General features: G+C 39.6%; 4 protein-coding genes across 10 annotated transcripts in view; 1 reads left to right on the top strand and 3 right to left on the bottom strand.

Moving 5' to 3' along the window:
* The window catches only part of ptpn11b (protein tyrosine phosphatase non-receptor type 11b), a 35142-nt gene extending 22333 nt beyond the window's left edge, over positions 1 to 12809 (top strand). For 2 of the 3 annotated variants that reach the window (XM_084916690.1, XM_084916692.1), the window contains exons 4-16: positions 1109 to 1301; positions 1538 to 1657; positions 1834 to 1947; positions 3044 to 3140; positions 3358 to 3437; positions 3617 to 3772; positions 4812 to 4943; positions 5832 to 5986; positions 8075 to 8142; positions 8252 to 8403; positions 8606 to 8706; positions 8800 to 8927; positions 10136 to 12809. In XM_084916690.1, coding sequence (XP_084772816.1) covers positions 1109 to 1301; positions 1538 to 1657; positions 1834 to 1947; positions 3044 to 3140; positions 3358 to 3437; positions 3617 to 3772; positions 4812 to 4943; positions 5832 to 5986; positions 8075 to 8142; positions 8252 to 8403; positions 8606 to 8706; positions 8800 to 8887 — 1456 coding nt within the window. In that variant the 3' untranslated portion in view covers positions 8888 to 8927; positions 10136 to 12809. The remainder of the gene's footprint in view (positions 1 to 1108; positions 1302 to 1537; positions 1658 to 1833; positions 1948 to 3043; positions 3141 to 3357; positions 3438 to 3616; positions 3773 to 4811; positions 4944 to 5831; positions 5987 to 8074; positions 8143 to 8251; positions 8404 to 8605; positions 8707 to 8799; positions 8928 to 10135) is intronic. The other variant, XM_084916691.1, reaches the window with a different exon arrangement.
* Positions 12810 to 13779: 970 nt separating this feature from the next.
* On the bottom strand, positions 13780 to 20468 carry rnf223 (ring finger protein 223). Of its 2 annotated transcripts, none has more exons than XM_084916695.1 (2): positions 20190 to 20468; positions 13780 to 16752 (listed from the first exon to the last, which is right to left on the bottom strand). In XM_084916695.1, exon 2 carries the CDS (start codon positions 16673 to 16675, stop codon positions 15974 to 15976), a length of 702 nt encoding a protein of 233 aa, XP_084772821.1. In that variant the 5' UTR covers positions 16676 to 16752; positions 20190 to 20468; the 3' UTR covers positions 13780 to 15973. The 2 variants fall into 2 exon arrangements, with proteins under 2 accessions (XP_084772821.1, XP_084772820.1); XM_084916694.1 differs by having other exon boundaries at positions 13780 to 16755.
* A 10256-nt stretch (positions 20469 to 30724) lies between these two features.
* dennd2c (DENN/MADD domain containing 2C) lies at positions 30725 to 50785 on the bottom strand. 4 transcript variants are annotated; one of them, XM_084917048.1, is made up of 20 exons: positions 50706 to 50785; positions 48820 to 48942; positions 45834 to 46927; positions 43858 to 43970; positions 43241 to 43320; positions 41876 to 42028; positions 40895 to 40973; positions 40607 to 40654; positions 39867 to 40051; positions 39351 to 39460; positions 38645 to 38714; positions 37489 to 37566; positions 36947 to 37087; positions 35818 to 35966; positions 34146 to 34323; positions 33884 to 33925; positions 33113 to 33221; positions 32467 to 32709; positions 31553 to 31639; positions 30725 to 31477 (listed from the first exon to the last, which is right to left on the bottom strand). In XM_084917048.1, exons 3-20 carry the CDS (start codon positions 46721 to 46723, stop codon positions 31446 to 31448), a joined length of 2787 nt encoding a protein of 928 aa, XP_084773174.1. In that variant the 5' UTR covers positions 46724 to 46927; positions 48820 to 48942; positions 50706 to 50785; the 3' UTR covers positions 30725 to 31445. The 4 variants fall into 4 exon arrangements, with proteins under 4 accessions (XP_084773174.1, XP_084773173.1, XP_084773172.1 ...); XM_084917047.1 differs by lacking the exon at positions 50706 to 50785 and adding an exon at positions 49890 to 50218; XM_084917046.1 differs by lacking the exons at positions 48820 to 48942; positions 50706 to 50785 and adding an exon at positions 49890 to 50218.
* A 450-nt stretch (positions 50786 to 51235) lies between these two features.
* ampd1 (adenosine monophosphate deaminase 1 (isoform M)) lies at positions 51236 to 60711 on the bottom strand. The gene is made up of 15 exons (XM_084917050.1): positions 60456 to 60711; positions 57483 to 57648; positions 57150 to 57294; positions 56030 to 56195; positions 55720 to 55939; positions 55423 to 55552; positions 54920 to 55114; positions 54027 to 54158; positions 53718 to 53881; positions 53383 to 53509; positions 53071 to 53234; positions 52770 to 52890; positions 52178 to 52351; positions 51836 to 51946; positions 51236 to 51622 (listed from the first exon to the last, which is right to left on the bottom strand). The coding sequence occupies exons 1-15, from the start codon at positions 60475 to 60477 to the stop codon at positions 51467 to 51469; spliced, it is 2193 nt and encodes a 730-aa protein (XP_084773176.1). The 5' UTR covers positions 60478 to 60711; the 3' UTR covers positions 51236 to 51466.
* Positions 60712 to 60948: the final 237 nt, after the last annotated feature.

Consider the following 60948-nt stretch of genomic DNA (forward strand, 5'->3'; position numbering starts at 1 on the left):
ACCTCTGCATCTGGTATATTAATGCTAGGAATCCATGCATGCACTCACACACTTACGGGAAGCTTTTTAGAAAGCTAGGTGGTCATATTTCTGTAATAATTTGCACAAAAATGATAATCTAATACAGTTTTGTGCTGAGCGGGGCTATTTACTCTCCTTTTTCAGCACATCTGCACATTGCAATATGTATATCTAGTTTCTTTTTTAGGTTTTAGAACGACTTGTGATGTATGGTTTTGGTTTATGTGGTTTTTTTCCATTCTACATGCATCTCTTGTCAGAGCTTCCTGCATGTTCTCGCTCACCACACAGGAAAAAAAAATGCAGACATGCAAGTTTTTCATCTTAACATCAGTAAGTGAGTGAGGCGGCAGTCATATAAGAGACACTCTCACTCCTGAGTAGGAGTCTACGCTCACTATACATGTATAGACAGGCATTATGTTAAAGCCTCAAAGGTACAACATGGAACTTTTCCTTTGAAACAGGAAGCGTATTACTAGTCCTCCCACTCAGTTGGTCAAGTTTTTGGGTTTTTTTCTTTCTTTTTTTCTTTTTTTTTTTTTTCTTTCCTTGACTTGTTCTGCCTTACAACAACATTCATCCAAAGACTGCTTTTACCGTCTCTATACTAATTGGAGAAAATGATGGTAAAGAAAGCCTGACGAATGTTTCAAACCCCCCAAAACTCAAAAATATTAATATGCGTTGTGTTCTTGAAAAGGTCTTAACATCCTCAACTTTGTATTTATTGTGTGATGTCCACACAATTAATTTCAGATATTCACCCAAAATATCCAAAATGGGCAGAATTTAGGCACAGTAGTTTAAAATAAAGATAAATTAATAATAGTAATAGCAAATGGAGAGTAATTAGTTTTGTTTGAATTGAATGAAAACATGTGAATGGTAGTTATAAATGCAGTAATGATGGTCTAGTACCATGAAAACCTGGCAGTCAAACACATGGTCAGGATTTCTGGTTCTCGGGGTGTTTAGGGTTTACTTTTGAGAAAGCCTCATATTTCACATAACGCCATCTTTTACGTTTTCAGTCTGCCACTGATCATTGTTTCCAGACTCATCAAGTTCTCCCACTCTTCTCCAGGTGGTACCACGGGCACCTCTCAGGTCGAGACGCAGAAAAACTGCTCACGGAAAAAGGCAAAGCCGGCAGCTTTCTGGTACGGGAGAGCCAGAGTAAACCGGGAGACTTTGTCCTCTCTGTTCTCACTAATGAGGAGAAACATGACAATGTGGATCGCAAGACCAAGGTCACCCATGTGATGATACACTACCAGGTCAGATATTTAATTCCAGGCCCGCTAAGATGTACTGAATCTTGTAAGGAGGATGTTGCGTAATGTTTATGTGGCTTCAGATTGGTGGCTTACAATGCCTACTCATCCTAGTTTAACCTGGGCAATTTGTATTTTTAAGTAGGTCATGATTTATTTATTTATTTATTTATTTATTTATTTCAAAGAACTCCTCGGGCCAGCTGTGAAGTTGTTGAATTATCGACTTTTGTCTTCAGCAGGACGGCAAGTACGACGTGGGTGGTGGTGAGAGGTTTGACACCCTGGCTGACCTGGTGGAGCACTATAAAAAGAACCCCATGGTGGAAAAAAGTGGCATTGTAGTACACCTCAAACAGGTATGGGAGCATTTTAACAAATGAAAGCATCCAGGCTTTAAAGGCATCAGTTGGGTTCAAATTTTAAGGTTGATGTGAAAATGTTTGTCAAAATGGCTTTCTTTTTTTTTTTTTTTTTTCCTGGTCTGTTAACTGATCAAATCTTTAATCATCTTGTCCCAACCCGGCAATGACAGCCTTTTAATGCCACGAGGATAAATGCTGCCAACATTGAAAACCGGGTACGAGAGCTCAACAAAGTAGCAGACAATTCTGAGAAACCCAAACAAGGATTCTGGGAAGAATTCGAGGTCTGTACCATTTAAACTTTCACTACCAGAGTCACTCATTCAATTTATATCCTCTATCCTAGCCTTATTTAATAACCTGATGAGCTGAGTCATATGGGCTTGATGTAACTGGGGGAACTGATTCATGTTACCGTATTGAGTGCCATCTGTAGCCTGTGAGTCCAGCTTTTAACCACTGCAGTATGTTTTAAGAAAGAAGCCTCATTTTTTATTCATATTTCATATATGTGACATGTTACACATACTATATGAAATACATAAAAAATGGTACCCGTTTGGCTGCTTATTCCTGAGTATATGTTGATTTTCATCTGTCATTTATTTGTGCAGACTTACAGCTGTGGGTCTTATTTTTCCTTAGTTATTCATTTCTTTGTCTGTCATGGGAAGTCCAAATGTATTTCAGCTGTCTTAAACTTTGAGTAATGAAACTGGCTGAAGCTTAGCTTATCTTGAGGCATGCATTCATATTCTTGTTATGTCGTTTTCATGCAACTGACAATTCAATAATGTGAACCATTTCTATTACGTCGGGGTGCAGTAGCTAGTTATCTCATATTTATTAGCCCGGGTTTGTCTCATTGTTGGTCAACTGCTTGTGGTGAGACTTGGCTTCCCAGTGAATTAAATAGGTTTTTGGTGTGTAGGTTATTTGGATCAGGAAATTAGGAAAACAATGCAAGAATAATAACTAGTCTACCTGGATTTGTATTCATGGCACACCTGGTTTTAATTATCATTGCAAAGGAAATAAAGATTGATATAATTGCTTGACATATCTGCTCTTCAAAAGCAGAGCCGGCCTCTAAAATGAATTTTAATAGGAAGTATAAATAAAGAACTGTGCTGTTAATAATAACTCGTATGGTGAAATGCTTCCTCTTCATTGTGCAATGTGAATGCTGCCGTTTTCCTATTGTTCCACTCCAGAGTGACCCCTGCTGTAGTAAAAGCCCATTACACTGTTAACTTTAATCTAGAGTAGCTAATATATAATTGTCTTCCTTGTAAATTTCAGTTCCTTTATTGTGGATTTCCTTTTGTTCGAAACTTCCCCCAACTCTGTGTTTCTCTTTCTTTTGCTGTCAATCTTCAGGTACTTCAGCAGCAGGAGTGTAAACTGCTGTATCCCCGGAAAGAAGGCCAAAAGCCAGAAAACAAGAGTAAAAACAGATACAAGAATATCCTCCCCTGTGAGTCACACAGCAGCCTGCCATTTCCTGCCTCTCCAACTTCCTGTGGAAAGTGACACAAATAGACAACGTAGAGGCCTAAGCAGAGCATGCAGAGTTTTGCTTTGATGGCTCACAGCCTTTACATTATGTTTGGGGAGGGGACAAAATCTAGTGTGGTCTCACAAAGCTGTAGACTTTTTGTTGTGTACTAATAGTTTTTACTTTGTGTTTTCAGTCGACACGACACGTGTTGAAATCAGGGAAATGGATCCTGATGTTCCTGGTTCAGACTACATCAATGCCAACTATATCAGAGTGAGTGTGTTCAGCATTAGATAAGACGGTGTATCAACAAATGCATTATAAAAAAATATAGTAGTAGTAATAATAATGAGTATTCCTGGGTTTTTAAGAACATTTATCTGGTAGCATGCTAGGTTCTCGTCTTCATGTGATCATAGCTGCATAATTATCATTCATGCTCACACCCATAGAGTATGCATGAAGACGGACGTTTTGTGGAGGAGGGTAAAGTCTTCATTGCCACCCAAGGGTGTCTACAAAACACGGTCGTTGACTTCTGGAAGATGGTGTATCAGGAGAATTCACATGTAATTGTCATGACCACAAAGGAGATGGAACGAGGACGGGTGAGCAGTTTGCAGCAAGCGTCCCCCAAATATGCAGCTTTATATTTTAGCAGAGGGTCTGTGGGGCAGTGAAACTCTAGTTCCATGTACAAAATACCTAAAGGAAAGCTAATGGACATAATGGAAATGTCTTACTTTTCCTGATATAATTTGTCTTTTTCTGTTATCTTTTTCTTTATCCTGTTTCAGTGGATGGAAGAGAAAAACTATCAACATAAAAACATATTTCTGATTTAATTTAAAATGCTCACATTTTATGCATTGCCCTATATGAAATACTGGTGGTTTGCTCTCACTCATTTTTGTTCAGCTTTTTCAGATGTAAAGCATTATTAGATGGCTGTAGATTCTAAGATTGGTGTGCGGTCATGTAGTAGCAATGATGGCGTGTGTTAAGTTTAGGGGGGAGGGGAGAAAGATAGCTGATATGACATGTAAGCTGATTGAAAAGCTGCTCGAGATGAGCGGGTTCTTTCGATGGTCTAATACTCGTCAGTCAGAGCAGTATTTTTCATTAGAGAGGGCAAATCAAACAGTGTTGGAAGGTCATGCTTCAGGAATTTTTAGTATCAAAAGCTTCATTCCCAGCATTGTAGTGCATTTTTTATTTTATTATTATTATTATTTTTTTTTAATGCACACTTTGTGTCTTTTCATTATCAGTTTGACTGATAAAAGACGTTACTGCAGCAGGCACTTGGGTATTCTTTCATGCTTTAAAATATTCATAGATCTACACACACAGGCACGACTTGCTCTTCTATTTTTGTGTACTTTACACATCAAGTACATCATGTAAATAGATGCTACATGCACCATTATAAACCCTTTCATACGTCAGGTGTATTTAAAACCAAAAAAATTAAAAAAATTACAGCAAGATTTGTGCTTATGTTTAAAACTTTCTGCAGACTTAAAACCATAGATATCTAAGCTTTGAGTTGAATATTACGATCTACATCCATGTTACCCTTTGCTGCCAACCAGTCACCTTTTAGGCTGGATGGAAAACTAAATCCTACTTTTTGCTCTGATTTAGAACAAATGTTTCCGTTACTGGCCAGACCTTCATGCCACTAAGGAGTTTGGAAAAGTGCTGGTGAGGAATGTGGACGAGCGGCCAGCACAAGACCATATCCTGAGGAAGCTGGAGGTGACACGTCTGGACCGGGTAGGGAACGCTCTATTCCCAGTCTGAGCCGACCCACTGACCTGAGGACAAGTTATCTCACACCACACATGCACATGCTTGTGTTTGTACACTAGAAGCTTGCACTTGTGGATTCACAGATCCGCAATCCAGTGCTCAGTTTTCTTGTGCTAAATGCAGAAATAAAACATCTTTAATGTTGCGTTTGGCGCGTGTATACAATAATAAGCAAAAAGTTCAGAGTGCCTGCTTTTCTTTTTTCTGTGTTTATTAATGAAAGCTTAGAGGCTGGTGCTTTGATCAGTGAGGAACACTGAATATTTCAGGGGTGATATTTGGACACACACACAGTCTGGATGTTAGGTGGACTATAGCAACAGAGATAGAATATCCTCTGTGTTAACTTTTATTACAGCTCTTCTTTAAATGGGTTAAATTTTAATTTGAGTTTTTTTCTTTTCATTTCAGTCTAGTTCCAGTTAGTTTCCAGAATAGGTCTGTACACACACCAGTGTGTGAATGCGAGAGTGAATGAATAGTGGCATTGTAAAGCGCTTTGGGTGCCTTGAAAAGCGCTATATAAATCCAATCCATTATTATTATTATTATTATTATTATTGTATGTTTCAGTTCAGTTTTTATTCAGAAGAAACGTGATCAGAAGCAAGACGTAGGCTATTCAGATAAGGTGTGACAACACAAACAACACTTTGGTTTATTGAGAATTATGATGTTATTTGATTGTGAGTTTCCATTAACACAGTCTCATCAGGCTGATTTGGAGAGGAAATGTCGGAAAACTAGCTATTTTCCGATAGCTAGTTCTGTTTTTGTTTTTTTTTTTGTTTGCTTGTTTTTTTTTTTAATCGTTTTTTGGTAACTTCACCTCATAATATTTGTCACTTATAGAAGGAGCCTGTGAGGTACATCTGGCACTATCAGTACCTGAGCTGGCCAGACCACGGAGTGCCCAACGAGCCTGGAGGCGTCCTCTGGTTCCTAGAGGAGGTCAACCGCACCCAGAGCACCATTCCACACACTGGGCCAATTGTCGTCCACTGCAGGTATGACAAGGAAGAAAATGGACTATTTTATTATAGGATGCTCATGCAACTTCACCAATTCTGGGTTGGGATTATAAAAAAACAACAACAAAGAGATCGGTTTCTCACACTGACAATAACAGTTATGTTCTTTTGTATACACATACATAAAGCACTTTGTTAGAAGCATCTGCTGTGTTTTGTTTTGTTTTTTTTTTTATGCAGGCATCCCATCAGCCAGTGATGTACTGAAAGATGAAAGTCTGTTGATATCAAAATGGTGCGACTGGCATCTCAGTGGCTTGTCTGTGATAGCACTGTCGGTACTGGGCAGCTGGTTTGACTACTTTTGAAAGTGCTGAACTCCTGGTGGTTTCTACAGTTTACTCAGTGGTTATAAAAATATTGATGACTGCTCCTTACAACTGGAAAGTGTCCCAGAATCAGAAACCTTTAGTTCAGCATCAGGTTTAATTCCTTGTAACCAGGAACTGAAATCTGAGACTAACACAAAAAAAAAAAAACCCAGCGTGTTTGATGAATATCCATTTGGGGTTATGGTCAAAATTTGACATTAATACCAAGAACCTGGGAACCCTACCTGCTGGTTAAAGTCTGCAATTGGTATAGTGGCATATACACTTTTGGCCTCTTAATGTGAGTTGGTTTAAATAGTTTAGTTTAAATATAGTTTCATAGTTGAAACTAAAGCTGGCTGTGTTTGTGTTTTACATATTTATTTATTGTTTCGTTTTACTTTCATAGTCACAAAGAGTTAGCCACAAAGCAAGTTCAAAGTGGTTTTGTGAACATGAGGAAGAACAGTGGACTTCAGCAGTCTGTCCAGCCACCAGATCAGCAGAATCCCTTTGAAATGAGCTAAAAGTGCAAATCTACACAATGTATGTCAATCAGGCTGGCCCCAGCTGAAAATGCTCCTGTGGTTGTAAGGGTTGATCGTAAGCACCTAAATTTCACCAACTGAATTTGTTTAATTTATTTATTTTTTTCCAGTTTCCCACTTGGGTGTGCTATGATTAAGGTTTATAATCTGGAGTTACGAACGCCAGTTTGGTTAACAACTTGTCAGTTTTAAATTTCATTTTAATTCGGCCGATATAGTGTGACCACAATGTGGTCGGCCACAATCTACTATGTCGACCTCAGATTAAGTCCCAAGCTCGGTGTTCCTTCAGAAATTAAGGTTTAAACACACACACTCTTAATCTCACTGAATATAACTAAATATAATAGGTCATTTTGAGGGCCTAACTATTAAAAGTCTGTAGAGAACAGGCAGCTGTTTGATCTGTTTTTAATGGCTACATCAAACAAATATCAAAACAAGCAACACACACATTGTTGCGATAAATGCAATGTCTTGGAAAAAAAATCCCAAATTAATTAAGTGACATAAAAAAAAAAAATTAAAAAATTCAGACGTACAGTTTTGCACACACACTGTCTACTGCGTTTGCAGACATGTTGATACCAAATGTTTTAAACTGTTTTTTTTAGTGTGGTATTCTTTCTCTTAACACACCCATCCAAACATGTACTGTAAACACAAGGACAACACTGACCTGACTCTTAAACACAGCGGTCAGCTGGCTTCAGATAAATCCGCCTCTATAAACAGAGATGTGCTTATGCACAGTCTGTAAGCAAAGACAAAGATGTCTGATAGCAGAAGCCTTCTGGTTGTCTCAGTACTGTTTACCAGTCAAGTTTGAGCGGGGTTTGGTTTCATGCAGCTCAACAGTCCATATTCTGGTTTTGCAGTCAATTTAGCAGTTTGTCAGCAATTTTAAGCTTTTAAGCTTATCTGCATTTGTAAACAGTGGGCCTGATTTCTGCTGACTACTTTGAAAGCACCACAATTTTCCGTTACCTTCACGGTCTACATCAGCAGACATTAATGGTGGGATTGTTGATGAAAATTGTTAATAATATGATATATATAATAAATGGAAATAAAAACAAGTGAAACCTCAGCTTATACTTGTGTGCTCAAATATTCTCATAACTGTTTTTCACCTGGAATCTGGTGCTTTTCTTCAAGTATTGTAGCTACACATGGTTTTAACCTTAAACTTCTTCTTGTTAAAGTGCAGGCATTGGCAGAACTGGCACAATTATCGTCATTGACATCCTTATCGACATTATTAACCGCCAAGGTATGAGGCTCAGATATGAAACTTTCTGGATTGTGAATCCTTTACTTTTTAATAAAAATATATATCTTTGCACTCCAGTTCTGCTAACATTTGGATCTGCGTGTTCTAGGTCTCGACTGTGACATCGATGTCCCAAAGACCATCCAGAGGGTACGGCAGCAGAGATCAGGCATGGTGCAAACAGAGGCTCAGTATAAGTTCATCTACATGGCTGTGCAGCAGTACATAGACACAGTGCAGAAGAGACTGGAGGAGGAGCAGGTAATTGGCTATATTAGTGTTTTGAAGCCGTATAAAGTCCGTCAGTTACGTTTTAAACGCTAGAGCTGAGAGGCAAATCATCAGCATGTCAGCTGGTTAGGCGTGTTTACCACTTGCTCTTTCACTGCTGAATGTGGTTACAGTTTGAGATTGAGTAATTTCAGTAGATGACAGATTAATCTATTTTTTTGTCACTTTTCAGAGGAATAAGATGACAGAGAGGGAATATTCCAATATCAAATATCCCCAGATGACCAACTCGAGGTCCAAGCACAACATGACCTCCTCGCGCTCTTCTTCTGTGTAAGTCCAGGCATACACGTGTTAAAAAAATGTCATCATAGGACTTAAGGGGTTTGACAGTGGGTTCATTTTCACAGTGATTTTCTCTTTTAGGCTGACAAACGACGATTCATCAAGTGTATACGAGAACATAAACTTCAAAAGCCCTCAGACATCTTTCAGCAGTAATACCAGGAGGTAAAATCGGCGCCGTGGACCTCCTCTTCTCTGTCTGCCTCTCTGTAAGTGTCAATTTTTATTTCCATGTTTCTCAGAGATCCATCCTTTAAGCTAGGAAAAAAAAGCCCAACATTGTTTGTTTCATTGTTTCCTTTTCCTTCTGCCTTAGTCAGTTTTGAAAACTACCACAAGCATTTCTGGTTTCATGTGCTGGATTCCATTAACTGTAAATGTAGCTTTGGGTGGAAAAAACAAAACTAACTTAAGCCTGACGTGTCAGAAAATGTTTCCCCTAAAATCAAAGCTCAAGGTATTCTTCCGCTGATGGCGGAAAGTTCTGTTTCTTCCAGTGTTGAATTAATTTTCCGTGTGTAAGCAGAAAGGTACTTTTCCTATATTTTTTCAGTTTTAAATTATAGGTTAGCCAGGAGCAGCTGAGTTGGCTTTAAAGAATACCAGTGCTCCCCCCCTTTTTTTTTTTTTTTTTTTTTTTTAAAAGAGCAACAAAAGACTGAATTTAATTTCAAATTATAATCAACCTCAGTTCTCACACTGTCATTCTTTTCTGTCATGGTGACTAATATAAGCACCAAGACAAGGAACCCAGCAGTGTTACAGGGAATTAATCATGGCTTTGATTCTGGGGTCACAGGCACAAAACGTATTCTGAATACAGCATTGATTACAGTTGAATGTATTTAAAATGCATTAATTGAATGTGGCGTGTTGTTTCTGGAGGATTTCTGTCAGATATTTTTTAAAATGCATAACATAAAAGACTAACTACCAGTCTGCTCAGCCTCTCTGTCTTTCTTGGCTCAAACTTTGATACAAATATGGAAAAGATTTAATTTTCATGGGTAGTTTCAAATTTTTAGCTGTGCATCAGTGTTTATGAGCGTGTGGTTGGAGGCGTATATGATTGTATGTAGAAAGTATTAAGTAAGTAATGGGTGCACTTAAACCTGCACCTATTGCTGCTTGATGTGCAGCACTCAACAGGGAATGTTGAAGAGCAGCATGATGGACCAATATATTTCTAAATATTGAAATGTCCTGAGTGAAGTTATAAAAATCTAATTAATAATAAATGAGTAAATAAGATCCCTGCCAGAAAGACTGCGGACATGTTTGTATAACTTCAGTGATGCTTGAGAACAGCGTCATTATATTTATTTTATAATTTCGAACTGATTCGAGCATCAAGTCATGAAATGTAAAATCCAAACCGTACTTGGTCTACATGTCTGTGTTTCTTTCACTTTCTCAGCTCCTGAAAATCCCTTGGGAGGGTGGGGGGGGGCTCCACACTCGGTACACTCCACATCGCTGGATCTTGGCGCGGACCGAAAGTGGCGGGCTGATGTGTCTGCTGCCACCGTCCTGCTGGACTTCTGTCTGTCTGGACTTCTGTGGAGTCCACAGCATAGTGCCCTTACTCAGGCCCCCCACTTCCACTTGCCCTTTTTCTTCCCTCCTGTGCTAATGCTTCTCCCTTTCTTAACCAGCACAAGTGCCTTGTCACAGGATGTGTCTGTAATCTAGCCAACCCAAACCCACTGTTACTCTGCAAGTCTACATGAAGGCGAAAAACAGTTTTCTCTTAGGGTGACAGATATTAAATGTGGAGCCCGGCCTGGCCTCAAGTGAACGTAGCTTTGTGGGACTAAGGGAAGAGGTCAAAACTAAGCCGTTTGTCCGCACGCTGCCCCGACTCACTCGGTTATCTCTTTCTCAGTCTTGGCTGCTTGTCGTCTAAATTGGATTCTAAGACCGTTTTTGCTGTGTTCTGTCTGTCCAGCTGTGGTGGTTATTAATGTGGCCGCTGAGTGATGGCAAGGGCAGTTGCATAACCTGCTTCATGACCCGTCACAAGACGGGCAAGCAAGTCCCCTCCCTCCTTTGAATCTTTAATGAAGTTGTCTTTTTAAGTTGTGAAAGTGAATAAATTTTATTTAGATATGACTGATTATCAAAGTTTTGTATTGTGAAGGATATATATATATATATCTCACTAGCTGCAAATGCAATCCACTGTTCTTTGACAATTTTGGAGGTGATTTGTTTTCGCTGTCGGGACAAAACCCGTCTGCCCCGACTGTCTGTGAACGTGAACATGACCTCCAGTTAAAGAACAGTCATTCATGAAAACTAGGGCTGTTCTGTCCATGAAGTCATTTTTTTTCTTTTACTGATGTTGGTATAATGGTTATGTTTTGATGTTTATTTAAATATATATTTATAAAGATGCGCTGTGGTCTAAGAAATCATTCTTAGATATTTGAAGTCCATATTTGACAGAAAACTGGGTGGAAAGGATTCCTGAATGGACGGTCGGAGTCGTGCTCAGCCGGCTGCCGTCTCGCAGCTTAGTTTGACTGGTCGTTCTTGTTAATCAGCGGGTCTGATGCTGTTCAACATCTGTCAGGGGGTAGATTGTCACAAGGAGACAAGGGAAAGGGGGGCGATTACAGTGAGGCAGATGGCCATCTGGCCCACTGTAATCACCCTGAGATTGAAGAATAGATTTGTCTCCAAAAAGTAATTTAGAAGATGGCCGTAATCCAGGCTTGATGATAGCAGAGAGAGTAAGCTGACGTCACTGATGTGATAAGGAAGACGGCGGTGCCGCTGTGCAGCAGCTTGTTGGCTACTTTTAGCCTCAAGAAGCAGCACCAAAATATCCTGTGCAAATAGAAGCGTAGAAATGTTGGAAGTCTGTCCTAGATGGTTCAAACCGTAGTCACTCAATGTCCCGAAAACCCTTTTTTAAAAAAAAAAAACCCCAACAAACTACTGAATGTCTAACCGGTGGAACGTACCCTTGGTAATATGTTCAGTCCACTTTTTTCCTATTCAAGCATCAAAATAAAAGTGTAACTGAGTGGCACTCGTCAGGAGTGTTCACACCGTTCGTCTTTACAGCTGGACTCCCACAGGTGCAGCTTGTGATTTAATGTTATTTTTGAAATGAACACAATTTATGATACAGCCAAGCACAATCAAGTCCTTTCTTTCTTTAAATGGTTGACTCTTATGTGAATAAAAGCTCTGTTTTACATGAATGTCGGTGAAGGCCCACAGGACGTCTGTGGGTGAAGACAATGCTGCACCACTTGTTCGTCCCTGGAATTCGAGCACTGATGGCGTGTGAATCCTCCTGTTTTTCTGTTGTTTTTGTTTTTCTCTTCATGAACTGTGATTTATGTCCAATGAATGAGACTTGTTGGTTTGTTTTCTTCGTCCTGCGCTGGGATAATTTTTTCTTTCTTTCTTGTATTTTTCTTTTGCCTCTATTGGTCAGATTGTGTTTATGATTTGGTGAAACATCAGTACTTGAAAGTGTGAAACTGCTGAACCTCAGGCTGTGTGGATGTTCGTCAGCTTTTTTTTTTTTTTGTTTGTTTGTTTGTAGTGCACTAAATTTTTGCCATCAGTGTTCATCTTGTTTTGTTTTTTGTTTCAGATTGTATAGTTTTTGATTTTTATTCGTTCTTGCTTTTTTTGTACCTTGACTTTTTTGTAAATCTGTGTAATTTTACCAATGATAAAATTCAGGCTCTGAGTTGTACCAGCGCACACAGAGCTTTGCAGAAGTAACGTGGTATTTTCACTCTGCTCGTCATCTTACACTTACTTGAACATGAGTTCAATGTGTGTGCATTTCGGAGTTTTTTTTTTTTTGTTTGTTTGTTTGTTTTTGTTTTTTCATCCCCCTGTTCCTCTGATTGCAGTAAACCTGAAATGAGTAGTGTCGTTCAGTGGAAGCTTTTCCCTTTTGCTCTTTTTCTTGCACTGGCTCCACCCAGACGCCTTGTTTTTTGCTGTACAGACTACAACGGCTGACACGATGATCTGTCAGAGCAACAAAATGATTTATCATAGTTTAATAAAAATCTATGATGGCACTATATAAAGTTAAATGTTTTCATTTGATTTTATGTTCTTTTTAGTGGTTTTTTTTTTTTTTTTTTTTTTACTTCAAAGGAGAGAGAATCTTTCATTCTACAGTCACGTCATATTTTAAATATCAGTAAGTTTTATAAAAATCATCGGGTCTTTACCAAGGTCTTCATATCATTTAAATACAGTCTCAGGTGTGTGTGTGAGTGTGTGAGACTCATTACAGCTGCTTAATTATTTACAAAAGTAAGCCAAAGTGCAGCAGTGTGTGGAAAAACTAAGGACTTGCTGCTTTCAAAGAAGTGAAGAGGGTAATGTAGCAGCTAGGTGCTGCTAATCAAAGGCATTTGATTTACTGATTATCCAGAAATGTGAGCATCTCTGCATAAAGGAAAGAAGCAACTGCTGTTGGGAAGGAATGTGTAGCTACTTCCAAAAACTCCAACATTCCACACTGGGATTATTTATAAGTGGAAAAAACATTTGGGACAGGTGCCAGTCTGTTTTGGAGTGGATGTTTGAGCAAATTCAGACTGAGGTCAAACCATGCAGTTCTAAGAGAAACCACGACCAAAGACATGAGAGCTATGTTTCAGGCCTGAGTTGATGTGTTACATGTTAAAGTTTATGATAGCACAAAACTTTGGAACTATGAAAAAGTTGCTGGGAGAAGGCCTCCTTTCTCCTTTCTCCTATGCACAGTACAGTAGTTTAGGTTTGCAAAGCTGGATCTTAGCAAACCACAAGACTTCAGGAACAGGACATATGAGACCAAAGTGAAGATGTTTAATGCACAGTGCTATGTTTAACAAAAACACAGCCCATGAGCACAAACGCCTCACACCAGCTGTCAACCATGGTGGTGGAGAGGTGATAATCTGGGTTTTGCAACCACAGGACTTGGGCTCCTTGCAGTCTTTGAGTCAACTATGAATTCCTCTGTATACCAAAGTATTCAAGTCAAATATGACGCCATCTGTCTGATGGCTAAAGCTTTGCTCAAACTGGGTCATGCAAAAGGAGAATGATCCCACTGTAGCAAATCTGCTACAGACTGTCTGAAAAAGAAAAGAATCATCGTGCTACAATTACCCGTCAGAGTCCAGACCTCATCTTTGGGTGGAACATTTATGCTGCACATAAACGAATGCCCGCAAATCTCAATGAAGTGAAGCAATGTTGTAAAGAAGCGAGTGGGCTAAAAATCCTTCACAGTGATGTGAGAGTTTGATAAAGTCTTACAGACAATCATTACTTTAACTTTTATTGCTGCTAAAGGTGGTTCTACAAGCTACTGAATCATGGGCTGTGCTAATGATGAGCTCATACCTTTCTATGCTTATTCACTCCATTTGTCATTTCATTTGGTAAAAGCTTTACAGCACGATACTGATACCAACCTGCTCATACTAAAAGCAAGGCAGGAAAGACTACTGAGAAGAACACCAGTGTTTCATGGTTGAAGTGGCTTAAAGAAAATATGCTTTAGAACTCCAGAGCAAATAAAACAGGCGATGAGTGTGAAATTAGTGCTTTCCTATCTGAATTTCAACAAGCTAGTTTTCTTTTGCTGCCAGTCACAAGAAAATTGGCTGTTCAAATCTGCTTTATTGGAGGCAGGCATTTATAGAAGGCTTCTTTATAGGAAATGATCAATTTAAATGTAGAGAAAAGTTTATTTCCAACTAACAAGAACTTATTAAGAAGTATTTATTTTGACTTCCTTTTTCTATTTAGGGGAAACTGCTTCGAGGCCGTGATTCAGCACCTTTCTCTTTCGCCTGGAGTTATTGTTTAACCACATTTACCGGCAGCTTCAGCTGGTACTTGAAGAAATTCTCCTTTTATGGCTTCCTCTAAATGAAGCTCGAATCAACGTAATGCTCTTATCATCCATATGCCATGTGTGAGCTTTGGAAAGCCCCCACAACCTAACTTTTCCGTCATGTCACACAGAATCCAGGAAGAAATAAAGACAGCTTCCTGTCCAGACAAAGGAGGAGCTGGCTTTTATGGTGACGGTTTAATGGTTACATAGGGCATGGTTTGTTTTTTAACTTGACAATGAGATTACGCTTTGTTTTAATTAGCATAAAAGGGTGTGAGTAGCTTTGTGTCTGTTTGAGGCTTTAGAAACTTAATTTGTGATTCAACTTTGTTCAAATGATTTATTTTCCAGAATCATAATCTGAGTTTTTGTTTGTTTTTTATTTAAAGTTTGTAGAAAAGGTCTTAAGAAAACACACTTTACACATAGTTTTTCATTGACATACTGGGAACACTTCTTCGTGCTGCCAGACGGACATTTGCAAAGCAAAGTTCAACTTTCATGTGCCAGCGTCTCTGAGCTTTGCTGGTTGTGTACAAGTAGACACAATAAATTAGCCCAGCTGCGCTCCAGTCCATTGAGCCTGCTAGAAAGCAAAAATCATGTCTAATTTCAAAATACAAGCGCAGATTAAAGTGCTGAGATTCTTCATCTTTTCTGTGCCGCTAAAGAAACACAGTGAAGCTGGTCTCGCTTCACTGTGTAGTGTTATTTGTAAATCAGTCGTGTCCACAGACTGTAAAAGATGGACATAGCTGCTGGTTCATGGTCTACCATTGAAGCCTTTAGTTTTATTTTTTATTTTTTTAAGTATACATAATGAGTGGCTGTGATATGACAAGACCCACCCACTTTAGAAAAATGAGGTAATAAATCAGGTGAGAAGTATGTAGTTCTCCCTGCTGGCTAAGGCGCATCCATGTTGGCTTCACTTTACAGACTGAAGCTAGTCCATCCTTTATCTACAGTTTATGGTTGTCTGTGTGAACAAGAAATTTCATCTCATTATAACGTTAAAAAAAAACCAAGCTATGTCAAAAATTCTTGTGCCCTATAACACCATAATAACATGTCACTGGTGAAAATGGCTGCAGTCAGTGTTACTTTACGGGCTGTTTGCCTGCTTGCAGTTTTTTAAACCGCCACTGGGAGGCACTGAAGTCAAATGTCTAAAAAAGCTTGCACATAGACGCTTTAAGCTTTGTGGCTCTTTTTCAAATTGAAAATGTGAGCTGTTTCTGTGTAGCAATAATAAAATACACTTTTAAGACAATTTGGAAATAATAATAATAATAATTAAAATGTCACACAACAGTACAAATGTATCATACACAATATTCTAAGCATTTACAAGTGAAGTCCAGGTAGTTTCAATGTTTATCCCACCAGTTTCTTGAACATGGCACTGGTGATGTTGGGGGTGGTACTGATGGTGGGGTGGGGGCTTTCGCTGAAGCAGCGCATATTCCCGGTGCTGAACACGCACTGCAGAGGCCACAAAACAACCACAATAAGCAGCACCAGGAGCAGAATGAAGAGGATCATCTTCTTGCAGTCAGCCACTCTGTCCACCATAGTGAGATGTCGCTGTGGAAGCTCGGGAGCAGTGTCCATCTTGGAGGACCCAATGTCAATGCAGACGCAGAAGGCTGTAGGACTTTCGGGATCCCCTGAGCTATTATGATTCTGCCTGCTCTTGTAGCACAGCCTCTCCCCCTCCAGCCACACCGGCTCCTCCTGCTGCTGGTGGCTGGGCAGCTCGCAGAGGACCTCGCGGCTGGTGGCCAGGGCCGGGGGTCCTTCCTTTGGCAAAATAGTGGGCTGCCGGCAGATGGGGCAACGGATGTCTAAGGTGGGGTTTTTGTTGTTGTGGTTGGACAGCGCATTGAGGCGGGAAAGGCACTCCAGGCAGAAGGTGTGGGTGCACTGCAGCTGCTTGGGTGTTTTGAAGACATTGTCGTAGGTGTTGTAGCAGATGGAGCACTCGGGCTGGTTTGCCACTGACACCTTCTTTTGCAGCTCTCCAGCGTCTTCCTGGGAGGGTATCGTCACGTGCCAAACCTGCTGGGTATCTTCCATCTTTAGAGGTCTTTGACGTCCTTTGTCAACTCTCCTTTTGGGCTCTCAGGCTGTTGTCTTGGTCTGTCCTGAAGTCCCTGCTGGAGTGAAATGCACAGATTAGTATTCAGAGTTCTTAAAAATGCCGTAGAAATTGCAACAGTTTAGTCATGCTTAGCCAAGGCAAGATTTATCCAGTCATACTGGATAAATCCTTAGTGTTCTTAGCCTCACTTGGTGCACTGATAATATTACAAAGTTTAAAGTTTTTATCCTGTCAAGGAGTATTTCGGGAACGATGCATAACGGGTCAAATATGCTGTGTGATAAGGCAGCATGCACAAACATATAAGTCAGTTAAGTGACCACAAAATGAAAAGAAGCCCTCCAGCCCCTACACAGTGTGGGCAGTTCTGCAGGTACAGCGCCAGTCATGACAACATTTTGATCAGGCCTCAAAAAAGAAAAGCCAAAACAAGCCAAAGACCTTTAGTTCTGCTATAAATCATAGAACTTATTAACGGCTGCTGGATGCGCACTGTGTAGTTTAGTGTTGTAATGTAGAGGGAGTGAATGACTCAGTCTTCAGTAAGCAATGAAAGCCAAGGATCTCTTTTTTGTTATTTGTTGAACGCTGTTTGTTGAACATCCTGGTCAACGCCTACGGGGTTATCAGATGTTCATGCTGGGTGAATGACTTCACTGTGGAAATGTAAAGCGTGGGGACTCGTGTTGAGAGTCACCCTGATTGTTTTGGGAATCCATTCCTGTTCTGGGGTCTCTACAAGACTGTTCAGTGTATTATACAGCATCTCTCATCAGCTGCAGTGAATATTAAAAGAATCTACATTATCTAACCAGTTTTGATATAATTGTTTAAAACTGGTGGGAATAAAGTGGCTTCACTGAAGGCTGGAGAGCCTCCACACAGAGAGCCTTCTTTTGGTTTGTACTTCCTCTTAAAAAACGTCCTGTCATCACAGCTCACATGCACCACGCTGAGCTTATCTTGGTTGGCTTTTTACGACAGATACTGTCGTAAAAAGCCAACCTTCAAGTTTTAACTTCGTCACCTTTTTTTTTTATATCACGTCTAACTGCCTGCTGAATAGTGACTCATAGAATTTGTTTGGATCCTTTACCTGTCTTTTTTTGTATCTTTGTGTTTTATCTAGTACTTTCTTTTATATTTTATTAAAACATCTGATGAACACCCTCTAAAACAGCCGAATGGATTAATTCTTTACTCTTCTAGAAATAATAACCGATTCATTAATTTGTGAAAATGCTGTGATTAAGCCTTAATGTTGGGAGAGTCTCAAAATGAATCCACAATAAAAGTCCCTATTCCATTCAAACTCAAAGCTTTATATATCTTCCTTGGAAAGAACCCTAATGTTGTAGTGTTGGTATTAAAAGTCAGTCATTTTGAGGGTTTCTGTGTGTTTGTGGATTAGGGATGAATGATGTCAACACAGGTGTTCTCCTCTCTGTGCCCCGAGGGCCGGTCTTGTCCCAGTTCTCCCATCTACACAAAGTCCCTGCTTGTTCTCCACCTAATCACTCCATCTACCCTTCACATTCCTGCACAGGGAGCTCTCTCCCTCCACATGTCTGCTGAATGCTTCAGTAGGATGAGGACAGATTTCTCGGTATAATTACACCCGTCTTATCAGTTTAAAGACTCCTTTAACCGCGGATTCTGAATCAATTACACTCTCTTTCAAATTGCGGTTTAGTTGTCGGGCGTGCCCCTTTACTGGACGCCCGTGTCACCGCAGTACGAGGGAGACGACCTCCAGATAACACTCCCAGTGACTAGTGTCTGATGCAGCACACTGAAAATTCAGTTCATTTCAATATTACCAACGCTGATTAACCACAAAATGACACTTACGCAAAACAAGCAAACTTTGAACATTGTAAGGATTTAGCAAATATTTAAACACCTACTTAAAGGTTCATATGTGGCTAATTATTGTATTTCATGTGTTTTAAAGGCACACTGAGCCAGGTCAAGGTCTTACGAAAAGAGGAAAAGTCGTTTGATGATCCCACGCAAGCTCCCTGCCTCTACAGTAATAAAGTAGCTAAATTTAAACTGATTGGCTGGATGTGACATCTCCTGCTCTGTTTCCATGTCTGTTAATCTGGTAACAAACTTGTTAAACTTTTACAGGTTTCAGTCTGGTGGCTGGTCAGAAGGAATGCACTGAGGACACTTCACAGATTATAGTCTGACTCTCTGACCTTACAAATTTACTTCATTTAGAAAGAAACATCTGCTCACAGGGACATTGTGTTTGTTTGGTTGTTGTTCTTCTTGTTTTGGTAGTTGAATCTGTGGAATTGCTTCTGGAAATTTCCTGTAAATATTCTACTGTTAATGTGTAAAGATTGTAATACTTCAGAGTTTATCATTAGTCACGTAGCCCCTGTGGGCTCTGTTTAAGTATTAGTAGACTGCCCTAGCACACGGCTCGAGCAATACGCAGTAATAAGACAGAGCCGGTTAAACTTTAGAGATATCAACCGCTGTGAGTCCATTTCACTTGTTTTGGTGCAAAAGAAAGTGACAGCAGGTGCGCTGCAGAGAGAACAACACAACCTCCCCCCTAACAAAAGGAAAGGTTTTGCACTTGGTGTCCACAGACCATTTCTTTCTCCTTTGCCCTCTTGATTTTTAAAAAATTACAGCTACAAACTGTTACACGCCCTCATTCAGAGGAAAAGCTATAAAAAAAACTGATATTGTTCATCAGGTCAAATATTAACTCAAACTCAGTCGTTGCTCAACCCTTAACACTTGAAAACACCACTAAATCTCTTTGTCTTTGCGCAGTGCTTTGCTTTGACCTTCCCTTTGCAATCTGACCAGGTGCACATGTTTTTTTTCCCTTACCCATCCCACTGACACAATTCTTTTACAACTTATTTGTGTATTACTATCCCATCCCCCTCCCACCCACCCACCTACCTCGCTTCTTTGTGTCAGGCTCAACTGTGTGCGGCTCAACTGCCATCTCTAGTGTTGCACTACCTGTTCTCCATTTGAAAGGTAAATGTAACTCGACCTGCCGACAGTTTGAACTAGGGGCGGCTCGAGACGGTTTAACTGATCGTGAGATTAGGTCGAGGCAAAAACAGATCTGTTCAGCAGGTAGCATGTGTACGCGCAAAGGACAATGCAGGAAGCAGTAGTGCAGACATCTGATAAACTGAATACACAGATAGCCACTGGTGAGATGTGGCTGCTGCAGCAGGAGATCATGAACATGTGTTGTGACGGTACCACTCTTTGCATCTCAGCAGTTTGGAGATGAGATAACACAGCCTCATTTGTCAAAGACAGCCTGGAGTGTGACTTTGTTCAATTTAAGGGGTAATAAGTAATAATAAATAATCAAATATGCTGGGAGAAGGCCTCCCAAACACTAAAGTGCAGCATTTAAAGCCTTTTAGTTTAACATGAGTGAGCTTCAAACTGTTTAAAAAATTGCCTCAAAACAGCACGAAGAACAAAAGTTCAGTTTACCTGTTAGATGATGAAGATGTGCTCCTGTCTTGATCGCGGTGGGCCGAGCTCAGCTCACTCCCTCAGAGCTTGACAAAGCATTTTTCTCTCAGTCAAATTCAACTGACTTCCAAATTCGCACCAGGGAGTTTGGGGTGTTAATTGTGCCTTTGCTCAGGTTGAGGTCCTCCTCCGTGGTGTTTGTTCGAGTGGGTGCGTGTTCAGAGGCTGAGTAATGGCTCGCTGTGTGAGAGTCAGCTCTGAGTTGTCCCTCCTCAGTGTCACCTGTCAGGCTCTGTCAGCTCCCCTTTTTAGCCCTCTATGTAAATGGCCTCGACAGAGTTTTGGCCTTGAGGCGGGGAGGGAGGAGGAGGAAGGGGAGGAGGAAGACGCCTCACAACTTCAAGGAGAGTAGTACACATTACTGGCCTGTCTTTTTATGTTCCTTCATGCCTCTTTCTGCCTGTGCTCACTGTCTCTCCACACATAAAACAAACACCTATAACCTACAGCACACTAATCACACTCAATCTGATATATTATTGACGTGACTGCAACATTCATTTTCTTGTCAACAGCGCTCAAATCTGTGCCCTTAAAACAAAAACCTTTAGGATTGACTTTTTCAGAGAATAAATAAATGCAAACAGACTGAAACTGCCTTTTTTTTTTTTTTTACACAACCAGTGTGCTTAAGATACACAATACATATACAGGTCTCATTTCCATGTAGCCACTGATAAGGCGACAGGTGGTGATAGAGGAATATCTTCCCGCCAGAGCACTGCTGCATATACGAACAGGCTCTCGCTCCACTTGCAGTGCTGCTGGTCAACATTACAAGCCGTTATAATTCAGCCTGATACCTTTTCCAAAACTTTCCGAGCTACACTTCATTTAGAAAAGAAAACAAAAATGACATCATGTTTGATCTCAGAGGGCGAGATCGCCATTAAGGAGGTCAGAGCTCAGAGATTAGAAAGACTTCTCTTCAAATCTGTATTTGAAAGACTGTCAGGATATTCAATCAGCACCTCTAACAGGATATAAACACAAAAGTAACAACGGCATCCACCGTGAAGAGGCTACTGCTCATTTATATGACTTGAAGGATGTGTGTTGGGTGTTTTATTTGATTACTCATTACATCTTATGGAAATGACTAATGGCTGTTGGCCATTAGCAATAATATGTCTCTGCAATAACAGCTTCCTAACTGACTCTTTAGTTATTTAGTAACCCAAGCACAAATACTGCTCTATCGTATCAGCAAAGTCATTTCTTGGGGACTAAGCAGAGCGGCCTTTGACGAAGGTGGTGTACAATCAGATGTTTTCATTGTTGTTTTTGTTTAATTCCCTTTCCTGGAATCCATGTATTGGGCCAAATAATAAACATGCCAAAGATTTAGTGAGAGTGTAATGCTATAGTAAATGATGGCAGGGAAATGATACACATGAGAAGGGAATGTGTTTGTGCAGACAGGCCATAAAATGACACAATGTTGACTGTCTGTCCACTTGAACTGACAGTTACTCAAACAATGAATATGATAATCTCAACCTCTATGGCCATGCCTCCAAGGTCAGAATCTCCTGCTGTTTCATTTTAGTAGGAATATGTGCACAGTGTTGGCGGTAAGTGACATGATTATTTTTAATTAACACTGAGGATTCTCAGATGTGCCTCCTACTGGATTTGTAAATGTTTGCATCTACAGCTTGCATGAATTTCGTTTTCCACTTTCCTGTCGAGAAATTTCCATGAATCTCTGTCCTTCATCTAGTTCAGAAAGCAGCACATAGGCGTCTTAATGTTTTACCAGACTGCATGACGTCACTCCAGTCCCCAGCGTTTGTCTCCAGTGGCTCCTTGTGCATTTCTTTAAGTTTGATTACTTATAAAGAAACAAACTGTCCCTAATGTTTATGGTAGTTTTGTTTTAATGGAGAGAGACAGACTCTCAACCAAATATCCAGAAAAGTAAAACAAACAAAACAAAAGGTACTTGATCCCCTGGATCCCACTGATTGGCTCTGTGCCCATCTGATCCACGCATAAAAAACACTTGTCCACAGAAACAATTTCTCCCAGGCCAAAGATCTGTCAAAGGACATAAGCAGCAAGATTGTAGACCTCCACAAGGCTGGAGTGGGCGACACCGCAATGGACTGTAAAGCTCGTCTCAAGGACCTGCAAATGATTCTGAGAAGGCTTGGGAGAAAGTCCTTTGGTCAGCACAAGGTTAAAAAAAAGGGTTTTCTGGCATCATCTCGACCATCCCCACAGTCAAGCATGGAGGTGGCAACATTTTATTTGGGGGCTGTTTTTCTGCTAAGGTTACAGGACAGCTACACAGCATTGAGGGGTTAACGGACGTTGTCATGTATTGTAAAATCTTGGACAAGAGCCACCTTTCCTCAATCAGAACACTGAAGATGCCATGTCCAGCATATCAGTGACCCAAAACATTACACAAAGTTAAAGCCCTATAGAAAATCTGTGGAGCTGAAACTTCAGAGTTACCAAGTGCCACCAAAAAAACCTACATGATTTTGAGAGTTTCTGTAAAGATGAGTGGGACAAAATCTCTCCTGGAATTTGTGCAAACCTGATGATCAAGCTCTCCCAAGGGTTTCTTCTCCAAGAAGTCATGTTTACCTAATTTGCAGTTCGGATACTTTGACTGCAGTTTCTAGCATTTGGTGGAAGTGTCAGGATGAGTTGAACATTAAGTTGAGCAGGGTTAGTGGAATTTTACAATGAACTCAAGGACGTGAAGAAAGGTGACATTCAGCAGAGAGTCTTCTATTAACAGGTTGCTCTAAATCTGACGTTTAGTTGCAATGAAACAATGATTTTTTTCTCTCTCTCTTCCCCCGTTTTGTTTCTCGTTACCCTCTCTTCCACAGCTCTGCAGGTAGCTCCAGTTCTGGAACTACCTGTTCCTGGTTTGCAGTTACTGGTCACACCAGCCTATCAAGTGCTTCTATTTGTTTTCTGTCTCTTTGCTCTTTTTCCAGCTCCTCACTTTCCCTTCATCCCAAACTGGTCGAAGTAGTTTGTTGCCCTTGCCGAATCTGGTTTTGCTGGTACAATACAATTACAGCCACCACTAATTGTACATGATACTGAAGACACTGTAGGGATGGTGCAGTGGTTAGCGTCATCCTCCTCGTTGGCTGGGGCCTCTTTTTGTGCAATTCATACTTCATCTCCACGTGTGTGTTCGGTTAATTAGTGCTGGTCATAGATGTAAATGTGAGAGCGAATGGTTGACTGGTGACTTGGTGCACTGGGTTTCCCCAGATGACCCAGTTCAGTGACTGCTTTGGTAATCGATTCCCTCAATGACTGCTAAAGACAGAGCCTCTATCACGTCTGAGCTTGTTCCCTGGATCACCTGACTCCAAGTAGCTTTAAAAAACAACTGCTAGGAAAAATAGGCTCACATCATTTTTCTAGCATGGACAGTGAGTTATTTGTGTGTTCGATAAAGACATATTAAGTACAACTGCTGTTAATATTTATTAGTTTACATGGTTTGCATTTGTCTGTGATTTTGATGAAGGTCAGACTTCACTTTATGAGTAACCCTCGGATAAATCCTTTTAAGTACGAGCCTCTGTTTGGCAAGTCTGAAGGACTGTGAGTCATTGGATTCTGTTTGGATCTTGATGACCCATTCATCTGATTTTGCATCTTCTATTTTGACTATGTTGATGCTTCAAGGACAGCCCGAGTCCTTTTTATCTAATTGGAGAGATAGTACATACTCATGTGGAAGAGAGAGTAGACACAGAAAGGCTGTGAAAAAACTCACATTGGAAGTAGAGCAGGGCGATATGACCAAAAATATTTATCACGATATACATTTGAAAATTTGCAATAACTGACGATATAATTGACACTAGACAAAATACTTTACAACTCCACAACTTTATTAGTGCAAAAAAACCCATCAATGTATTTTCACTTAAACAAGCAGCTGTTTTTTATGTGCATTAAAGTTATATAAAAATGTAACAGTGCAAATTCCTCGCTGACAGTTTAACCAAAAGGCATTTCCAGTGGAAATTGGCCGACATATCCTCAGCATAACCATGTTTAATATCCACAAAACTTAAAAAGAGGTTATACAAACACAATATGGTAATATTATGTTGACGCACAGTATGTATCACTCCGCGAGGCGCCTGCCTAATATAGCCGTAATGCTCCGACAATCCATCAAGCGGTGTGGCTTCGTAGCTTAGCAAAGTCGTACTAAAACATTTGACAGATTTTTGAGCGCCGTGTACCACATAAAATCGTTTCGAGGTCAGTAAACACAACCAGAATTCATACATAAGGCACACGGGATTATAAGGGGCAATGTCGATTTTCAGAAAAATCAAAGGATTGATTTTAAGTGTGCAGTATTTTCCAAACAATGCGGTAATAACGATGGCCCGCTAGCATGCTCTACCAAAAATAGTGCTTTGTTGTGTATCTGACGGATGAAAGCTAAACCAGTTCCACACCACTGAAGTTGCAGCATTTTTACAAACCAATTCTGGTTCATCCGTTTCATTTAACGATCCACTTTCGCTCTTCTCATTCTACATCGCTGCCATGTGCGTATGTAAACAAAGGCACTGCGCATGCGCGTTTTACCCATATTCTATCGCGATATTTCATTTTCCTATCATTGCCCAAAATTACACCGGTATTACCGTGAACGGTATGATATAGCCCAGCCCTAATTGGAAGGATACCTGCCGCAATACCTGCACTCATCTCTTTCACGCTTCGTATATGACACGATTATGGAGTTTGAGAACAAACGTATGTAACAATGATCAGTGAAAACCAAAATCATTAACGCTTTGAGGTCTGGATTTAAGTTAAAACAAAAAAAGTATTCAAATTAAAATTTAATTAAATAAATAATAATGTTACAACTAATTAATGAAGCATTCCTGTTTTTAATTTTTCTTATCAGTACAACAGGGGTAACATGATTATGCGGACAATTTAAATGACAATTTAAAGGTCCGTGTAATTTTGCTAACAGCACACGGCTTCTGGAGACTGAACTTAAGAAAATTTGCCAAGAAGTGTTTTTGAAACTTTTGCCTTCTTTTTTCTTCTTGTCTTTACTGTCAACAAGTCGGATGACAGACCTGAGAGAAGGTCACTGCTGAAGTTAAACTTCCCACATCCAATAAAAATGTGAAGGGCAAACAGACCGGTTAAGTTTAAATTTGGGATAAAGGTGTTATATTTCCACTAATATGGATGTGTTAGAGATCTGAGGACAAAGCTTTGACAGGTTAGGTTCAAAATTACTTCAAATCAAAGCAGGTAAACAAGAAAACAAATAATTTAAAAGGGTGTGTTTTGCAGTTTACTGTAAACTTATTACTTATCTTTATGACTTCAAAACAGTCATAGAGAAGGAGGAGTTTATCCTCTCCAGTTTTCCTTGTTGTCGTCACTGTTATCGAGAAAACGATGGCTCTAAGGAGGATGTTTACGACTTCCTCGGAGCCTCAAATGAGCCGTATAAAAACAGATCACGTGCTGATCAGATTTTCCATGGGGGATGGAAACTCTGTGCATAGCTTTCCAAAATAAAGAATAACTTCTGAACTGAGTTCAGTCAATATTTCTGTTTGGTGTGAAATTATAATTTTCCATCATACTCTGACCTTAACTGACAACATGCAGCATTAATGAACGTACTTATGCCGACACAGTATTATGCATTACAGCAGATGGACCAAATGACTTTTGGAAAATGATATGTTGTACAAAATAAACACCTGCTCAGACACACACACACACATACGCAATGAGAATACAGACTTGCATGCATCTTTACATTTTCCACAAAACTTATTTACAAAAAATTAACCAACAATGATGTCTTTTTTTTTCTGCGCACCACCAGGAACCTCTAGTAAGTATGTGTGTATTCTGGCAACATTAGCGTTCACTTTAAAGTGTCCGTTAATGTTGCCAGAAATCGTGGAAAAGATTGCGACAGCTCGTGTTGTTGCAAGGGATGAATTAAATTGATGGGTGGAAATTCACTTGGATTACTTGGAAGGAAAGAGAAAAGAAATGTAACTGATTTAAAATTATTTGTCAGTTAGAATCTGATGAGAAGCGTCGTCACAGAGCAGAATCACAGATGGATGTGGGAGAAACTGATTGAATTTCCAAGGTCTAGACATTAGTAGTGTCTATTTGTGAACTTATCATGATTTTGGAGGCGATGCACTGGGCAACTGAACTAAGGTGGAGATGGGGAGGCGGAGGACGACAGTGGTAGATCATGATGACTTTTAAGTCTAAGAGACTAGGGGCTGATGGGCTGATGAGAATGTGGGTAGACAGAGTAGTGACACTAAAAATTTGAAAGAGCTGAATTCAAGTTACAGCAAAACAGAAGAGATGAGAAAACCAGGGCAGCGATAACACCTCATATTACCAACAGCATTGTAGCTAGAACACAAGAATTTAGATGTTTCTTATTAAACTTTGATAAAGTGAGTTTTGCTCATGAAAAGAATAAATAACCACAGAGAATATAAGCTGGTCAACTTTATATAAATGCAGCAGAGTACGCTTTGTAGTCATACTTTTGAAAACAATTATGACATTTGATTTTTTTCTTTTCTTTTTAAAAACTCTGTATGACCTTAGGAGAACTCCTAATTCTACTAATTCATAAGAATGCACTACCTCAAAGACATTTATTTACAGTCCCAACTGCAAAGTTTATCAAAAAGTAAAGTTTTAAGTCTAACATTAAAAGAAGAAGGGCATCTGTCTCCTGAACCCAAACTGGGAGCTGAAAGCTCTGCCTCCCATTCTACTTTTGGAACCTGTAGGAACCACAAGTAGTGCTCTGTTTGGACGAGGACAGGTAGTCTTGTGATGCAATGAGGCTTGCTTATTAGGACTCTGTAATATGAAATATGAAATATGAATGTGGGTTTGAGGCTGGATTATTGATGAGGCAAAATGGAAAACTTTCTTGAGACCACAGATCATCAGGCGGATGTATTATAAAATGTGGGAACCACTAATATAAGCAAATATAATTAATGAATCTTCTTTCTTACAAAATCCTGAGACACTATCTTGGAAAAGATTTCTTGTCAGGATTTAGTTTTAAGACCATTGAACTGAATGGTTTAAAGTGAAAAACAAAAATCCTTGCAGTATAATGTATTGTTTTGAACACAGTGCATTATATTGTACATTATGAGTGAAAACGACTCTTGCGAGTTCAAAAAAAAAAAAAAGTGGAAGGAATTCATTCAGATTAATTGTGGGTTTGGGGTCATCAGGGGCTCTCACAGTTTAATACAACCTCAGGAAACAGTGGGTGTACATAACAGTAGTGGAGCAGTGAAAGTAGCAACTGAATACAAGAAAGTAATCAAATATTAACTCCAGACTCAATGAAAATGAGAAGCCTACACAAATAAAATTCTCATGGGGTTTGGGTACAGTCTTCTCTGTCTTGTATATCACAGTTTTCAGTCAACTTGCTGACCTCCTGAGGACACACTGTACTTTGATATATATATATATATTGCCTGGACTTCATAGGGCCAAACCCCAGAAGGACAAATAACATGATTCACCAGCACCTGATTAAATGAAGTGACTCCAGGTGTGTTCACGTGTGCTGTCACTGACGTCTATGTTCCCAGCGTGCTCGTTCATGCATCACAGTGTGAGTTTAGCTGTTTTAATATAAACTAGTAATACATGTATAAACTCCACTCTCAGTACATGTGGTGTAGCACTGTTATGAACAACTATTGCTGTGCCATGAGGTCTCATAGCGCTGTTGTAATAGTAGCACAAACAACATAAGCATATTATTAGTATTTGCATTTTAGCTTCATTGTTTGCATCTACTCCTCTATTTATGAATGAGGTGATTTCTATGAAAATGAACGAGTCATAGCTGCTGGTAAACAAAGTAAATATCTGGATTTCTATGAAAATCAAACAAGTTGCAGCTTCTGGTCTCGTCAAGGTCGAGAAACTTGCTAGAGTGTCACAATCAGGCCCAGATAAAGAGAGAATTCACGGGCAGTTTCGCCTGTGTGTGTATCCTGTGAGCACTTCAGAGGCAGCCTCTGAGCCACAGCTTTACAAAAAAACACATGAAAACGTAGAACATGGAATTTCAAACTTGTACTTCAGCTGCGCTTTCTTTGGGTAGACGTGAAATAATGACTACCTGCAGGTGATTAAAGACGTCTCAACGGGGAAATGGATGGAACGCTTTCCAAGTACCACAGTTAATTAATTTTACTTAATTGCTTTCAATCACTGTGAATATTCATCACCATGTCAGAGATGTGTATTGTGGAAGGTGTAGCATTAACATTAGTAGTACATAGTAGCAATAATAGTGAACAAATTAGTAGACTTGTTTAGTAGCAGAGTGGATTTAAGACTTTAACACCACCAGTGGTGTTAGAAAAGTAGCTTTGGTGTTTGAACGAAGCATGACGTCATTGTCTCAAAAGTGCCTCATAACGGCTTCTCTTCATTGACTCCCCGTTAAATTCAGAATCAAATTTAAAATCCTTCTCCTCATATACAAGTTTTTGAATAATCAGGCCCCATCTTAAAGACCTCACAGTGGTAGGTTCCTATTTTAAAAGTAGAATGGGAGAGAGAGCCTTCAGCTTTCAGGCACTTTTTCTGTGGAACCCAGTTTGGAGCTGGTTCACCTCTTTTCACTCTCCGTGCGTTTATACACCACTATGCATTTAACCGTTATTTATTATTAATCTCTGTCTTTCTTCCACAGTGTCTGCCACCCCCTCCGGTTCTCCCAAAGGTTTCTTCCTGTTAAAAGGGAACTTTTCCTTCCCACTCTCGCCAAGTGCTTGCTCATAGAAGGTCATCTGATTGTTGGGGTTTTCTCTGTTTAATTACTGGGCCTTTACACTATATATCGCACCTTAAGGTGACTGTCATTTTGATATAGCGCTATATAAATCTAAATAAATAGAACTGAGTTGAATTGAAAAAATGGTAAAATTAATATATATGTTGCATTATAATGGAAAGAGTTTAGAAGATCAAATTTCAAATCAAATACGCAATTGTATCCCAGTGCCATTTTTCTTGTAAACATGAAAATATCTTTGCAGACCTATTTTATATGTATTGGCTCTGATTTTGAGTTGCTGGAAGTACATCACTGGAATGTGCAGACACGAACAAATATTCAAAAGTAGGTTACAGTCAAGTGAAGCGAAAGGAAACCGTTTATCTTTGAACAGTAGATGTAGGCAGATTAAAAACAATGTGTAAATTTGCCTGTAGGACATTCCAAGACTGGTGATTTTGGTTTGCTATTGTCCATAAATTCCATGGGAAAAGGGCAGCAACGTGTTTCTCTGTATTTTCCTCTGTACGCTGAATCTCAATGTTCTTACTGACTATCAAGTAAATATTTAAACAAGAAATGCCTGGAGTGACCTGCATATTTATGTAAATGGTGCATTTCTTGGAGCCCTTGCAACACCTTAAGTCCTTGACAAGTTTATCACACAACTATGTGACACTGTGTAGCATTTATCTACACACTGCACAACTCAAATGAGTGCAATTCAGTCTTACTATAGTGTTAAAAATCTGAATGTATGAAAATAAACTTAAATATAATAATAGCTGTAATCTTTCACATCAGATGTCTTGCTGTTCAATTTTTGCACATTGGTCTGAAATAGAGAAAATATTTACACTCTTGATGAACAGCCACGTTACACTCGACACTTTCGTTGCTGTTAGGCTTTATGTTGGAGCTTAGAGCAGAAAGACGTGGAGACAGCGCCCCCATATGGTCATAATCCTAATGTACTTGTTATTGTTCGCCACGAAAACATCACGTGATTTCATTCACCTGACGACTGCCTCTTAGGCCACGTGTATCATCCCAGCAAACTCGTCTTACCCTGCGTTATATTTCTATAAAAGCAGAAGAATGTTATTCACCTCTTTTGAGGTTAGGCTTGTAATCAGTGTGAATTTCATATATAGTGAGTAAATTTAGGTCAAAGGAACAAACATTTTACATGATATGATGATCAGAAAAAAAACAGAGCAGAATAATGTGTAAAGAACAGAAAGATTTTAAAAATCTATGTGCTTTGACTATATGTAATATAGTTCCTAGAAAAGCAAGGCCCCTTATTGCCCAACTGCCCTGTTAAATCAATTGTCTGACAACAACCTTAAATACAAAGTTTGCATAAAGACACTACAAAGACTAGATAACACTAGAATTACAATTTACATATGTAAATAGTCTTTTCCTGTATAAACAGGGTATTTTGTTATTTTACATCAATCACACCCTGCTTTTTTCCCCTTCCTGGTCTTTCTGAATAACCTACATGAACTAAAAATAATCTTACTATACTCACATTTTGAAGTGGACAACCTATGCTAAGATAAAATAAATAAATAAATAATGGCTTAAAATTGGTCCGTTACAGAGGGTTAAAGTAGAACCCAGAGGTTTGTGTATAATAAACAACTGAGAATTAAACAGTCTTGGAAGCTTATATTTAAAAAGTATGATAAGTCATGCTTTAATACAAAAATATTCCAAATACTGTACACTTGTTCTGAACATGTGCAAAATGTCAAAAAAATATTTACAATTCCAGTAAACAGAATTTTTAAAAAAAACGTATAATGACCAATTGATCGGATTGAGTTTGAACCTTAGAGATGTTAAGCCCAAACTGAAGAAACAACACAGACACAACATCAAAGTGACAGAAATGCAACAATGAGAGTGTTATTTACATGCACAAGTATAAGACACAAAAGACCCATTTAAAATGTAAAGTACTTGACTGAAATGTAAGATTGATGCGATTCAAATGTTAGTAGAGTTCCAAGTAAACAGGTTTCTGTGTAAATGGACATAGTGGTTATAACCACACGCTCAAAGATACAACGGTTGATTCTAAGGTCCTCAAAAGAATTTGTAAAATTTAAAAAAACAAAACCATATCCCACACGCACTTTCCAGTTTTCTCCCAGTAAGAAATGCACCGGTCTCAAACTTGAGTTCATGGTTATAACATGAGTCTGCTCCTCCACATCAAGTCTTCTTTGTCCCTTTCACCCTCTATCAGAAGACTCTTTCACAGGCACGGTAATTTCTCAGACCAGGAGCAACAAGAGTTCTGTTTTTAATCACAAAGTCTTGCTTTTACAGAGATGTTGGCCTTTTTTTCATTTAATTTGCAGGAGCTTCATCTTGTTTCCTAAAAGCAGAAGAAGAACAATTAAGTGATGAACACTAACCTTTTAAAATGAACATTTATTGGAGTGACACTTACCCAGTCCTTTAAGAAATTTGTTCACACCACTTGGCTCAGGCTCAGGGCATGAATCCAGATACTCAGCCACTCTGGTTTCAAAGAGACCTGTAGGAAAGATGGAAAGACAGTAGCAGAAAAAAAAGGATTAGACAGTCTTCATATGCTACAGCTCATTATGCACAGACCAGATGTCTAAAAATGTAGAAACGCAGTAGAAAAGTGCATTATTCCCATCACACTGATAAAGATCAACATACTCATGGTCTCTTTTACATGCAGGATCAAAGTTTGTCTCACCTTATTTTTCACTTACACCGTATCAAACGTGCGTATGCACTGTTTGAATTTATGTGTGTGGTCTGCACATCTTTATAAATAGCATTGAGTGGGAAAAGGCTTATGCATACTTTTTGTCCGTTTATACACCCAGCCCCTAGTGCTTGCATGCAAGGAAAATTGTTTTCACTCAGTTTTAGGCTCGCTTGTTGTGACTCATTTAATTTAATGCATATGTCTGCTTTAATATGATTCAACACTGCTATTTATCCATTTACCGGTTATGTGGAAACATCTGACTTGTTTATTTCAACTTTTATGCAACATCTTGCAGGATGATGCTTTATATTCTTCACATTCATCTGTCCCACCAAGCTGTACAACGCTGGCTACGTTTCACTGTGAAGCTGGATTAATTCTAAATTTCTGTTTTGCTTTTGTATTTTGCTGTTTATTGGCACAGCTCTGCAGTTATTATGTTAAAAGGTAAAGTCAGCCTCTGAAGCAATGAAATCTAAATCGAGCACAGTTCCAGCTGGCATGAGTGTCTCCCGCTGCCTCATGATTTAGTTGTACCTATTTTTTTCAGAACTCTAACAGTGCCTGGAAACAAAATATTCCCAAACAGAAAAAAACATAACATCTAAAAAGATGACCTCTTCCTCCTCCCTTGCGCAGCTCCTTGTCCTGAATGAAACCAGCAAACATCTGAGTGTCCATGAAGAGCTGCAGGAACTGCCGGACTCCCCGAGAGGGATGAGATTTGCGGAAACTGTCCCGCTGGAGCTCCTTGTTGCCATTGGGGGACTCGACCATGTGGAGTGGATAGTGTCCCACTAGCTCCACGAACAATCGCACAAACGCCTCTGACATCAAGGAGCTCAAATCAGTTTGCTGGTCTGAATGATTAAATAAGGAAAATGTTAGCACAGCAGTAAGGTTAATACTTAACGAAATGCTAAAAGCCTATGATTACATGAAAAAAAAAAGAACAACAACAAGGGGGTCATCAACACAGATCTGGTTAAAGATTTGTAATCACACAACTGGAACTAATGAGCAGAAAACAGAATGTGCATTGATCTGCAGTAGGTTTGCCCTGCTGTGCTGCTGACATTTGCAGCTCGTTTCTGCACAACCAGATTTAGCTGGCAGAACAAAAGGACACACTGATAGTGCTATGATGAAAACTGATGCCAGCAAATATTCTTCTCATGGTCACTTTAAAAATGGAACTTCATCTTGTGACAGCGAGACTGTTTTGTAGATAAATCTTGTGTTCTTCGCATCTGTTCCACCAACCTCCACATGTGTTTCCATTTTCTTCTCTCAGAATATCTTGCCTCTCCTCCAGGATCTGCTGCAACGCCGCCTGGAGTTTACTGGGCAGAATGCAGTCCTCATCGCCCAGCTGTCACACATCACAATAAGGGTCAACAGCAGTCACATGATGCAGTTTCTAAGCATGCATTTAATCCGTCATATTGTCTCATAGTTAATATCTATAGTAGCCTCAATATAAAAACATCAAATGTCACTCGTGTTTTCAATTTTTGCTGCGACAAACTAAATAATTATATTTGGTGCTTTGATCACATTGTTTTTTCATGCACTAGATTTAAAACCCAAGACCCAGTGTTAAACTTTAAAAGCACTCTGTACTGGGAAATGTAGCCATTTACTGTTTAATGTGCAAGAATGCAACAGGCCAAAGGAGCAGAATGCCTCCAGCCCACACTGTGTAAGTCAAAGATTTTTTAGCCCTTTATTCATAAATTCAAACTGAATGGAGGGATGTTTCTAGAATTACTCATTATGTGTATACTAATATAATGAGCACAACCACACAAAAGTCTGTCAATGACTGAAAAGACTTACTGTTAACTGACAAAATTGCAGCACTGAATCAGCCTTAATGTTTTGATTGTGACAGGACTATGTTCTGGGCTTACATCCCATATAATTTGTCACTCTCAAAATATTCAGCATGCTACCGAGGGACAAGTGTAGGCAAAGCCATCTTTTTGACTGAGACCACACCTATCATTCCCATTATACGTTGTGTGTACACACCTGAATGACAAACTTGTTTGCACACAGATCCACTATGAGTACCTGGGAAGACAGCAAGAAGAAGAATTGACAGTTACTAACTGTAAGACTTGACAATTGTGTAATAAGAGTTATATAAAGGTCCAGTGAGTGTGAGTTACAGTGTGCTGCTGCACAGTGGAAGCAACAGCATGCGTGGAGTGAATATACAGCCAATAAACCATTACACAGCCAGGACTGTCTTTTTAAAGCTCTAATTTTTTTCAAAATTATTTTTACAGACCTCTTCAATGGGAAGCTCCAGCACCTGTGGCAGGCAGGGTGCCAGCACCCCAATGAGGAATGGGGTGGGGGAACAGCTGATGTCCAGCATGCTGGCTGGTAACACGGGCACGAAGGTGTGCTGCCAAGTAAACGGGTAGAGCAGCGCCAAGGCTGCGTGGCCGCAGCGTGACAGCACACTGCAGTGAAGAGATTAGACGAGAGATGAGGTTTAACAAAACACTATTCATGCAGTTCCCACACAGATCACATGACACTGAGATATCAATCCATGGCTCCCTAAAGATAGAGGATGGCCACATGTATTATTTTTCCACCAAACATTCACAATAAACTGTTTGAGCTTTCAGCAAAACACCTTAAGTATCACAGGATTCTCTCAATGCAACTGATCTATGTTAATCCTCTTAGTTCAGCAGTCACTGCTACTCCTGCTGACACTCCTCGTCCCTTTACAGAAAGTTGTATGCGTGCTGTGAAAATCCTCCTCCGCTTTCACCTGGTTGCTCAACTTCTACAGCTAACATTTTCTTGGTTTTGCCAAAGAGCCTTTTTTGTGTTTTCAAAGCATGGCCGTTCTGTAGCCACACTAAGATATTCAATCTTTAAAAGGTGAATCGCTAATTTCCTCCAACATTTTCAGCTGCTCTTAGCAAAAAGCCAAATTTCAAATAAAGCTACTTGGAAAAAAAATTTCTCATGGACATTTACTTACAATCTACATTTAATAACTTTCTAATTACCATCAGTCACTTTTAGAGCACGTAACAGAGCAGTAATTGCTTGCCATGCTATTAGAAACTTTTAATTAGTAATTTAGTGTATGTGATCTTTTGATTTTTCTTAATTAATTTTAGACTGTGTCACTTTCTCTAATGTGGCAGTCTCTATTTTTAAGCTCAGTGTAACAAGCAGCTCACAGATGTTACTTAAATGATGTAAAACAGTTAATTTCACCATGTGCAATGTGTTATTTATACCCATTGTTAGCATTTCTATATTACTATTTGGTTATTTGGCTAGAGTAAAAGTGAGTTATGGTAACTGGATCAGAGAAACACATTGGTGCAGCATTGCTCGGGTATTGGCATATAACTCTGCACTAAGGTTGTACACATACCAGTCATATGCTTGAAGTTCCAGGCCTGATTAGTTTCGAGTTTGTCTCTTTTGCTCCCTATATCCCACTCTGCTCTCTAAATGTAGCATCTGAGCATTCTGTCTTTCCTCACAATTGAGCAGCTCAAAATTGTATTCAGTGTGACTTGTTTTGAGCTGTTTTGTGTATGTAGCAATTTTTAGTTATCCTACAAGGATACAAATGATGTCAAAAGGAGCCTCCGTGTCAGCCTGAGCACAGTAAGATTGATCACACTAGTCAAACAAACTAGAGTGGATCATGCATGATCCGGGCAGCATATGAACTACTTGGTGTGAACAAAAGCCAAACCAATGTTGGACAGAAATCGGTGTTACATCCTGTATCACCTAATGTTCTCACAACTTTTTGAAACAGGCGCTCAGCTTTAACAGGAACTGTTAGAAGTTTGACATAACAATGCAAACTTACAAAGGCATATATCATGGTGGAGCGAATTACCCACTATATTGCTGTATTATAGCCATCAATGCCTGACTGGTCCTGCTGTGAGATGCATGCTACTACATCATACCTGAGTTTGTCAGCGACAAAGATGACCCTCCTCTCGAGCAGAAGGGAGGCGAAAACCTGCAGGAGTTTTGTGACACTGAGACATTCCAGCAGACTGTCAAAGTCCACATGCTCCAGTCTGGAGTCCACAGGTCGGCATAAAGTCAGTTCCTTGCAAAGCAATGAGAGCACACTCAGTCAGGCTAAATATAAATTGTAGTTGTTGATAGTGTGTCTGAATGGCTGAAATGTTTATGCAAAACTAAGCCTTTTAGGATGCTGAATACCCATGTTCATGTTGTTCAATCTTTTAACTATCTGCCAGATCACCAGAGACTTATGAATGATTAGAGCCAGGGGTTTTGTTCTGTTCTAGCCACATGGCGAATAAACATAATTCCAGAAACTAGAGGTTGTTTTTCTTTTTTTAAAGAATGAAATCTGATACGTGCATTTCAGCCTTGTAATTCCTCCGATATAAGTTTTTCCATGTGGGTATGCCAAACAAAAGCATAAAAAGCACCTGGGGAGATAAGTGTGTTTTTTGTCCTGACTCTCTCCCCTCATCCCCAACTGGTCAGGGCAGATGGCCGCCCCTCCCTGAGCCACGCTCTGCCTGAGGTTTCTTCCTGTTAAAAAGGAGTTTTCATTCTTCCCACTGTTTTCAAGTGCTTGCTCACAGGGGGTAAAATATGATTTTCTCCATTATAGTAGGATCTTCAACTTGAGCACGTTGAGGCAACTGTTGTAATTTCGCTATATAAGTAAAACGGTGTTGAAATGAACTGAATATGATGCTGAGCTCTTGAATTTTAAGAGGTTATAGTCAATGGTCAAATGATAGATGGGGACTTTAGATATAGGTTTTAAATCTAGGACTTCCAAATGTAAGGCTTTGACTTTGCCACACTTCCTGAGTTTTACTGGAAAGGATCCTTACTTTGCATATTTTGACTCTGTAAAACAGAAGTGATCAAACAGTTTGCTGTCAGTGTTTAAAAACACATATATATATATATGTTCCAGCATGGCTGAGCCCTATTGTTTTCACAAATACCCTAAAATTTTGAGTCATTCTGAGTTTGCAGAAGGGAGTGGCTAGAAGGAACAAAACTACTAATTAACATTTCCTCTTTTGGTTTCAGGCTTACCTCACTCCCAGCGCCTGGGACGAAGCTCTTAACGGTAACTGTGCGTCCAGGGGCTGGAAAAGGAGCTTCCATCACAGTACGCATAAAAGGGTACACGAGAGCCGGAGATATTTCTCTGCGCCTCTCCACCTCTTCCAGAATCTGGTCAGACAAAGCCAGATGAATAATTTTAACTCTGGAAGAAACTACTTTTGAATAAAGTCTTGACAATAAAACAGAAGCCAGATATCGCTTTGCATGCAGATGGGGTTTTCCTTCAGAGCACACTACTGGTTGTTAATTTCGCTCAGGCCAGCTGAAGGATGGATGAGACACAGTAACATGCATACGATTTCCTTTTGGGAAAGAACCCCACACCCAGTGACTCCTCAGGATTATCTTCTAGTGCACCCTCATCCTATCTTTAAACATGCAGTTTTAAGGCAGCGGGTTTCACAATCTTCAGGGGATTAGCACTAAACTGTAGTCGATACAGCTCTTTTCATGTCGCAGTAAAAAGTTCTATCAGCAGAAATATGTGTGCACATGTGTTGTGTCTTTACCTTTGCAAAAAGATTGAAACAGCCCAGCTTGCTGACAATACAGTGCACCTCAGGAAGTCTCTTCCCCTTTCCACTGGGCTTAAAGAGACAGTTTCAAATGATAAAAAGGAAGAAACAGGGATGTCATTACAACAACATTAAACACGGCATATCTCTCTCACTCTCTAAAATGGCAGGAGTAGAAAATCCTAAGTCATAAAGTCTCTATCCATGTTTTTCATAGTGGCAATCAGTTTTTCCCCCATGTCCTCTTCATTAGATGTAACATCCAATGTTGAAACTATAAAAAAACCCTGAAAAATCTGCAAAAAAAAAAACTGTGCTTGGACAATAAAATTTAAGTAGAATATCAATGACATAAAGCTCATCTGGATCAGGATCCATCACAATCCACAGAATATAGGCCATAAAAATGACAAAAGCAAGCTGGAGCATAATTTGGGTGCAGACCCATGAAGTGATCACTTGGTGTACCGGTAAATTGGATTAAATCCTATTGAGATTCTTTGTAATCATGACTGGACCGTTTTGTTGTTATGAAAGCAGTCATATGAAGTTATTCTCTAACTGCAAATTGAAGATTTCTAAGTGCAGGAAAGCCGGGCGCCACAAGTAATCTGAGCATGAGTTTTATGCTTTGGGGATTTACAGCAGACACTTTGCAATGGTTTCCGCCATGTTACAAACACAATTACTGGATTAATCAAGAAAATAACCTGCAGGTTAATGAAGTGAAATTGAAATAGATGTTAATGACACAGTATCTGAAGCCCTCTAAGTTGTGCGAGTTGAGGGAAACAAAATATAAAACTCTCCACATTAGATGTGGCCTAGATCTGTCTGTACTACCCAACAACAAAGTTTAATGCAGACATCTTAACAAGACAACCGCAATAGCAGTAAAAAAAAAAAAAAAAAAAAAAAAAAGCAAAAGAAAAGCACAACACTTGTCATAATTTCAACATACAAAACTGAACCCTTCTCAGGCTAAGGAAAAGGGAACATGATGAAATTCTTCTTGCTCTCTGTCATTAATACAGAAGTGGTTTATGGTCTGTGACTCACATCTCCTAAGAGATGTTGAGTAAGCACAGGGCAGGCTGCCATATCATGACACACACACACACACACATGAACATTTGAGTCAAATACTCACCAGGATCTTACGGCAGTAACAAAACCAGCGGCTGCCATCTTCTCCAGTCAGGACAAAGGAAAACGTCTCGCTGTCAACGCAAACACAGATAATGCTATTTATCCGAGGTAATTTAACCATGATGTTCCTTGTATAAAAATTGGTGGGGAAAAGAGCTGGCTTGATATGAATGATTTCATTATGGAATCATTTCATTATAATTAATTAAACAGGAAAAACACTACACTAAATAAAGACAGACAGAACATACATGTACATATTTGTCGTCTGGTAGTTTGTATTGGCACAGATGCATATTTTAGAGGCAGGAAGGGAGTGCAAGTTCTGAGCATAACCCTCATTACAACAATGAACCGCACATAGACAAAATGCATACCCAATTCCCCTTAGCACTCCGATTTAATTAAATCAGACAAAACTTTAATCATCCCTGTGGGGAATTTAAGTGATTGCAACAGTGATTTATGGGTTACAACTAATAGCTGGAGATATTAATAGAAAAAGAGGAAATGGGGTAATAAACATGGCATAAATAAGAACGCTGAACAATACAAAGTCAACAAAAGGACTCCAACACAAAGAAAATGAAAGGAAGATGAAGAAATAATACAGTCTCATGTTACCATTACATCACTGGCTTAGCTCTGCTGTGACGCAGCATACATCAGGCATGGTGTTAAAACATTGTTGTTGTGTTTAAGCTGACCTAGGCATCACTGCAGAAGGTTTCCAGTCCTGAGAATCAGGGAAGCAGAACCTTGGGATCACCTTCAGCTGATCCTCAGCTTCTTTGGAAAGCCGGGACGACTTCTCAAACTGAAAGAGAAAAACTCAAGGCTACTACAGGCCAGCCAGTCGATTCCCAGAGATCCAATAAAATCATTTTTAAAAAATAATAATAATAATTTTTTAAAAATCAACAAACATGCACAGTCTCAAGTATGTGGTCGAATGCACCTAAAGAGATCATTTCTTTCATATTCCAGGGAGAAAAATGCAAATATATACCCAAATCTGGAAAAACACATCAAAAGAGTCCTTCTAAGAAGCCTTATATCAGCCTGGGAAATTCCCCGTATATAAATTCTCAAAAGGATTTTTTGTTAAGTACAATGAGAATCCCTTAATATCACCAAACAAGATTACAATTTAGCCGTGAAATTGTCACAAATGACATCAATTCATGCAATATGAACAAAGCAGAGTTGTGCAGACTGCTAACCATTTTGGGGAACTGTTGTGTAATTTCAGGGGAGTAGGTGTTTTCTTGGGAGCTTTTTCTTAGTGACACCACCACAAAGATCTGGAAAAGCTGCTGCTGCTGCATCTGGATCAGGTCTCTCTCCAGGGTGCGGTAGCCTGGCCGTCGTTTCAATGTAGACTGGATGTAAACTGATCTCCTGGAGCCTGTTCAACACCACACAGTGACACAATACAGTCATGTTTATCCTGGGAAAAATCCCAACCAGCACAGAGAAGCAATAAAAGGTCTTCTTAATGTCTATATAATGTAAAACTGTAGCTATAACACTGACTACTTTAAGGTTGCTCAATGATGACCCATCATGCTAATTTCTAACTCTGCTTTTTATTCTTCAACTCTACTACAGCTTTGCATGATTCACACTAAATAAAGAATCCTTTTCATCTTATGCTGAGCCTTGATTCAACTTATTTCATTCACTGTCTGAAACAAGCTGTTTTAGCTCCATCTTTCTAATGAATGACTTATCCTTTAAACATTAGTTGAGCTCCTTATTTAAAACTTTGGAGATGTTTGGTGTGATCATTTAACACTAACACTATACAGTATATGATGTTTTTATCTTCTCCTTTTACCGTAGCACTGGATTTATACTTTCATTTTTAGGAACTAATACCATTTACTCCATATAAAGTTATCTACCTGTAAATTTTACCCAGAATTAGCATAAAGTGAAAGATTCTGTGCGTTTGTTATACCTTTGGTGCCGTCCTCAGGGTCGCTCTCAGTCCCGCTGGTCTCCTCTGCTTATATAAATTGGAGGAGGAGGGATAGATTAGTGAGAAGCAGAGGAATGGGGAAAACTTGACAGGCCATAATCAGATGCAGACAGCAAGTCTTTGTTTCATAATTTCATTTCATTGCCGACTGCGACTGGCCTTATGTGTATCATCAAAAGATGGGTATTTCCACCAAGAGGCTCAACTTAATCTTGATGTGTTGATGTGGGTGACATGTGGATCTGCCACTATGTGTTTGTGTCTCACCTCGCACGGTGACTCCTTGGTTCTTCACTCTCTTCCTCCCTCGCTTGTCATCAAAGATCGTCTCGATTTTGTTGACATACTATGTAGTAGAAGCACAGGTGCTTGTCAGCCCCATAATTTTAAAACCATTGCAGAATCCTGATTACATGGAATTATGATATATAGCCACTAACAGCTACTAAGTACATAATTATATTACAGATTTTCAGCATTTTTTTCTTCTTTTCTTAAAACCCATACCCTTGTTGTTCTTTCTAAAAGAACATAGAGCAGGAAGCTTAAACTTTGTTTTTAAAAGAAGCGCTGCCAATTGAGGAAACAAACTCGTATGGCAATGGACGAGTAACATCTCTAACTAACCATAACAGCATAACAGCAAGATTTAAATGTGTATTTTTAATATATTCAAAGAATATATTCAAAGAATTCCCTAAAGCGGTTTGTCTAAAACATTTAAGAATACTCAACTCACTCAATATTTCATTATTACTACAGTTTCAGATATTCATTTTACACTATTGAAAAGTTACACAATGGTCTCTTCCTAAAAACAATCTAAAAATCAACATGACGGGCTTTTTCAAACTAGCTCAAACTCACAGTACTTGGGTCACATTGGGTTTTTTAAGCCATAACCTCTTTTTTCTACAAATATATTTAAAGAAACGCTTTTTTCCCCTCTTTACCTTGTCAGTAAAGTCTGTCCCTGTCCAAAACCTTTCCACAGCCATGGGTTAGATGTCCGTATTTCTCTTCTGTCTGAATTTACACAAAGTGTTTACACATACTGCTCCAACACTATCTATTATTTTCAGCATCAGCTTCTTCCTGGTCAACAAGTAACCGCCTCCTTTTCTGTTCTACGTAAAACATGAATCATCATTCACTGCCACTCTGTCAGTCACAGGTCACATGCAAATGGGCACCAAAAATGCTGTCAGCCAGCCATAGTATCAAATTCAATTGTATGTGCAAATGTACCTGGGGCATCCTGTGTATTTTCTGAGTGCTTCCACGCCGTGGTGCAGCTGGTTTGGGAGTGTCTGCAATGGTTGAAGATTTGGACACAGCTTGGAACCCCTTCCTGTCCACTTTACTAGCATACCTGTATAACGTTTGGGGTTTAGAAGGCAACTGGAACAAAAGAAGTGCCAAGTTAATGCTCAGTTTCAGATAATTACTTGGTATCAAACTACAATAATTCCTTCTTCCTTTGTTTCTCAGGTTGACACATTTGTTACATTGATGCATAACTAATAAAAATACTCCTGTACTATTAAAGCGGGACATACATGGAATTAGGGCTGCCACGATTAGTCGACTAGTCACGATTACGTCGACTATCAAAATCGTCGACGACTAATTTAATAGTCGACGCGTCGTTTGAAGCTTTGTAAGATCCCAAAAGACGCAGGAATAAGTAGTAGGATTTAAGAGTGTAATAACGGACTGAAACAGAAGATGGCAGCACTGCATGTACAAGGATGCCAGCTGCCGTTAAACCCCGAAGAAGAAGAAGCTGTGTCCCAGAATTCATAGCGCGGCCCAGCTCAGTTTCCAACAATGGCGGCAGCTAGTTAGTTTTAATATTTCTCTTATTACTCTTTCTGGGTCACAAAATAAACATCTAACATATTTTCAGGCGAGAATGTAGCTGTGTAAACCTCAAATATCTGCTCAGTTTATCAAGACACCACATATTTTCAAAAGCGCTCCGACGTTTTCGGAGACGTCTGTTACCCACTAGCTAGATAGCTAGCCGGGGTTTAACGCTCACTAGAGCCGTGAGAACACCGGACTCCCGGCAAATCGTTTTCAAACCCACCGCTGTCTTTCGCTACTCAGGTTAAACATGATGTATAAGTCACTTAAATAACTTAAATATGTTATTGTTTGGCTTTTTTTCAGTATTTTATTTGTTCCTGAGTAAATCGTTTCGGCTGAGATTAAAGTTATAGTTTTTACACAGCTGAATAAACATCAAGCAGACAGCTGATTATTAGAAGTGTGAGATGCTCAAGAATATACTCTGGAGTCCTGTTATATTTTAGATAGCAAGGAGCAGATGCCTGAGTTTAAGCTTCACTGAAACAATCTGCAAATTTCATTAAAATGTAATAAACTGTCATCTTGTCTTTATTTTTAGTTAGCACATACCTTAAACACTTAAAGCTGTAAGCTAATGATAGTTATATAAGAGCAGATGCTGCTGGTGCAATAAGCTGTACGTTTTACGTCCAATGAATGCATGATCTGATTAGTCGACTAATCACAAAAATAATCGGTGACTAGTCGACTAGCAAAATAATCGTTTGTGGCAGCCCTACATGGAATATTATCCATTACCTTTGGGAGAGGCCTTGCAATAGGGATACACATTGGAGATAGCTTGACATCCTCATAGGGGTTATCTCTGGTCACATCACCTGAGGGTAAGGTAGAGTGATGGGAAGGATTAGACAGCATGCCTGGACGTCTTCAAGACATAGAAGCAACTGAGACAGCCTAAATTCGCTGAAACTACAACAAATTGTTTAAAATGCATGGTAGCACCTATCTGCCAAGTGCTGTGAAATACTGAATTTGTGACATTGCAATGCAAAAGCTATTATTATACACTTGCATCAAACAGCTAGGCCACATTTACAGACACTACACATTGTGAATAGGTGTTATGTCTGATCCACTAGTCAGAGCATGTTTTTCCATCGTGAACATGAGGAATAATTCTAGTAACTGTAGGAAATCTGTGGGCAATCAGGAAAAGGAAACATCATCAGTTGAGCTGCTATACAACAATAAGCCAAATCCTAACTGAGAATACTGAAATTTACATCAACCCAGCGACAGGTACCCAGGAGTCTTTATGATTTCCTGTCTTTGTCTTTTGTGCTAACAGCCAGATAAATCAGAAGCTCTGGAAGTTCATTCAAAATCAGCTCCACATTGGGAATAGGACTTACAGACGATGTCCTCGTAAATATTGTCATCAGAGTAGGCATGGTAAAGGGCATCATCTGCCCGGGGGCCTTGCTCTGCCGTCAGGCGTGATGCATCCTCATACTCAAAGGACTTCCTGTGTCAGGGAGAGAAGTGATGGCAGTGAGAAAGGCTGTTGACCTAAAGATAACCATTATACTGTTCACTCTATTGTTGTATGTTTAGCCATTGCCCGACAACAAAATGCCTTGTTGATATGAAACCCAGCAAAACAAGGAGATAGTGCAGGGAGAGAGAGAATAATCATCATGGAAGGAAATGACTGAGCACATGATAGAGAAGTTGCAATATGGTAACAGTTTTTCTGTGTCACAGACAGTACAGAAATATGGAAATGGCCAGTCTGGCTGAGTGCAGAAACTGAAACTGCGATGTTACTAAAGTTCACGTGATAAAATACCTGGCCAGGTGCAGATACTTCATAATGTACAAGCATAAATGAAAGCTTCCTCTAAAGATGGTAAACAAGAAGCCCTGTGCTATCTGTGTGCAGACATGACAGGAAGACTCCGAATCGAGCTACTGGCATAAACTAAAAAGGTTGATTACACTGCCTACAATATGTAACAACAAAAATATTGCACAATTAGTAGTTTGTGAAACTCTGTTTTACAGTTTATGAAACATCCTGTCCTGTGCTCTAACAGAGGGGAAACAGACTTTCTCTACCTACATGTGAAAAAAAATAACCATTCAAACTTTTTAATCTATTGGACAAGCAAACTTTCGTCCTCTTTGAAAGGGTACCTAATGATAAAGGCACTGCAATCAATAATACCTACCTATGTTTGTATCTTTATATTTCAACAATAGAGTAGGAAATATACCCCATTATTCATTATACTGTCAAATGTATGAAATTAGAATTAATGGATCCTGATTAGAGGCCAATAATTAGAACCTTTTAAAAAAAACAACATATGGTCCAAGTATCAAGTTCTCTTTTATACTCAAGTATATTTTACCCTTATTCACCGTCTAAAAACCTCTTTAAAGTCTTCAAAATGCCCGAGTCTATTATTAATATTTTACACTGCATGTATTATAAACATCTGCCAGTTTTCTATGACTGGCCAATCCAGGAAATTCAGCCAGTAGAGCCTTTGATGCAATAAAAGGTCATCAGAAGCAAAAATTCTATTACAGGATCTGCAGGTACAGCACCAGTCAAAAGTAAGCACATCCAAAGTGTTGACTGGCATTGTCATCATTTCAAATGCTGGTGTCAAAGTGCGTAGTTCTACTGTCAGAAGGACAGCACCAGCTTCAGGTGGAATGGCCAAGTCAGATTTGAATAACACTGAAATATTGTGCACGCAGGATAACCCACACACAACTTCAGGTATTTTACATGATAACAAATTGTCAGCAAGGTATATTCGTTTCTAGGGCCAATAGGTGTACTTGCTTTATCTGCAGAGAAGTAAAATCCATCAATTATTTTTTTTATATTTTGTTGAAACCATTGATCACTCCTTTTCTTTACCATCTTTGTCTGTATGTACCGTATTAAAAAGGATTAAATGTTTGCTTTTTGTGTGTCAAAAGCAATGGTTTTCACAGGACTACAGATAATATAAGCATGTGACACAGTTTAGTCTTGTTTTACTCGGCCTTAAAAATAATGAAAGAGGGACTGTGTGTGTGTGCCCGATGAAGATGACCCTGGACCCATGGCTGCTCAGGAACTAGGCCATTTCTAGACAATAGACGACAATGCTGCCAGATAGCATGTGACATCACACCAGGACCCCAGCCAGCAATCAGACTCTGACAGTACCCTCCCCACCCCAAAACTGCTCTACATATACTGTAACTGTTCAGTACACCTTTCTACTATAGTTCATATCAAAGAAAGTGCTGCAACAGTTCCATTCTACTTTACTTTTAACAAGGACTCTATGATTATTTATGCTTTTCTTTTTGTGCACTTACTAACCTGTTCTTTTTATGTCTTGAAAGTCCTTCACTCTTTCCAACTGGACACGGAGGAGGTGGGAAGTTGGGTGGTTGAGCTACCCTCCCGGTTCTCGTGTTGGAGTGATTGTTATGAGAGGACCCTCTGTCCCATTGTACCATGTACCCTGTGTTGTTACGGTTCTTGGTTCCCCGATACTGGAATGTCCGCTGAGGTTTAGGAGGGGGATTAGCTTCACCTGATGATCCTCTGCCTTTCTCCCAGAGCAGTCTGTTTCCCTCAAGTTTTCGCCAGAAACCCCGGGAAGTGTAGAAGTTACCAGCAGGCATGTTGTCTTCTGGATCATCAGTTGACAGAGGTAGAGGTTTAGAAACTACTTCAGCATCCACGATACGACCCATTTTTTGGTCACCGTTGGCAGTAATGATTCGTTTATCTGTAGCCTCCACTTTGGGAGATGCAAGTATTTGCGTTGAAAATGTTTTATTTCCTGGCGACGTGGCTAATAATTCACTGGAACCACTACGCACCGGTTCTGACTTCCTGCCACCCACACAGTGTCCAGCCTGTGCTGGGGATTCCTGAAAATCAAATTCCGAGTTATTTCTTTTTGAGACGTCGACTTTTGCATGAAGACCGCCTCTCCAGCTCTCGTTTGGACAACCATTGCCTAGGAGATCTCCAGACAGAGTCCGAGATACAGTCAGAGGATGTACTTTCACTCCAGTATCATGGCCACTGCTCTGCTGACTGCGACCTTCCCACTGGGAGATCTTCTCCTTGATGTTAATGACTTGCTTGTGAGAAGGTATCCTCAATGGTGGCCGTCCTTGCTTGGCTGTGGAAGCCTCATTCTGCAGCGCAACCTCACCGACCCCACGTCTGACCTGCTCCGCTCTTAGAGCCAGCATATTGTGTCAGCTCATCGCGAATCCTCCATAATAAATGTATCAAGTATTTCCCCACAACAGACAGAATCTACTTATTGTTAATTATCCATAAACTGTAATCAAAATCAAAAGAGCCACAAAGTTTATTGTTGGTTCCGCTCTGTCTTCATGTCGTTGTGTGGTGGCAGAGGATCGTTTTCCTCTTGTCTCATTTTATAAAACAACCTAAAAAGAAGATGACAGACTAAAATTACTCATCAGTACAATTAAATCACATCCAAAGAGCACAGTGCACACTGTAAGATCAGAGAAACAAAACCCCAAGGGAAATCTTTCCTGTGAAACAGCATGCATCCAAAGGTGAAGACAAGAGCATACTCATGTGAATGCTGGTTTCTGAAAATAAACCTAGTAAAAAAAAAACAAAAAAACAAAAAAAAAAACTTCTAGGCCTAGGAGATTTCTGTGATGCCTCCTTATAGCTGGTCAAATACAAAAACACCTGTAGTACAGCAAATCAAATGCACCTCATTTGAAAGGCTGTCTTTAAATGGTATGGGGGAAGACCGTCTATGCCAGGGGTCCCCAATCCCAGTCCACGAGGGCCGGTGTCCCTGCAGGTTTTAGATGTGTCCTTGATCCATCACAGCTGATTTAAATGGATAAATTACCTTCTAAACATGTCTTGAAGTTCTCCAGAGGCCTGGTAATGAACTAATCATGTGATTCAGGTGTGTTGACCCAGGGTGAGATCTAAAACCTACAGGGACACCGGCCCTCGTGGACTGGGATTGGGGACCCCTGGTCTATGCAATTTCATGAAGCGTTTGAGACACAGAAAAACACATGAATCTCATTTCTTGCATAAAGAGCCAACGACAATTGATGACGGGGAGCATTTTAACCCCACCTATCCACACGTGGTCGAGCTCTAGGTTAGGCGTTCCTCACGTGGTTTAACTATTTATCAGACACAAAAAATAAAAAGATATAAGACAACATATTCTAAATAACTGAGGCCTTTGCTATATGCACTTTAAACTAAAAATCACATGTTGTCAAACATGCACAGATTTGATGTCTGCGATTGTTTTGCAATGCACTCAGTCTGATTTATATATCCTTAGCCAGCATCAGCATGGTTGCTGAAGTCTCTTGCTCCTGCTTCGCTGGAACCAAACTATTTGGACACGTCGCACATGAGGATCAAGAAGGGGAGACATGGTAAAATTCCACAGCATAGTTCATGATGACTATGAGCCGCATTCCTGCAGATGGAGAGGAGGGGGGTCAGTAAATAGATTCAGCTACAGACAGCCGGACAGTCACTCAGTCTTGCAAATGACGCCTTTGTCTGCGTTTGACCCAAATCAAACGTATGTTTGTAGGGGAATGCTGCTCCATCATAGCCAGACCATGCAATGACAATGCAGTTCCCGAACTGACCCACTTGCACTTATTCGTCTGTGTGCGGTATGTAGTACAGGAAGACATGAGTTGCGTTTCCTGAGCTGCAGGAAGAAGGATCAGCAGTGTCCATAATTATGGTGCAGAAAGATATGCACCCAACCACCAGTTTAAGCTATGTTTAGATCATCTATATTCAAACACTGACTTGGAAATACAAGAAATCCAGAAATATATCAGCCACTGGCCACTTACAGTAACACTGTGAAACATATCAAAATGGGAGCTTCCCTCTTTTCCATGGTATTCAGTTAAAATCAAATATTACTCCCGAAGCAGTGAACTGTACATTATTGTGTAGCAAAGCCAGAGGGAAAGTCAAAATGAACGTTTTAATAAGGCATTCAGCTTTACAGAGTGGCATCCCAGCATTATTTTAGTGAAACTCACTGAGTCATCCATGTAGAAACTAGACGGGACACACAAAGCTTGGAGAACCCAGTCATCAGTTGGCAACTAAATTAAACCTAATTGCAGCTTCAAAACCGCCACAACACGCCCTGCAGAGACGTGTGGCATGACATGACATGTTGGAGGTGAGGTATTGTACAACTGTAGTTTATCACCAGCAGTGGCAGTCGGGAGTATAATAAAAGAAAAATGCAGGTTTGCTTTACACCAACATAAAAGGACAGAGCAAGATAAAGTACCTTAAAACGACTGATCCTTCAGCAGTCAGCGGGGCACAGAGGCATTCATTTCCACATCTCCAGTGAGGGAGTGACAGACAAACAGCTTTCATGAGGTGTTTTGTGTCAAGTTGTTGCTGCTAGCTGTGCCAAAACAGTCCAAATCCTCTCATAAACACAGACTGAGGCAGATAAACAATCTAAACATCATTACTTCACAATACCACAGTGATAACACCTTGAGTGGCACATGAATATCGAAGAGGCTTTGTCTTGACAGTTATCAATTAACCAAGTTGATTTTCCTATATATTTGGCAAAGCAGACAAATGATTTTCATAGAGCATTTTACAGCCTTAAAGGACAGAGACCTTTGGTAGCTCTATGACCTGAATTGCCTCCATATTTTCTGTTATGAATAGTTACTATGTCCAGATAAACAGAGATAAACTGGAGATTAGCAGGAATGCATGCGGACTGAGTGAAAGGAAACTAGGCTCATGTTTAAAAAAACAACAACTGTAAAAATAAATAAATAAATAAATAAATAAATAAATAATAAAAAAAAATGTCACCCCGCCCTTGCAAAGAACTGAAACTTGGAAACTTAACGGACTCGTTATGGTGAAACCTGTTAAACCGCCGGCTGGAACAGCAATACAGGAATAACGTTTTAGTCACCAGTGAAATCGTACAGTGTAATAAACGAAAAGAAGAAAAATAATAAAAATAATTTACTGGATGCATGCCGAGTTGAAGAAAGGGACTTACTGAACCAGAAAAAGTATTGATACTTACATTAAAACGTGATAATAGCTATACATAATACTGTCAGATTAAACTTGCCATAGTTTCAGTGGCGTTTGGTGTTGACTTGTCACCATATGAAGAAAGCACAAGGATTGGAGAAGTGTGGGAGAGCTATAAATTTTACGGCCAGCTATTAGCTAACGATATCACTGAATGCAGAAACAGAGCTCCTTGAACATTTTAACTAGGGTCTTCTAAGAGAAAGTGATATATAAGCTGTGAAGTAAGTGTAAAGATAGAAGACAAAGATGGGTAGATGTGATAGAATCCATACTACTTACCAAAGTATAAGCAGGACTCATGTTCTTCCCTCGTTTTCCCGGCGATAAAATAAAAACCGCAAATAAAATCCGACTGCGCTCGGTCTCATCGTTCAATCTGGAAAGGTCTCAATAACTTTAAAAAAAATGCTACCGTTGTTCAAAAAAAGCAGCCTACAGACTGGTAAACTTAACTTATGAGCAAGAAAACTTTATGGAGGTATAAAAACGTACCGCTTATACTAATATCTAAACACAGCATGAACAACAACCACAAAGAAAGTGGCCACAGAGGAGAGAAAAGCTGCTAAAGCAGAACACTCCTCGCCCTCCGTCTTTGGACAATTAGCGTCAAGTCAGCCTGAAAATGCGATTTCCGGTTGTAACTTTCAAAATATAAGAGATAACAATTCACTGAGTGTCGTTTCCCCCAATTTATAAGGTGTTCATTGAACTTTCTGGGTGAAAAAATTTCTTTTTTGGTATGTTCAGTTTTTTATGTTGTTCATTTTTTGTTTTTTATGTGTCCTTTATAAAACGTAAATATTGTAAAGGTAAATGTATTTTAGTCCACTGCAATTGTACGTTTGCTGGCGTCAGTTATTCCGGTGTCCAACAAGACCACCGGGATATCGACATCATAACACATGCCACTGAGTTTTGGGAGCAACAAAAGTATCTGAAATGATTTCAAATAATAAAGGAACAAGCAACATTTACATGCATTATCCACCACGCCATTATTTATGACAGCACTGCTGGAAGTGGTTAACAAATAACTGTGTTGGGGGGTTGTAATGCAACATTTCTGTCTTGTTTACAATAAAAATAGTTTACCGTGCTTTTATTTGACTTCCAGTTTCCCTCATACTGTTTCTGTCGAGCTTGACGCGCTGACTGTGAGAAAGTTTGCCTGAAGCCTCCAAGAGAGACGACGTCATCATCTCAACTCCTGCAGCTGTCAACACTGAACAAATACTGCTGTCTTTAAGTGTCCTGGGAAATCTAGACACTGGGTTAGGAGCTCCATCTTTGCGATCGCACAACTTAATAAACATAACTGGGTGTTTAATTTATGACGTTTGTGATGCAGAGCTTTAGCCTCTCTAACGTAATTGTGAACTTTAGACTTTATACCTTGTCTCAAACTTGATCTTGGCAACACGATTAAATGTGAACTCGGTTCATTTAGGTTAGAACAAATGCTGACTTTCATATCGTGTTTTGACTTATAGCCTAAGGTAATTTTGCTGCTAAACGTTAAATAAATAAGGTAAACAGCTTTCAAGAAATGTCTTAAGACAACACAGTAGGACAAGATCTTCCTGTCGGGTAAACAATTTGGCAACGACCACAGAAATGCAATTGCACCGTTTATTTCCTTCCATTCTTGTACACGTTTCTCCAGCTGAAAAAAACATACTGTAATGTGCAAGTCACAGATGTGCAGATTATAAAAGCATTTCTTCCTTTAATAGAGAGAACATCTGTCTTTTAAATGGTCAGTTTCTTTGAGATTCCACTGCGATAAACAAACGTAGAAACTTTTCCACATCACAAAAGAGAGTCGTGTCTAAGTAAGGGTGGCTCCGGTTTGTTTACTCAGACTTCAAGCCCTCCTTGATGAGGTTGAGCTCATAGCACAAGGTCTCATAGCGGTACGCCATACGGATCTGAGGCACGTTGGTTTTGCGGATGTCATTGCCCTCTGGACCCTCTTTGAGGTAATCCTTACCCAGGAAGTGGAGCTTCTCCTGCAGCGCAAAAAGAACCCCACAAAGAAATGTTTTAACTGGCAATTACAGTCAAAGTTCTTCAAACCACCTTTGGTAGTTCTCACTATAGTGTCACTAAGAATATATGTATTCTGTAATGTTCTCTTGGCTCTTGTTATTCTCTTTGACTTGAGTACAGACTTGTAGGTGTGTGTCTGTTTTGTCATGCAAAAACACCGCAATGCGTGTTACCTCATCAGAGAGGGCGCTCTGAAGCACGCTGTTCCTGGCAATCTCACACATGTCACAGGTGCTGAGCTTGAACACCTGAGCTGCAATGGCATATTCTTCCATTAGAGGTTCCTGTGGACATAAAAAAAAACCAAGACTCTGATATTACTGAATACTCCTGCTTCAACTTGAGATCATATGCAATGGATTGCATTAAAAAAAATTTTTTGCACACAACACCAATTTATCTGATTTACAGAATGTGTTTATCATCAATGCTGACCATCTCTGATCTACATATTAAACAATAAACAGCACAACAGGCTGCGTGTATTTGTCTATGTTGTCACCAAAGGCTCAGACCTTGGTGTAGTGGAACTGCATGGGGTCATCGGTGGACAGAGACACCACCAAGCCTTTCTTGTGGAACTCAAGAAGCGGGTTCTTGGCATACTCAAGGAACAAGCTATTGTTGCTCAGTGGGGACATGGCGATCGGGATCTGGGTCAAGACATACAGGTACTGCAGCACGGGGCTCTGTTTGTGAAGGGTTGAGGGGGAAACAGTGACTTTACAAGCTTCATATTTTTAACAAATATAACAACACAAAATATAAATAGGCAATAATCAATGTTTTAACTTGCTCACAAGAATCATGCCAAATCTGAAATTGAACTTTACACTTCAATACTAGAATTACAAGTCAGTTGTATCATTGGCCACATTCAACTAAAGAGTTAGGCTGACTTAATCTATCACTGTTAACTTGTCAGACAGATATTATATAAAATGTGGTGTATAGGCAAACACATGAAAACCCATTTTCTACTTTGATTCGACTTGTATTGTGTTTTAAGACTATTGTTATGGTTGCTTGGCCTGGCAATTGCCTGATCATGCATATGAATTAAAGTGCATTTTAAGGCAAATGAAATGCTGCATTCAGAGGAGTGACCTTCTTGAGGTTAAGTCCATGAGAGATATTGTCAGCAGTCATAAACGCAGCCAGCAAGTGGGTTATGGCACCAGCCTCACCGCAGTGAGGCCTGAACATGAATGTGTTCATGCCCCTCTGTCTGGAGAGCAGAAGAATAGGAATGATACAACAGAAAGTAGCAGACATACTCAGACAAGAGTTAAATATATACTCACTGTAAATGTTTAGAGAAAATAATGATCTCTGACAAAGAAATCCGAGTGCTTCAATCCAATAGGATGAAAAAAGAAAAAGCATGTATGGAAATAGCATTACTCACTTGCGCAGCTGGTTGAGGGCAGCGATATTGGCATACATGTAGTAGATGTAGTAGGTGTAGGAGGGGTTTTTGGCGATGTCCCACTCCTCTGGTTTGGGGCTTTTAGTGGAGAACATGTGGCCACTGTGTTTGGACTCATCATCCACACTGTCAAAGCCTGTCACCTACACATTAAGTAGAAAACAATGGATTATCCCGGGATTATACCGTAGTATTCGGATTGAATTTGTCATCTTTTCTACAGCTATATCTTTATGTGTGGATTGGAAATCAAGGTTCAGCATGTATTTATGTGTCTGAACAGTGACTCACATGCTTGAGGAAGATGCTTAGCTCAGGACTGGACTGTGGATCAATGGTGGCCTTGAACACAGGCAGGAAAATGTTCTCCAACATTTTGCCAAAGTGTGGCACAAAGTTTCTGCCTCTGAAGATGTCACTGAGATAGAACATGGACAAATGGCATTATTTAAATGAAAATTTCATCCATTCTTGGTAGCAGTAGAGGTAGCTTTAGTATTTGAATGCATATTCTTTAATGCAGGCAAACAAAAAGAAAAAGCATGAAATGTATAAATGTAAGAGTTTTCCATCTCTCTGACAGTTTGGTGTGTTTATACAGAAGAAAGAGAAGACTGAAAACTTACTAGATCCTAGGTATTTGAATCATCCATTTGAGGTTTGGGGAGTAAACCCTGTGCCTGACGAACCAGTTTGAGAGCTTGTTCCACTCGTTGGCGTTGCAGCCATAAATGGACAGACGGGGCTCAGCATACTGGTACCTGGCTTCCTCGAGATCATTGGCTACTTCCTGGTTTTCCCAAAGATCAAATCAAGCTCAAATCACCAGTTCAGTGTATAAAACTGAATATTAATAAAGTAGTTATAACAACCTTGATCTTCAGCTGCCACAGTGACAGTTATACAGTTTTACAGAGAAGTCGTTTGAAACTAACCTTGATGATAGTGGCAAAGTACTCTCCATTGATGTGATTCTCTGTCTTCAGGTACAGGTCACGCAGCTCACTGGCTCCTACTGGGTTGTACTTGGCGTTGAACTTATCGAAACGCTGGAAGGTTTGTCTACCCTTCAGAGAAAGATACAAGATGATAATTTAGACCAAAGAAGTTATAAAACTGAACAGGCAACACGACACATTTGGTTTTAATAAAAGTGTTTGCTTTTATAGAATACAAACTTTTGATATTTAAACATTTCCTCAAGAATTAGAAAAGAAGTTTATCCTATAGCCGAAACACTTGATGAATCCAAGGTCCACTACTGACGATGTGCCCCAAATTTTAATATGATAATTTAGATCAGATCTCTAATCCCTAAACCTAATCAAGGAAAAATGGCAGATTAGCTTGGGTAAAAGAACGAAGGTTGAGGTACACAACGATGTGTGCGGCTGGTAACGTTTCTGGGCTGCTTTTCCTCATAACAGCCATCCTCCAAGATTTTCTCCATTTAAAGCAATGCATTGTAAGGGATTGTAACATCTAATCCTTTTACTGAATCTGATCCAGTTTCCAGCAGCAGTTTTTCCTGCGCATTGGTCATCATGGTACAAGTCCTGGTAAATGGTAAATTTGGCAGCACTATAATCTTTATGTTCTATGTGTACAATCCTTTAAAGATAATATAAAACTGATGGTTTATCTTTCAATTATAATGTTTGGGGTTTTTTTTGTTATTATCTGACTATTACATATTTTTATTCTTATCTTGAACACTTAATGGCTTTCATGGAAATGTATCCTGTCAGTATGTGTGCCTTGTTACTTTACTATAATAAAAGTCTGTTATTAATTGTTAGATTACTAAAAAAAAAAAAAAAAAACCCACAGCGTGCACATCCAGTGAGTCCACAGTGAGGTCGTATGGATGCAGGTTAAGGGACTGAAAGAGCTCCTTCATGGTGACCTCCTTCCCTTTGAGGTTGTGCACTACACGTTCAGCGTCCACACGGTAAGACTTTTTGATGAAGCGCAGCAGGTGCTTCTGGTTCATGCAGGCAGCAGCATGGATGTGAGTGTCCACCTGGAAAGGAATAGAGATGGCAGGGTGATCAGTGAGGTTTTTGTTTGTGCAATGTAATACATGTGATCGGTCACAAGAGGGAGCTAAAGACACCACGAGCTGCACTGCAGCTGGAAGTAAGGAAGATGATAGAAAATGTGCGAAATGATCATGCACAACAAATAAACTCTACTACACATTCCAGTTAAAATCAGCACAAAGCTGTTGATAGTCACAGATTTCTGAAAATCCTGCAACTGTGCTAATCACACTGGTATTTTATTTTATGCCACTTCACATTAAATTGACAGAAGGTTTAAAGCAACTACCTTTCTGCAATTGTAGAAGTCCCTGTGAGGGTTCTTCTTCACCTCTTTCATCTCCTCCATCTCATTCAGCATCTCATGCACATTAAACTTGGACATGAGAAACTTAAGACGGCGGTGAGTGTAAGTCTTTCTGCAAAATAAAGTGGAAATAATTGTGCTTTGATAGCACTTTCACCTAGGAAGAATTACAGCTACATTACAAAAATGAGGAGAAATTGTGTTGGCACTTTTTGAAATCAGATGAATTTCAGTTCTAAAATCTAAAAACAGAGTAATGAGCACTTTTAAAGGACTCACGTTGGGCCCTGTGCAATAAGAGCGATGAGGAAGTTCATGTCATCGATAAAGGTATTGAGGTCTGGGTAGGGCATGTCCTTTGGCTGATGTTTGTCAGCAGCTGCAGCGTCATTGTACACATAAATCACACCATCCTTCATACGAGCAACATAGCCCAGATTCTTTGGCAGGTTCTTGACATCAAAGGGGTCTTCCCCTTCTTTTGGAGGACTTGTGAAGACTGAGGATAGATGCGACATATAATTAAGTACACATCTTCTACATAAGATCATTTCAAGTCATGCTAACCCTGATTTCCTTTTATTATCACCTGGCTCCAATTGTTCTTCCGGTCTGAAAGATTCTCCTTCAGTCTGACGCAGGTACTGGGAGGCTGTTCTTGGGAAGCGCTGGAAGGCCAGTCGCATGTACTTCTCCCTGATGGTTAAAGCACGGTACAGACCCCTGCATGCCAGCTCAAAGTCATCCATGGTCACCTGAATAGCACATACGAGAGATAACAGTTAACTGTTAAACAATGTGGAATTGATGAAACACATTAGCCCTGATTCAGACTGGCTTCCTGTCCAGGTTGGCCTATAACAGCTGGGATGAGCTCCAGCACCTCTGCGACCCTAAACTGGATAAACTGGATGGATGGATGAAGCAGATGGATACTATACTGTTAAAACAAATTTAACTACTAGAACTTTTTATTTGCTCCAATCTCATCTCAATGGCAATTTTTTTTAAAAGAGTATATATTACACAATCAGTCATTTGCTCTGTGCAATGTTAACACAACATGTTACATATGCAGTGAACAAACCTTTATCTTAACAAATGTGAGGCCCAAAGTAAGTTAAAGCGAAGTCACTTCCTCCAAAGTTTTCTCTCGCTCTACCGTAAATGTCAAACCAACGGTGGTGAAACCTGAAACTTTAGCGTACTCTCACATGAGCTCCACTCATGGCCTTTCATAGTGGGAGGTAGCCTGTGAGGACACTCACGCACTAACAAAATATAGTCAGTGAAATTTATACTCACCACTTTGACAAGTGGTAAGACATGTCACATTCATGTCTGCTTGACCCAGTTTGAATGTGCTACAGGTAGTTTCAATTTTAAAGCTATCAATACCAATTCAAACCCAATTCAGGAGTCGCTGCAATTGAAAAGCCAGTCTGATTGAAATGCATGTCAGTCTTACCAAGCATTTGTGACATAGTGCTTAGTAAACTACTTTCTTTTAAAATTCAGTTCATGCTACAACTTTTATAAGCTTTAAAGACTTTTACCTTGTCGCACCCAGAACCACCCCTCCAAGTGACATCACAACGTGCTAATACACTGTGAAGTTACACCACTGGACGAAGGTGTTATTCATGGTTGACCTCAAAGTGTAACATAAGAAGTTTAATGTTTTTTAAGTATGCGAAAATAAACAGTACCCCAGCAGCATAGTCTCCAATGACGGCCACTCTCTGGAAGTCAGGCACTTCCAGATAGGTGGGCGTGTCCACTTCCACTGACACTACAGTAGCAGCTGCCTGGGAAGCACCCGTGGGCACGGCCATGGTACGGGAGCGCTTCTTGCTGTGGAAGATGAGATAGTGAAGTCTGGCTTAATTTTTCTGTCAAAATTGATAAAATATTTGTTGTTACGACTAAGCAATTTCCCCCCATTAAATAATAAAGTTATGTAATGATTTTTTGTCGTTGTGGTTCTTTCAGGAAGCAAATCATGATTTTGTAGCATCACTATTCAAAATCTTCCATCTCACCGTTTCTGCTCATCATCATCAGTGTGCAGATGGTGGGCCATCTCATGATGGATGATGGGACAGTCCTCAGCCACATCAAACATGGAGATTTCATCGCGGACCGTTTCGTCTTTGGTCTCAGAAGCAAAGACCTGCTCTGCGAAGGCCCTCATCTTGTCATCGGTCTCTGTGATGCGCACAGAAAGTTTAAGTAACAGAAATGCATTCCGTTCATATAACACCATGCAACATCGAACTAAACTAGGCGGGCCACATTCAGGATTGCCTGCTATGATCTATATTACAAAATGAAAAAAGGAAAATCTTGGACATGGTGTACTGCATTGCATTGCATTCACAGCATATTCCTCAATGATGTGTACAGGCTCCAGCACAAGCATACATGGCAACAGACTGACTCAGTCACTACAACTGGGAAACTCTGACCTCCAGTATAGTCTGCAAAAATCATGCATATTGAGGGACTACACTGATGAAGCACTCCAGGTCCACTTCTCTTTATAATTGCGTAATTGCACCTAATCCGCCACAGTGTAAGTGGCTCTTTATTCTTGTTTTTGATGAAAATATGCTAAAAAATATATACGCACACGCAAAGACTAATGCAAACACACACAAAAATGAGACAGTGACAATGCAAAGCCTTTGTAGCTCTATTTAACAACCCACTGTGTACAAAAATACTCTCTAGACCAACTCTACTTTTTTACGTGCACTTGCAAGAGCCAACACATTCTCCTCTAAGGTGACATCTCTAGCATAGAGTTTGATACTGAAGTGACTTTGGCTTCCATTCGCCATCCTCCATACTTACTTTGTTGACCTGATATACCCAGCAACAGAGAGAGATGCATCATGGGGAATAAAACCCAGAAAAGAAAGTGTTAGGAAAAGCATTGGTTAGAAAATATTATGCAGAAGGTTATACATGAATAAACCCCAAACACTTTATTGTTATCCACAGTACGTTGATATCAAGTTGTGTAATATAAAAGCCTATATATATATATATATATATATATATATATATATAAAACAACATAGATTAGAAAAGGCATGCAGTAGCAAACCTTGCACACATGAATAATGAAATTAAATGTTGAACCACTTGTGATAAATGGGTAAGTGACATTAATGTAAGGCACAGTGTGAGGATGTGTATGGATTGGACACATGGCTGTTAAAATTGATTAAGTGTTGCAACTGAATGAAATGCAGGAGCTGGACAAAAAACTGCTGACCATATCTTCAAAATACACGCAGAGATTGTTTCATTGTGTCTCTGCTCCCAGTGGAGCAACATGTTTCAACTAAAATGTGCAGTATGGTCATGCATATAAGGATGCACTAACTGTGTGGCCCTGGGATATGCTGTCTGTGCCAAACGGTTTGATTGTCACCTAAAGTTCTTGATATGTGCATTGCTGTATGTTAAGCTTTCCGTGGTGGCAAAAAGTCATTTATTAATGCAAATGTTCACTTTCAGTTCAGTCCTCATGGATCAAGCTGTTTGTGGAGAACTGATATTGAATGTGAACAGTTTATTAATAAATGCTGTCAATTTGCACTTTATCCCATTATTTCCTTTTTTGTGTTCATTCGCAAAAAAAAAAAAAAAAACATCAGAAAAGGTTGCTTTCAAATAAAAAATGCAGGTTTGGTGATGTGACTGCCTCACAACTAGGCAGTAAACCATGCATTTTGAAATACTTGAACCTGTATTTCAAATTCCCTAATTCATTTCCCATCTAGATACTTACTTCCTCCCTCTGGTGAAAAAGCAAAAAAAAGGGTTAAAGGGGAAACAAAACATGCCTGGTTATATCTCAGAACAACAATAACAATGAAATAAGTGTGTTAAACAATTGATGAAAAAAAATCATCCATAGTGGCTCGTGGAGCAGGTGAGGTCTCCTGGAAAACTGCATAATACTCCTATCGCCATAGCTAAATATCACCTTTAGTAAACTGAATTAATTGGTTCGATCATTTCCACATTATTTGTCACTCAACTTTGTCTGTGGCTGATCAATAGGTCTTAAAATCAGTCATATTTTACCGCATTAATTGTTGCAAAATAATTTGCAACAAGTATTTTTAATTGAAAAGTTGTACTGATTAATACAACTTAATTCTATTAGCTGTGAAGTCAAACCTGTCTGCAGGTGGTCAGGCTTCAGCATTTCATCTTTTCACCTTTTGAAAGACTCTTGCATAATGTAATTGGCCGGTTGCCCTGTGCCTGGTGAAGGCAGGCCTAAAATTAGCAACTATTACTGCAGCATTCAAAATAGTATTAATGACAGAGATTTTCTGTGGTGGGCACGTACTACAAGAAGGATCACAATGAAAGTACAAACCTAGAAAAATTATCTGGATGGCAAACACAATCTCTGTGAACATGATGACAAATAGCATTCATCGTATTTCCTTTCCTGCTATTTTCACTGTTGATAGTAAACCACAGGTGCATTACCAAAAGTGCATTACACACCCCTGTAGTACAATACCAATAACTATATACCGCATGCTTAAAATAGATCTTATAGATATAGAATTGTATTAAATGAATTGTGCATATTAACACTAGTTAGCTAGTGTTATGCAGACACAGATCACTATCTCACGCTGGACGTATGTGCATTTTTAACCCCAGTGAAGCTGCCATTAAAGCTGTCACTGCCACCCATAAGGAAGATACCACTGGAATGGCACTGCTAAACAAATGTGGATTTATTGCCTAAACAGTTGTTTATACTACATGCTGCACAGAAAAGTGTGACCAGTGTAATATAAAATCAGCACATCACTTCATCTCAGTCGGGCAGCCTACTGTCTTCTACTGGTTAAGAAATTCCATGAAATGATAGCACCACTGGTGAAGACTTTGTTCATTTCTTTAAAAAATGTCCAAACCTCCCCTCTGTTAGTGTAGTATATATGAAGTCCCTGTTTCATTTTGCCCAAACTGACCTGGAACCAAAACTTTCGGCATGGTGATGGTCTTCAGTTAAACTATCCTGAGGACTGGTAGCGGGTGGTCAGGCACCACTGTAGTTGGGAAGTGTGGAGCCCCGCGCTTGCTCTGGGCAATATTAAGCACCCTCTGCTCAACTGTAACCAGAACCCGCTGTGGCCACATGAAACATGCCTTGATGTAATGTGGAACTCATATGTGTCTAGATCTATTTTAAGTCATCTGTGTGCATACAGGACCCCCCCGGCTGGCATAGTGTTTTGACAAACTGACAGGTATTTGCATACATGGGGACTCATCTTATGAAACACCATGATAGCTGCATGAGTTACTGTGAACATGGTAGGTGGTACATAAGATGGGCTGACTTATAAACCACTTCTTGGCATAAATTATAATTAGCGAGGAAGTAGAAGAAGGAAATTAGAAGGAAGCTCACACCCACATTGCCCTGTCTGCACTGTTAGTGTTCCATCATTGTGGTAGAGA

Source organism: Perissodus microlepis, chromosome 20 (genome assembly GCF_051167445.1).
Source record: "Perissodus microlepis isolate ML-2025 ecotype Zambia chromosome 20, ASM5116744v1, whole genome shotgun sequence".
Taxonomy (NCBI): domain Eukaryota; kingdom Metazoa; phylum Chordata; class Actinopteri; order Cichliformes; family Cichlidae; genus Perissodus; species Perissodus microlepis.

What these genes read in the sequence shown, in the direction of transcription:
- ampd1 (XM_084917050.1), bottom strand. Translation starts at nt 60,477, where the DNA reads ATGCCGAAAGTTTTGGTTCCAG. An exon ending in GGAAGAACAATTGGAGCCAG is followed by an intron (nt 55,940 to 56,029) that starts GTGATAATAAAA and finishes ATCTATCCTCAG; the next exon opens with TCTTCACAAGTCCTCCAAAA. An exon ending in GCCCTCAACCAGCTGCGCAA is followed by an intron (nt 52,891 to 53,070) that starts GTGAGTAATGCT and finishes TCTGCTCTCCAG; the next exon opens with ACAGAGGGGCATGAACACAT.
- rnf223 (XM_084916695.1), bottom strand. Translation starts at nt 16,675, where the DNA reads ATGGAAGATACCCAGCAGGTTTGGCACGTGACGATACCCTCCCAGGAA.
- dennd2c (XM_084917048.1), bottom strand. Translation starts at nt 46,723, where the DNA reads ATGCTGGCTCTAAGAGCGGAGCAGGTCAGACGTGGGGTCGGTGAGGTT. An exon ending in CCCTGAGGACGGCACCAAAG is followed by an intron (nt 40,052 to 40,606) that starts GTATAACAAACG and finishes GGTGTTGAACAG; the next exon opens with GCTCCAGGAGATCAGTTTAC. An exon ending in CCTTCTGCAGTGATGCCTAG is followed by an intron (nt 38,715 to 39,350) that starts GTCAGCTTAAAC and finishes TTGCGTTGACAG; the next exon opens with CGAGACGTTTTCCTTTGTCC.